The sequence below is a fragment of the Mustela nigripes genome, chromosome 15, assembly GCF_022355385.1.
Source record: "Mustela nigripes isolate SB6536 chromosome 15, MUSNIG.SB6536, whole genome shotgun sequence".
Lineage (NCBI taxonomy): Eukaryota > Metazoa > Chordata > Mammalia > Carnivora > Mustelidae > Mustela > Mustela nigripes.
In genome coordinates, this window is record NC_081571.1 from 83866508 (window position 1) to 83936416 (window position 69909).

At 56.0% G+C, this 69909-nt stretch overlaps 1 protein-coding gene, 1 long non-coding RNA gene and 1 pseudogene across 5 annotated transcripts; 2 read left to right on the forward strand and 1 right to left on the reverse strand.

The window, feature by feature from the left end:
- Positions 1-7452: 7452 nt before the first annotated feature.
- On the reverse strand, positions 7453-21805 carry LOC132002751 (uncharacterized). Of its 3 annotated transcripts, XR_009399999.1 has the most exons (5): positions 21719-21805; positions 9806-9939; positions 9320-9435; positions 8027-8330; positions 7453-7916 (listed from the first exon to the last, which is right to left on the reverse strand). It is a non-coding gene; the product is annotated as an uncharacterized LOC132002751 (long non-coding RNA). The 3 variants fall into 3 exon arrangements; XR_009399997.1 differs by having other exon boundaries at positions 7453-8330; XR_009399998.1 differs by lacking the exon at positions 21719-21805 and adding an exon at positions 21028-21265 and having other exon boundaries at positions 7453-8330.
- A 263-nt stretch (positions 21806-22068) lies between these two features.
- On the forward strand, positions 22069-49340 carry SPACA7 (sperm acrosome associated 7). Of its 2 annotated transcripts, XM_059377862.1 has the most exons (7): positions 22069-22263; positions 25531-25590; positions 29740-29841; positions 30688-30795; positions 32965-33033; positions 47071-47151; positions 49177-49340. In XM_059377862.1, exons 1-7 carry the CDS (start codon positions 22176-22178, stop codon positions 49191-49193), a joined length of 525 nt encoding a protein of 174 aa, XP_059233845.1. In that variant the 5' UTR covers positions 22069-22175; the 3' UTR covers positions 49194-49340. The 2 variants fall into 2 exon arrangements, with proteins under 2 accessions (XP_059233845.1, XP_059233846.1); XM_059377863.1 differs by lacking the exon at positions 25531-25590 and having other exon boundaries at positions 22074-22263.
- On the forward strand, positions 37088-44215 carry LOC132002936 (large ribosomal subunit protein uL6-like; annotated as a pseudogene).
- Positions 49341-69909: the final 20569 nt, after the last annotated feature.

Below are 69909 nucleotides of genomic sequence, written 5' to 3' on the forward strand. Positions count from 1 at the left end.
CCGGGCTTGTTTGCTGGGCCTGGCTGGGACCAGCTGCTGGGGGAGCCTGCAACTACTTCAGGCTCCCGAAAGGCATCGTCCTGAGCCCCTGGGTCCCCGCGGAGGCCCCGTCCTGCAGGCACACACCCGCCCCGTTCTCTCCTCTTTGCCGTTTGAGGATGAAATGGTCCCGGAGGAGAGGCACCTGCTCTGAGCGGCTTTGGACAGAAAGTCTGCACGACACGCAGGTTTAAAGGACGCAGATTCGGTCGCTGGCAGGGAGGAGGCACATGCCAGGGGGTTTCGGGGAGGCCAGGAGCAGTGATGGGAAAGTCTGTGCCATGGCTCCCCTTTGGTCCTTTACGAAAACATAAAGTCGTGTGAATTTTAAATCATGCATTCTGAAGAAAATATAAAAATAAAATAAATAAAACGAACTTCTTTACCCTGAGTCAAGGGTAAAAAACCCTCGGTTCTCCACTTACACGCTTCATAGTGGTCTCCCCCCCACACTGGGGGCCAGAGACCGCCCCAGGCTCTCTGCAGAGCGTGGCCATCGACCCCAGCACCTTCTCAGGGGGTCGGTGGGGTCAGAGCTGGTTTCTCGCCAACACTAGGCTGCTCCTGGACTTTTCACCGTGTGGATGTGCGCACACAAGTGTCCCCAGAGCACAGGCAGGTCAACGTGGGGAGCCTCCGCGCAAACCAGGGGCGCCCAACGGTACCACATTGTCACGGGGTGGACCACCAGCCGCTCTGATGGGCAAGAAAAATGCCTGTTTCAGTTCAGAATGTGCTTGATGAGGCAGTGAAAAGTATGATTTTATTCACTCTTGACCCGCAAGGACACGGGCCGGCCTCCTCGGTGTGAAACCAGCAGCGCCGGCCCCTGGCTTCGGGGCACAAAAGGGCCAGCCCCGGGCTGAACATGCTGCTGCCCCATCTCAAAAAAAAATTTTTTTTTTTTTTTATTTTCTTTCTTTATCAGAGAAAGTGAGTACAAGCAGAGGCAGACAGAGAAGCAGGCTCCCCGCTGAGCAGAGAGCCCGATGCAGGGCTCGATCCCAGGACTCTGAGATCACGACCTGAGCCAAAGGCAGAAGTTTCACCAGCTGAGCCACCCGGGTGTCCCCCATCTGGAAATTCTTCATGATTTTTTTTAAACCAGGGCCTTGCATTTTCCTTTTGTACCAGGTTCCACTAATGATGTAGCTGGTCGAGGCGAGGGCTGTCTTTATGACTCTGTGATGAAGTTAGCGCGCGCGTGAACCACACCTTCGCAGCACGCCGGAAAGTACAGCCACCACGGGAAAAGGGACAGTGCCGCCGTGGGAGCTGCAAGCCAAACGAGCCACTTTTTCACGGCCCGTCCCTCGTCGTTCGAAGACCGGCTGGCCGGCCGGCTGGACACCCCGGCACGGCTGTTCGGCAAGGAAGGGACGGCCTGAGCCTGTCACTCTCAGGGAAGTGGCGGAGCGTGTGTGTTGTCAGCAGTAAGATTTGGGCTTTCAAGCAAAAATGGAAGAAAATGGATCTATGACCTTGAGCTTGACAGATTCTTAATACCTAAAGGCTTTCTGGCGAGATCAGCGGCGCCATTAACGCGCGTGATTTTTTCGGTCTTGCACAATGACACGCGTCAACACTGGGAAGATCTCTGTAGCCCCGTGCAAAACCGGCAAGTGACCGGGCAACGCGGGAGACAGAGCGACGGACCCTCACGTACCAGACTGGAAACGGCCTGCGAGGGGGTTTTCCTTCCTCCGCCTGGATAACCTTTGAAGAAACCACCACGTGTCACACTTCTCCGTAGCATCAAAGCGTCTCCGCGTTCACCTGAAGAGATGATCAAGGTGCCCTTTCCCTTTCCGACTAGGTGTTTGAGGCTGAGGCCCTGGCAGTAGAAGTGCAGTGACTTATTTTCTCCTTTTAATACTGGTGGTATTTTTCGAATGAGTATATGTCACTTTAAAATCTTGTATTACATTTGCAGTAGGAAAATATACTACCTTTCATTTTTGAAAGAATAAGTACGTTCTTACCTTATTGAGCCAGAGGAGCCGACGAACTTGATATTCTATTCCAGAGCTCAGTAAGGAGCTCTCGCTCAGATGTGGAGGAAAGAGTGCAGAGTCTCTGCAGTCATTCCTGAAAGAAAGTGTCCTGTTTCTGGGGGCGGGGGGAGCCTGAGGCCTGGAATCATAAAATTCTAGCTCAGAGCCCTGAGCCCCCAAAGACAAGCGTCACTAAAAATGTTTCCCGCTTTATTAGAAAGAAGGTGATTTTTTTTTAGAATAATACATTATTTAATTCGATGCATCCAAAATATTACCAATCAAATCCTAATCGATACACAATTGCTGATGAGTCTTTATCACTGTTACGTTCAGTGCTGAGTCCTCTGGCTCGGGGCAGCGCGCCCTCAGAGCCCCCGTCTGTCAGGCTGTGTGGACACCCTGTGGCCCTGGCCTCAGAAGCAAGCTGCTTTTCACCCATGTGTGTCTCCACTGCTGTGGAAAGAACCTTGCACGTGGCCTGAAATCGGGTCGGGAGTCCAGCCAGGGTGGGGGAAGGGCTCCCGCCTCGCGCGGGCCAGTGGCTGAGGGCCCGCCCGCACCGTGTGGCTGGTCCTTGGCCCTCCAGGGCACCCTCGGGACCTCCGGCGGGACGCTGGACCCAGCCTCCTCCCCACACTGCACACACACAGACCCTTCCAGCGTCTGGGGAGAGAAATAGCCAGCCCCGGGGGCAGAAATCCTCATCACGAACCCTCTGGCTGCCCCCAGGACATGGCCCCCCAGAGGAGAGAGCCGCCCTCCTCTTGCCGGATTTCTAACCGGTGCCGCCCCAGCCTGGGCGCCTCACAGCCGAACCTCCCCTTCCCTCTCCCCGTCTCCTAACGCAGTCGGTTTCTGGTGTACATTTAGTTTCTGTGAGAGCTGCTGCTTTTTAAACCGTTTCTCTGCAATCCCGTGGCTTCTCCTGGCGAGGCACCGCAGCCTCTCTCTGGCTGCAGGTTCGCCTCCACCGCCGGCTCCTGGCCGTCACGCTCCCACGCCAGACTCAGGGGCCATCTGCCTGCGACAGGATGTGGGGGCCGATGGGGTCTCCCTGACTGCTGACTCCCCCGCCAACCAGCCAGACCCCGACACGCGGGCGTCTGGGACCTTAGAGCTCGGCAGCCCTATCTTGATCCCCGGCGCTGGTCAGGGGCGGGCCCCAGTGGGACTCTGGCGAGGCACGACCCACATCCCCAGCCACGCACCCCAAGATGCCCAAATCCCCAGATAGTCTTGCCCTGCAGAGAACCAGCCCTCGCTGCCGTCAGCTTCACAGTGAGGAGAGCCCGCTGTGGAGCTACACCACCCACACTGCACACACAGCCCTGGGACCCCTCAACGGGCCTCTCCCCGACGCCCCCCGGACAAGTGGCTTCGCATCCCTGCCGCTCAACTGCATCCTCGTCTGTGAGATCCTTCTGTGGGTTTGCTGCGGGGACAGAAGCAGGACGCATAAGGGAACTCACACAGGGCCCTGCTCTCCAAAGGTGATGCGGAAATGGTGTCAGCAGACCAGAACCGTTCCCAGCAACACGGGACCTCTGTGGTTCTCGGCCGCTGTGCGTGTGCGTGTGTATGTGTACAGGTGTGTGTGCATGTGCGTGCTCCTGTGTGTGAATGTGTGTGCACGTGCTTGTCCTGTGAATGCGTCCGTGTGTGAGAGCATCTGGGGTGTGTGCGTATTGTGTACTGTGTGCGTGTGCATACGTGGATGTGTGTACGTGCTCTCGTGTGAATGTGTATGTGTCCATGCGTATGCGTCTGTAGTGTGTGTACACGTGTGTGCCTGTTCGTGTGTGTGCCTGCGTGTGTATTAATATCTGTGTGTGTGCGTGTCTGTATCGTGTACAGTCTGTGTAGGTATGTACGTGTGAATGTGAGTGAGCCTGTGTGCATGTGTGTGTGTCTGTGTTGTGTGTGTACACAAGTGTGCGAGTGTGCTGGGGGAAGCAGACACAAACAAACAGGCAACCATCATCTACACCTGTGATGCCTGATTTTGCATGTTGGCTTGGCTGGGCTCAGAGGTGCCGGGAGGGCCGGCGAACCATATCTAGCATCGACGAGGGAGTTTCTGGAAGAGAAGGGTGTGCTCACGGCCAGGCTGAGCGCGGAAGGGAGTCTGGGTGCTGCCTTGGCCCGGGTACCCAACTCTTCCTGGCCCGACACCAGCGCCCCGGGTTCTCCGGCCTCAGGTTGGAACGGGACCTTCCCTGCCCCTTTGCCGCCCGGGGCCTGCGGCCTGTGGGCTTGGGCTCGGGAGGCCCTGGGAGCCCGCTTCCCCAGCAAAGCTCTCCCTGCTCAGCTCTTCAAAGCAGTCGGGCCTGCTTCTCGGCAGGGAGCTAACCTGAGCACACGGTTGAGAAGTAAATTTCTAAGATTCCTTCGTCCCACGTGACATGCCATAGTTTCCCTCTGACTAAATGTGCATTTTTATTTTACACATCTTACTAAAATTTCTCTACTGTAAGTTCCAGAAGGCATGGGACCTCTATTGCCGGGAGGTCACCTGCCAAACGTTCCTTTTCCTTCTCTCTCCTTTCCTTTCCTTTTTGTGCAGCTCCTCGGACTTCCAAAACGTGAGGCCAGACAAGACGCGCACGCAGCCCCTCCTCGCTCACTTTCCTCGCGGGGACAAGACCCCTGCACAGGGGTCTCCGGGAGGACCCTCCCTTGTCCAAAGCAAGCGAACATGCAAATGAGAAACCATTTGTCAAGGTCCCTCTGGACACGGAGGAGGACCTGCCCACTTGGGCTCAGGATTCTGATGCTAATTCGGTTCCCTGGGGCCTGGGGACACGGGGCTAGTTTGGAGGATCTGCCCGTGCCCTCGGTGAACCGGAAGGAGAAGCTTCCAGGCCGTGGCACCCAAACCTAGCTGGGGCAGGTGGGTCGGCCTCGCTTTACAACCTCCCGAAGATGATAAACCGCAGACGCCTCGCGAGACCGGCTCTGAGAGGCACTCGGTGACCTCACCTAACTAGCCACGTGAGGAAACCAGAGCTTCTTCCCCCAAACCAGACCTCGGATCCCCGCCCTGGCCCCTTCCCCACGGCAGGAGTGGTGCCAGGAAAAATCTAGAACGCCTCCTCCATTCGCTGGAAGCCTCCTCTGTTAGCTGGAAGCCTCCTCCGCGGCTGGGACGCGGCGCCTCCTCTCCAGACCCACATCGTGCCCCGAACACCAACAACGCGCTTTTATTTCCTGTGGGGAAATCGGACACTTGCTCCTCGGGAACACAACGGGCAACCGGTTTCATTTCAACCTGGGAGCCTCCCAGGCGTTCCCTGGGACCGTAGGCTCCGCTTGCTCTCAGGGGTCACTGCGATGGCATCACGGTCACAGGCTGGGAGCCCCTCATCCCGGCTCAGGGCCCTCCTTCACTGCGGCGAGAAACCCTCTCGGCCGCCTCTCAGCCCCCACGCGCCCGCTGGGTCCCACGCCGCGATCGCGTCCAGCCCACGCGTCGGGAACTGCACGCCGTGAACCGCAGGCGCCGCGGCCTCCCAGCCCCCAGCCCCTTCTCCAGGCTTCCGTTTTGGACGTGAGCCAGAAGCTTTAATAAAAGAATCCAGAAAGCAAGCAAGCTCCCCGTGGAGGAGTTACGGCTCTGACGACGCGCGAGGGCCGTCGGGGGGGACCCTCCCGCCCTGGGGTCTGAGCCGACCCTGCAGAGCCCGGCCGGGTGCATCGCAGGCCTGAGCTGCTTCCCTGGGCCTTTCCCCGCAGGACCCGTCTCCAGGCGGAGGTCGCCGGCCGCCTGCACAAACGGTGACCGTACCTGCGGAATCACGCCTTCCGTGAAATCAAGCCGCTGCCCGCCAGGAAGCCCGGAACCTGCTGGAACTGTGCGCCGCCGTCTGCCGGGCCGCCTCGTTTACTCACGGGCTTGAGGAGACACTGGAAACTTTACCATTTGGAGAAGAGAGACTCGCAGGCCCACACCCCTGCCCGGGATCCTGCCTGCCATCGGCTGGGAGACGCTGACGGTGCCGGCAGGTGCTGGACCCACACGACCGACCTGTTTCCAGCCGGGTGTGGACACTGGGCAAGCAGATGACCTCCGTCAGCGTGCTGTTCTCACACAACCCGCAAGCTTTGCAAGACGTTTTTTGGTGCAGGCTCTGCTCACAAGCGCACGACGGCCGGGCGAGCGGCGTTCTAGGTGGACGCCGTGGCACTGAACTCTGCTCAGCTATCCCCAGCAGAGGATCCGCCTCAGGCACCAGAGTCTATTACTGGGAGAGCGCGCCCCGGCCCCCACTGTGTGGACAGTCTCTAAGGAGATGCCGCCCCAGCAGACGGAAATGCCCGCGTGGGGCCAAGACATCTAGGCCATGAGTGGGTCACCCTGGGTGACACGTGACCTCCCCCAACACCCCACGGGCTCCAAGGACACCAGCAGCATCAGGCTCAGAGTGACTGGGGCTCCCGGCTGGCCTGTCCCTCCAGGGACACGGAGGGACGCGGCCCACCACTGGCCAGGCCATGCTGTCGTGACTCATAGACGCTCCCGAGGAGTCACCTTGAACAGCGGAGTGGGAGCAGAGGCGACGCCCTGCGGTTGATAGCAGTAAACGTGCAACCCCATGTCCCTCGGCCGTGGAGCACGGACTCGGAGGAGCCCTGTCAGCGCGGGAGATGGATGGAACTTGAGATAACCCTGGCAAATTAGGGTGTGTTAGCGTGAGGCTCGTCGGTGAGCAAGCCATAAATTACAGACATATCGCAACTCTACCAACCACTCTAATGAATCGAACGATGGCGGTAATTTAATGTGGGACGCGCCAGTTTAACCCTTGTAAGAAATCAGCCCCTGGTCTCGACGAGGCAACCAGCCCAAAGGCACCGTCAAGGCTGGAGCTCAGCCTCTCTCCCCAGCGAGCACGTGCCGCGGGATGGCAGGTCTGCTTCAGTTCCCCTGCGGATTAAAAACAAAAGTTCAAGACCCTACAAGTAATTACATTATTTCATAGTTAAGTCTTTCTTGAGCATTTTTCTCCCCCACACATAATCTTCATTATAGTCTTTTTCCCCGAAATGATCCCATTAAATACAAGGAGGCCACGAGCCCCGGCGTGCGTGCGGTGCATTTCTGGGTGGTTACTGAACACATCGGGGTGCCACGCGCTCCGTGGCTAAAGGCGCAGAGACTTTAACCCGAAGGGGAGGCAGGAATCCCACACAGATGCGTCACCTGCGCTGTCCTGTTGCAAAGGCGAGGGGGAATTTATAAATAAAAATAAGGCGCCGAGGCAAACCCTCGACATTTTCCGGCCGTTACTGACAGCCGCACCAGGGCTGTGAAGCTATTTCAGAATCTGCTGTGTATTTTAGGGGAAGTTGCATGTAGAAATAACTGACAAATGAATGTTGATCCAAAGAAAACTGGAAGCTCAGGTGGGGAGTTAAAGGTAGTATGTCATTATTTAAACAGTGTTGACACGGTAAAGAGCATTCTTCGGCTCTTACGCAAATGGAAGGGATGCAAAACCGTGCCAGTGGATGTAATTACAGTTTAACAGGCGCCACTCGGTTCCTGAGGTTACAAAACTAGGAATTTTTTAAAATAAATGACCCCTATCCTCGTGTGTTTTCTCTCCGCGGAACGCAAGTATCTTTTACTGGACGCGCTACAGGAGGACGTGGTCTTCCCTGCGCCACAGGGCGGCTGCCTTGCTGCACACTCTCCCGCGGGCGCCCCGCGCCGCCGGCTTTTCTGTGGCAGAAGCGCCGTCGCGTCTTCCACAGCTGGGGCAGGGGCGGCCGTGGAGCCCCGCGGCCGAGGCAGCGGCGTCTTGGCTTCGGGGACAAGTGAGGACCCGACAGCTCTCTCAAGTGTTACATCGCACCTTTAGTCCCGTTATCTTCCAGGACCTTGAGAAGAACGTCAGAATATTGTCTGTTCAGTAACTTACGCCATGTGATCATTAAAGAACCAGAATTATTCACTTAAAACGTGAAATTCAGGAAAACAGCCTGTGCACCTGTCATCTGCCGTTCGGGCCGAAAACAAGAAATAAACTCTGAAATCCCCCATTTCCTTTGGGGAGGCTGGACTCCTTTTGTTAAGTTGGACCCTCAAAGTTTAAGCCGTGGGAACGGCACTTTGCAGCTTTCCGACAGACTAGCGCCTCACGAGTGCGTCCTGAGACCATCCGTCGTGTGGCATGATGACGTGGAGAAGGGCCACGGCTCCCCGTGAGCGGCAGCGGCGGAAACAGGCGTGCAGTGGGTGCTGCTCCTGGACCATCCGGCCTTGCCCTGCTCTCTGCTGTGGCTCCCGGGCTTCTGCCGGCAGAGACCAACGCACGGTGACACCCCAGTATCAGAACCCTCCCAGCCCACCAGGCCCGTTTCCCCTAACTACTAAGTACTTAAAAAATCACACATTCTACCTAAAAATCCCACTTTGGAGCCTCTCTCCAGAGATCAGGCCTGATGACCGGGAGCTCAGGCTCCCTTCTCTGGAGTGCGAGTTTGCAGGGGATGTGGCATCCCCTTACTCCGCCACCTCACTGAGGACCCCCGGCCCCATGGACATGTCCCCAAACACCAAGCATAGGGACCCCCAGGCCGCCCCACCAGCAACAGGCTCCTTCTTGTGTCTCTGCGAGTTTCATGTTCCCAGGGGGGCTTAGGCCACGAAGACTCGAGGAAGGACTCTGCTCCTCAAAGCACGGCCCGGGCACCGCGGCCTCAGTCCTGCCCACAAGCGGCTTATAAGTGCGCAGTCCGCGGCAGAGCAGGATCCGCGGGCACGCAGTGGGAGCCGGTGACGGCCGGCTGTGCGAGACCGAGGCTGTGGGTACTGAGAACTCGGGCCTGATCCTGACACAAAACCCACACATAGTGAGCACAAAGGTGACCCACGTGCATGTGTAATGACCGCGGGACATGAGCCACGAGCCCTGGGACCCATGCCAGTGCAGGGAGGCTGGGGCGGCCCCTGCCCTCCAGGAGGCCGTGTGGGTGCCGCCCAAGAAGGACAAAGGTGATGTCCTGCGGGCCGGGGTCCTCATGAGCCCACAGCCTGCCAGCGGTGGGGGTTCCCGGCCGCCACCCCCAAGCTGGGGAGCTGGCAGGTCGGCTGCGAGGCAGAGATGCGGGGCTCGAGCCAGCACACCTGGGCCCGCGGATGGCGGGCAGAGGCCGCACCTGCGTGTGCCTCCTTCGCACACACACTGTGGCGCGCACGGCACCGTGTCGGATTTAATGATCACGGATTGGAACAGTCGCTTCTGTCTACAGAGATCAAGAAAGTCTTCACCAAAAAGCACCTGCCGGAGCTGGTCGTGTAAGACGAGTAGGGTTGAGGTTGTTTCTCCGTAGCGCGTCCTCGCTCTGCTTCTGTCCTCCAGCTTGGCTGATTCAGGGCGATGTTCGCCTGCGGCCCCTTGGGAGGACAAATCGGAGGAAAGTCTGGATTTTTTAAGTAAAATCTTTGCGGCTTCCCTTGCTCCGGATGCCCCCTCTGGTGGGCTCAGGAGTCCTACACCCTTCCCCACGAACTGACTCACTCTGGCCCCCACGTCCTATAGGACCTGAGGAACCACCCTGAGCCCCTGTCCACTGGCCAGAGCAGGCACCAATGGGTGTTGCTGGCTTCAAGGTTCTCCCAAGAGTGGGGCCCAGGCTCCCCAGATGCTAGCCCAGGTGCAAGCTCCCCACATCTGCGCACCATGGCTCTGGCCCACAGAGCACCCGTGGCTGTGTCTCTGGTCCCCTCGAGGAGCACGTGGCCCCGGCCAGCCCAGAACACTCACCGTCCAGAGGAGGGAGCCGCACCCCAGCTCCTCTCCTGCCAGCTGCGAGGCAACAGACCACGAGGGCTGGAATAGCCTCAGCCTTCTCCTTTGCCAATGTGGAGCTCTAGAAAACCTCTTCCAGCACGTACGTTCTAGAATATAATTAGGAACGGTTATGGTCTGGAAGCATCTCCCATCTAGGAGGGGGCAGCATGCTTGTATGTGGTTCGCAAGCCGCAGGCAATCCAAATCTATGTTCCGGTGTTTCTCCTGGGCGTGCGTGGCTGCGGACGGCTGCACTGGTCGTGCGTGGCTCTGCCTGGCTGTGTGGGGTTCTCGCAACTGTTCTGGTGTGAGCTTTGCTTACCTGCTCCAGCTGGATGAGCCCCTACAAACACTGTTTCCTCGTGTCGGCCATAATGTCTACGCCACGCCTTCACCACAGACCCTATGCCCAGTTAAGAGCGTGGGCCAGCAAACCACCCGAACTGTGTGGCTTGAAACAACAGTGTACTATTACCTCCACCGTCCTGGGTAGACAGGCTCAGCTGGGGGCTCCTAGCACCCCTCACTTGGCATCGGGAGGAACTGATGCTGAGGTTGTCGGAAGGTACCCTCCTGGCTCGCCTGGGCCCAAGCTAGGGTAGCGGGAGCGCTGGACATTTCTGCCTTGCAGTCTCTCTGGGCCTGTCCCTTCAAGTCCAGAAAATGCATGGAGTCACTCAAGTCTCATGTATTATTATTCAAAAATCAGTTATAATAGCTCAAAAACCCACAGCCCTTGCAAACTACCTTGGGAACCTGAAGCAGTGTTGGGGGTGAGGCAGCTGCTGCAGGACTGGCCACAGCACGATGCCGCACTGCCACGGGGGCCTTCAGGGAACACCCGCCTCTGGAAAGCGCTGGGCGCACCTGCCAAGGCAGCGACTTCGCAAATCTGGGGGAGGTGGTGCATTCCCTTCGGACCCTCATCAGGAGCTGCTCACCGGTCTGGAAAGTCACACCCCGGGCCCCTGGCAGCCCTGTCGCCACCGTGCTCGGTGCGCCAACAGGACACATCTGTGGGTCAGTGCACCCCGAGGCTCTCTCTCCGTGCGTGTAATGTGGACACCAACACAGGCAGCAGCCGTCGGGTGTTCCAACGCCCGGCGGAACACGCTCTCCTTCCCACAAACTCAGAGACTTTTAAAGCCGAGAACGAGCTCGTCCTCGTCGTCCTGCCCAGGGACTCCGCTTGGGATCTCATATACGCGAGTATCAGTCCCTTTCCTTCTATCACAGTTTATCTTGATTAATTTCCTCTAGTTACGTTAAACATAACGCTGTCTTTCGGGTGTGTGGGTCCGTCGTCAGAGGGCGACGGACGTCCGGGTAAAGGGTGGTGGAGGTGGGCACGGCGGCCCGGGAGCCTTGCCTCGGAACACGCGGCAGTCACCGGCTCTCGGACCGCGCGTGCGGCCGGACAGCTGTTCCCTCGGCGGGCAACGCGCGGGCTTCCGACGACCGGCGACCACCCCCGGCTGAGGCCAGCAGGCCGACCAGCGTTCGTGGACACCCGTGCGGAGGAGCTGCTAGGAGCCGTCAGAGTTTCCGTGCTCTGACCTGACCACACAAAGACAGCAAAGAGCGGGAACTTTGTCTCCACACGAGCCGCGGCGTCTCAGAACAAGCAGCTCTCGGAGGCCCAGGAGCACGGCCAGCGCGGAGGCTCTCGTCCTTGGAGCCGCGGGGCCCTCAGGCTTTCAAGGTGACGCCCACGGCGGGGAGCCGGCCGTCTGAAAGGAAGCATCGATCTAGTGGCTTCACCCCCAAAACATCCATTGTTTTCAGCCACAGGATGACAGAGTCATTTCAGAGATCCGTATTGGCCTCCCCTCTCGGGGGTCCTGCCCCTCAGAACCTCCCGTGGCTTCCTCTCGCGCAGCCGCTCGCGAGGGGCCGGGGGACCCTGCCGGCCCCCAGGCTTTAACGGCACGATGAGGCGGCGCCTGGACCCGGTTGTCAGAAGAGGAGAAAATCTTAAAACGCTTTCAGAAGACACATCAGTGGGTAGTTACGTAAAATAGGAGGAGAGGGAGAGAACAGGTTGAGCAGGTAGAGAGAGGTTCTCGGTCAGACTTGCGTGGGACGGAGCGGTCGCGGAGCAGGGGAAGCCGACGGGAAGGCCGCAGGGAGGGACGGCGCCTGGGCCAGACGCGGGCAGCACCGAACACCCCTCCCCTGCGGGAGTGGACCTGCAGGCACCAGGTGTCCCACTCTACAGGGGGAAACCAAGGCACGAGGAACCCAAACTCTAGCTGAGCTCACAGACGATCTGACCCTGGCGGTCCGGCTCCTGACGTGGCCGCCCCGCCTCTTCCCACACCCGCAGAGGCCGTGAGCCGTGGGCAAGATGGGCACAGCGTGCAGGGGGCTGCGGGGCTGGAGCAGGAGGGGCGGGCGGGCCCAGGGGTGCAGGGTGCTGGGGTACAGAGGAGGAGGAGGAGGGCCCAGGGTCTGTAGGGAAATGAAGTGCACACAGAAGTCGGCCTGGAGCGGTGCGGTCGGTCCGCGGGGTCCCGGAAGCAGACCGAGTTTCTACTTCCGAGCACCTACGCAGCAGTGTGGTCCAGTTCATGTGCCGGGAGAGGGTCCTCAGGCAGGTGCAGGTGCGGAAACGGAGGGAAACTCTGGGGGGCGTCGCCGCCGCCGGGGGCTCTGCCGGCCTCTCCAGGGGCGTCGCCTGCTGGCTCCAGCCCACTCCCCCGTCTCCTGCTGGCTCCAGCCCACTCCCCACCCCTTCACTCCCTGGCTCCCCCCCGCCGCGCTCTTCCTTTCTCCATCAGTGTCTGTTCTCAGCGTCAGACTTATATTATGGGTATTATTACGACCTCACATGCACTGAATTACGTGGGGCTCCTGGGGGGCTCAGCCGGTGAAGCCTCTGCCTTCGGCTCAGGTCATGATCTCAGGGTCCTGGGATGGAGCCCCGCGTCGGGCTCTCTGCTCCGTGGGGAGCCTGCTTCTCCCTCTGCTGCTCCCCCTGCATGTGCCCCCTCCCACTCGCTCGCTCTCCCCCATTTCAAATAAATAAACAAATAAATCTTTTAATAAATAAAATAAAACCCTAACAAGACCAGACTTGGATGAGGCTTCACTCCCTTCAAGTGAAATGAAATTCAGAAGCTTTCAAAGTAAAAAAAGTCATAAGGTAGTTCAGGTTTTTACTCACGTAGATATTGTTCATTTTGCTGAGTCAAGGTTTTCTGTCCTTTGGGGGGCCGCTGAGGGCTCTAACCCACCATTCGCGCGAGCAGCCCTAAGTGTGGCGGCTGTGGGGGGCGTCCTATCCACAGCGTCCTTCCCCCGGGGACTCAGCAATGCCTCTGTGAGACGCAGAGTCTGTCGCTCTGCGGCCAGGCCACTGTGACTCCTCAGCTCAGGAAGTGGCGTTCAAACTTCACTTGGAAAACTGGACTCCATTATTTCAAACAAAAGTTACAAGAAACATGCAAATGGAACGGTGGGTTGTTGTCTTGCAGCAGACGAGGACAGTGTTTCGGGGCACCGTCGCCCGAACGTGGCCCTCCACTGCGCACACGACGACGCGGCCCAGGCCGTGCAGCTGCTGCATGAGCAGAGGCTGGGGTACGTTCTCCTACACATGCCCGTGCTCCGGGGCTCCAGCCGCAGCCCTGCCCGTGACCCGCTCAGGGTTGGCACGACTTTGATCTCGGAATAGAATTAGCCCCGATCCCTCTGCCCAGTGGACACTGTATGACCCTCACTCCACTGTCTTAATGGTTCCTTCACTACAAAACCACAATCGAATGACCGTGTCAGCCATCTCCGAGGTTTGGAAGTAGATGTTCCTAACATAAATCGATAGAAAGGAAACCAAAACGGAAGGGCCCATTATTGTTGCAGATGTCTTTGTGCAACACAACTTTGCACCGAACTCCGGGCCACCCGGAGCCCCCAGCAGCCGTCCCCCGTCTCAGGCACTCACCTAACGAGGATGTTCACAAGCGGCTCTGCTGCGGGACCATCGGACGGACCTTCAAGGCTGGCCCGTCCACCCCCTAGAGCGGCTGGCTAGCAGAAGTGGAAAAGTCAGACTTCTGAGTGTTCGATTCCAAACAGACACAGAGGGGTCCCGGCCACAGCCTGACCGTTCCCTGGACCAAGAACTGCGTGTTCCTGCGACTTTCCATTGCGTGACTTTTCAGTTAAACAGGCAGAGGCACAAGAAAGCCCCGCACGCACGTTTAGAATTGAGTGAAGAGCACCTTTAGGGAGCCGGTCCTTTCTGCCTCCAGACCAGCTCTCCGGGAACCCTGAGCCTCCTCGGCAGGACACGGCAGGCGGGCGCTGGTCTGCTCTGCTGCTGTCCTTCAGACTGACCATGCCTTACCGCACTCCCTGAAGCCGTTTCCTAAATTAATTAGCTCTTGGGTGTCTGTGGCTGCTGACTTATTAACATGTTATTCCTTCCAAAAGTATTTAATTCTTAAATGGTGCCCCCAATAACAGTATTTCAAGCAAAGGAAGAAGTCTCTAATGGTGAAAATTCAGCCACGGGAGCCAGTAAGGAAACCACCTGGGTCCCTGTGGGTTTAAGGAGCCGCGTACTGTGTCGACATCTACGGTCGGTTCTGGGAACTGCAGCCGCCCGCGGCACTTCCTCGGGGGTCGCCGCAGCCCCCCAGCGTCGTGGAAATGCACTTCTCCTCTGAACACGTCAAAGTCCAAGGAGAACCGCTGCGCTTCCACCTGCGCCTCTGGCTCCAGGGCTGTTGCCTGCGTTGTTAGAAGATGCGTGAGCTCTTACTTACCAAGCACAGGCTTGGGCGAGTGGCTGCTACAAGACTGATTCCGGGGAGTCCAAGACGGACCCAGCCCCGGCCTCCAGGCTCCAGGGTCGTCTCTAAAAAAGCAGCCAATGAGCAAAAACATCTTTCGCTCATTTGCAAAAACACAGCAGCCGTGAGCGTGAACTGGTTTGCTAAGGTGTCTCCTCTCAGAGACCCAGAGAGCGCCCTTTGCGCTTTCCCGAGCGGACGGGTCCTGCCGCTCTCCGGACTCTCGTGAGTGAAGAGCAGAAAAGAGGGGCACAGGAGCCGAGCAAGTGCAGACGGAGGGAAAACGGCCGGAGGAGAACAGCGTGCGAGAGTGGAGACAGGACAGCGTGACCGGTGAGCCCGGGCCGGGTCCCCGTGCCGCCACCGAGAAGCCGGTAACTGTCCTCTCTGCGCCCAAAGAGCGCGACCCTTGCTATGCCTCCAGGAACAGTTTCCGGGGAAAGGTACGTCCCCCGTGGAGGCGAAGGTCTCACCAAACGCACGTGCGATGTTCCCGCAGTTCCCACGTTCAGCCAAAAGTTCCTCAAGTTAATTACACATTCTCCGAGCGCGCGGCCTCGTCTCTTCATATCTGCACACGTTTCCTCGCACTTTTGTTCTGATTTTTAAAGAACCTTGACTAATTCACTTTAGTGCAGAGCTAATCCCACACCAGAGGGCTAAGTATAAAACAAGTGACATCCTCAAATGGGTGACAAAAACGAGCAGACTGGGGGTCATTAAGTGCTCATTAGCCGCGTGTTGTCACGTTAACTACGGGGTGTAGCGCCAATTTTCTCTTCTCTGTCAGGCGCTCACGCGCCCCGCTTTCAGGGAGCCGCTGGGTGGTGTGGTGCCCGGAGCACGGCCCGCTCAGCTCTGCTCCCTCAGGATCTCGAAGCGCCGCCGCCGTCACCACAACTTCCCAAGTTTGCCAGGAAGAAGCTGCTACGCGCGTCTGTCGGCCGCAGCGAGGGGCCGGCGCGATCGAGCCTCAGAAAGGAGTTCTGGGCACCCGCGCCCCACGCACAGACTGGCTTTGTTTGAAGTCGTGGTTTTAGAAGCTGAACAACGGTCACATGATCCGGACATTCGGGATTTCTGGTTTCAAGTCCCGGTCACACTTTGCTCCACGAGGAGCGCCCGAGACACGTCTCCAGTGCCTGCTCCCGGCCGTGACCGAGAAGGTCGGAGCTCACGCGAGCGCGGCTGGTGCCCCACTTCGCGGCCTCTCTACCCCGTCTCCCTGCTCGTCCCTCCGGGTGACGCTCTTTTAAGATGAGAGACTGAAACCCTGCATATCAGCCGGGCTTTGCGTCGCGGTCCGGCGCAGCCTTCCTAGCACGATCGAGGGATGAGGCCACCCCGTCCTCCAACAACACCGCCTTCTGTCCCGCATATTTGCTTTTGACAAAACAACATCGCAAAGCACCATCGGGGCCCTCGTTTGAGTTCCAGAGACTGACTGAGTCCAACGGGACAGAGCCTGAAACCACCACGCTGGTCTCGGGAAACACCGGCTGGGCTTTTCTAGGTCAGCCCCCGCTCGCAGCATTTCCGCCGGGTGGCCAAAGCCGCGACGCACGGGACCCGCCCCGGAAACGCAGTCTCTGCGGGGGAAACAAGGAGGGGGAAGGAGCGGAAGAAGGCAGGAGTGGTCCGGGGGGCTCTGAGCGACGCCCGGAGCTGGGCAGACCTGCCCTGTGGCGTCTAGCTTCCGTGGCCCACCCTTGGGACTCCCCGTCGAGGCACCCGAGACGCAGAGCTCTCGCCGCCTGTCGAGGTCCTGTGAGCGCCCCCGGGGCCCGAGCCTGTGTGGACAAGGCCTCAGCCTGGTCCGCCCAGGAGGAAGGGCCACTGGCACCCCCCCACAGTGGCCTCTGTGCACACGCCCCCCGGCAGATCTGCGGGGCCCCAGAGCCCTGCGCTTCTGACACAGCCCGTCGTTCTATTTAAAGCGATCTGAAGACAAAAGTAAGAAGACAATCGCGCAGATTGCAGAGACCAAAGAGAGGAGCAGGGAAGGGAGGCGCCGAGAGCCGGCAACCACGCAGCACAAACAGCTCCGCAAATGACCGAGCCCCGTCCCAGCTAACAGCGCGCTTTAACACCTGAATACATTCACACGCCTGATTAAGCACTGACAGCATACGCCCGTGCAGGCAGATTACACGCTGTAATGTGTCTTTGCAAGAGGCAGCGTATTAATCACTGTTTGTATACTTCTCCAATTACGTTCCTTTAATTCCTTCATTGGGAGAACAGTTTACATTACAGCAGCAGCGTCACTTCTGGTTTCGAAACAATGGATTATACGTATATTGCCAAATTACGGGTCTCCGGGACATTTTCATAAGTGAAAACAACTGTAAAGGGGCTTCAAAAACTCGATTCGGTTGGGGCGCCTGGCGACGTGCAGACGGACTCACGGTCACCTCCTCCCGCTGCCCCCCGGGCCTCCCGGTGGACGCAGACATCCGACTCTCCCCCTACTCCACTTTTCTGGGGGCAGAGGTTGGAAACCAGTGCGGGCCACAGCTCCCTCCCTGGCCCCGGGGCTTTCTGTCCCCCCCACTGACCCCAGCGGCATTTGTTCCGTGCCCGAGGGTGCCTCTTCCCTCCCAGAACCCCCAAATCCTGCCAACCCCACCCGTCCAGGTCCGGCCAGCAGGGAGTCTGGCCTGGGACCACATGACCGTGCAGAAGCCACGCAGCAGCAGCAAGCAGAGCTCCTGAGACAGGACGTCAGTGAGGGGGTCAGAGAGCCGCTGAAGGAGGGGCAGGGCCGGACACAGCCAGGTGCGGCAGAGAGGCCCCCGGGGACCGGACTCAGCCCAGTGAGCAGGGGCGAGGAGGCACCAGGAGGGGATAAAGGACTCAGACCATAGAGCGCCTGTCCTGGCGGGATTCTGTGGCAGCCGAGGAGGCTCCGTCTAAGTGACTTGTCTGAGGTTGCCAGGCAGGAAGGGGTTAAGCTAGCAGGTGAGTTGGCCTATTAACCCCGTACACGCCATGTCTCCACAGCTTGGCCATGCTGGCTGTGGGCCCCAGTGTTCTCCAGGTGAGCCCCAGGGACGTCCAGTGGGGACTACTGGAGCAGACACCCCTCCCCTACTCTTCTCACGAAGCACAGTGAAACCCACTGACATCGTGCATCAAACAAATGCGAGAATTCTCCAGAAGACAGAGAGAAGGCAGAGAACAAGGGGCCTCAGGACCCAAGGAACAGCCTGGCAGTGAGGCCCCTGGCTCCTTGGGTTGTCTTGTGAACCCCAGAGGGTCCAGCTAGAGACGCCGGCACACAGAAATACCACAGACCCCGATGAGAATCCTCATTCCCTCTAACCAAATGACAGCAGCACGGGGTGGGCTCCTACTACAGGATTAACACTGTAGCAGCTCTAATCCAGCCAAACACCACAGGAAAAAATGTCACCCTGTCCCAGCCACCGGCCAAAGTTGAATGGGGAGCCTTGCCTTGCCCCCTCACTAGGCTACTCTACCACCGCCCAGCCCAGGCAATGGTGCAGGAGGCTGAGCAGGGAAGCCGGACTCCGCTCACCTCCCCCTCCTCCCCCAAGCCCGTTGATGTGATGGTGACCCTGGAGCAGTGTCAGAGGCCAGCCGGCAAAGGACAAGGTCCAAATGAGACCCAGAGTCTTACACCACGAGGCACGCACTGACCAGGTGTCAGAGACCACAGGTCACATGGGAGCAGGGAGAGAACGTGCAGAACGAGAAGATGTGAGCACACCCAACACCGAAGTCACGCGGGTGTTAGAACGAGAAGACGTGAGCACACCCAACACCGAAGTCACGCGGGTGTTAGAACGAGAAGACGTGAGCACACCCAACACCAAAGTCACGCCGGTGTTAGAACGAGAAGACGTGAGCACACCCAACACCGAAGTCATGCGGGTGTTAGAACTGTCTGGTGAGGGTTTCAAAGTGGTGAGATCACACGCATCCACAGGAATCAATACAAGTGAAAATAGGAAGTCTCCATGAAGATAGGGTTTCAGCAAATAAACAGAAAATAGGAAGAACCAAATGGCTATTTTAGAACTAAAAAATACAGTGTCTGAAGATTTTTTAAAAAACTCATAAGGTGGGGACACCTGGGTGGCTCAGTGGGTAAAGCCTCTGCCTTCAACTCAGGTCATGATCTCAGGGTCCTGGGATGGAGCCCCGCATCGGGCTCTCTGCTCAGCAGGGAGCCTGCTTCCTCCTCTCTCTCTGCCTGCCTCTCTGCTTGCTTGTGATCTCTCTCTGTCAAATAAATAAATAAAATCTTTAAAAAAAAAAAAAAAAAAAAACCTCACAAGGTGGACTCTGTAGCAGAATGGAGTAAACAGAAAAGCACCGTGGAGGGGAAAAAACATAAGCCAGGAGACACTCCGCATTGTATTGACCACATCAGCACGCTAGTGGGGAAGGAGTCACATGATCACATCGATTCTCGCAGAAAACCGTTGGACAATGCCCCAGACTGACATACAGGTTTAACACAATTCCCATCAAAATCCCAGCAAAACTTTTCTTCAGATATAAAAAATATTATCCTAAAATCCATATGGATTACAGACAATAATTATAGGTTATAAACATAAAATTTTTAGAAGATAAGTGAAATCTTCAAGACCTGAGACTTGCTGAGGGGATATGACACCGAGAGCGTGGTCAATGGGGGAAAACAGTGTGCTGTGGGGGGCGCCCGGCCAGCTGAGATCAGTGGGACTCACTCAGGGCAGGACAACGGAGCAGAAGCTTCTTGGGTGCATGGGAACAGAGTGGCGGGCAGGGCGGCGAGGGAGAGACAGTCTGCCACAGGCAGTTGACAGATGCTCCAGTTACAGGCTTACACCGCAGACTGAAGAAGTGTGGGATACTTGGCTCATCTTAGGAACTGTGGCTGGCTGTACATAGCCCATGGGTCAGCCAGGGCTGGTGGCTTTTTCCAGGTGGGTCACTTCATGGGCCTGTTGGTGTCAGCCCGGCGGGCACTCTGGGCCCTTCTGCTTCACTCAGATTTCCACTGCTCAGGCCTGTCGCCTAGCAGCAGCCTCTACACGCTGGATTCAGCAAAATTAAAAAGAAATGTTGCTCTACAAAAGACCTTGTAGGGAAGAGGAAAGACGGGCTGCAGACCAGGAGGAATGTTTTACGCATCGAATATCGAACAAAGTACTCATATTTAGAATAAACATACAAAGAACTCTCAAAATTCGACAGTAAAAGAATAAGCAATCCAGTCAGAAATGTGCAAAAGACATTGTTTTCAGTGGAACAATGGTCCCACAGAGATGCGTCTGTGTGCCCGGCCCAGAACCTGCAGAACCTGTGAGCATGTGTTGGCTGGCGGAGGGCAGCTGTGGTTGTAGATGGAATTAAGCTTGCCAATCATCTGAATTTAGATGGAGAGATCGCCCTGGACTGCCCATGTGGTCCTGCATTCGGTTTCTCCAGAGAAACAGAGCCAATAAGTGGTGGATAGAGAGACAGATTTATCTCAAGAACTTGGCTCCCAGGATTGTGGCATGTCTCAGATCTGCAGAGCGGGGACAGGCTGGGGACCCAGGCAGGAGTGGTGTTGCCAGTCGCATCTGAAGGCCATCTCCTGGAAGAGGTCCCTCCCTCTTAAGGGAGAGCAGTGCCTTTGCTCTAATCAGGCCTTCCACTGATTGGATGAGGCCCACCCACATTACGGAGAACAATCTGCTTCACTCCAAGACCACCAATCTGAACATAAATCCCAACACACAGAAAAATCTAGGATAATGTTTGACCACATAACTAGGCAACATGGCCCAGCCAAGTTGACACATGAAATCAACAATCACAGAGGCCACAGCAAACCCATACAAAAGGGAGAACCAGAGACAGGACGAGCTTTGAGGACATGGGGGGCCTTCTGGAAGCTAGGAGAGTAAGGAAAGAGGTTCTAGAGCGCTCCCAGAAGGCACGCACTGCCGCCAGCCACCGCGGTTTTAGCCCAGTGAGACCGAGTGTAGACTTCCCACCTCCAGAACAGGTTAGATTATTAACCTATGAGGGTTTTTTTTATTCTTAATTATCTACTTGTCAGAGAGAAGAGAGCACAAAATAGCAGAGGGAGAGGGAGAAGCAGACTCCCCGCTGGGCAGGGATCTGGACTTAGGACTCGATCCAAGGACTCTGAGATCGTGACCTGAGCCAAAGGCAGCTGCCTGACTGGCTGAGCCCCCCAGGCACCCCGGTAAGGGCACACTGTTATGAGTGAGTGCTCGGGTCTCCCCGGCTCGGCCTCCCACACCCTTCCAGGGAAATGCCGGGAGCTTCCTTCCACAGGTGCCACCTCGCTCTCTCGGTGGTCGTGTGGAGGAAGTTATGGAGCAGATCCAGGCCGTCCAGGGCCCGTGGTTGGAGGGGTTGTGTAACTACCTGGACGGCTCCCTGACGGCAAGCGAGAGTTTTCCGTCATTCCTGCTGCTGCTCTCCATCTGTGGCTCTCCCCCCCGTGCCAAGGACCACGTCTGAATGGCCCAAGTCCACACCACGGTCCGTGTCCTCAGACCACACATCACCAATGAACTCGAGTGGGACATGAGGACCACCGGGCCACCTGCAAACGTAAGCCGAGCGCACGTGTGGGATGGGCACCGCAGATGTTCTCAGTGCCCGCCACGGTCCCTCCTCGAGGCCGATGGCTTCCTCGGCGTCCCTCAGGAGGAGAACAGCGAGGGCTGTGGTCGGGGCCTATTCCCGCGATGAGAACCCCGAGACACGCCCGGGGCACCTGTCATCCTTACGGTCAGTGCCAGGTTCGAGGAGGCATGGTTGTTGTCTCCTTGTATGACCACCCCCGGGACCTCACCCTGTCCACACCAGCGCACTGGCTGGGCAGACCAACGACCCTACTCTAAAGTGGGGATAGGCCTCAGTCCTACGTGGGACGGGCTTGAGGCCAGCCAACTGGGTGCTTCCTGGAGGAAGTACCAGAACCTCACTGGTACTGACGGAGGGAATGAGCTCCTGTCTCGTGATCAAAGTCCACCACGGCGAGAGAGCCGGTCTGAGTCTGAGAAGGAAGGAGGGGCAGCAGGGGTGCGGGGCGACAGCGGGGGCGTCTCACCTGCTCTTCCCAGACCCCTGGGACTGGGGGCTCCTGCACGTGCCGTGTAACCAACCAGCTCTCCTTCCAAGGAAACTCTTCACGTAAGCTGATTCCGGCGGGTTCGGCTGCTCGCCCTCGGAGTCTTGACGATTATCCCACCGCTCCGGGCTTCGGGATCCGCAGGTCGGGCAAGGTCCAGACCAGGCAGGGAGGGCATGTCTGCTACCCTACTGCCGCAGCCAGATTCCTGGCCTCTTCTCAGTCACAGGTCCCCGGACTCCACCCCACAGAGGACAGGACCCGGGTCACTTCCTGCGATGACATCACAGGTCCCCAGACACGACCCTCCCCACACAGAGGACAGGACCCGGGTCACTTCCTGTGGTGATGTCACAGGTCCCCGGACATTCCACGGTCTCCCGGAGACCAAGCGGAGGGCCTTAGGGGAAGCTCGTCCTCCTTGGCTGGAGGGAACATGGCAGGGAGCAGAGGAGTGACCCTGTTTGTCCTGCTGCTGTCCTGCTGGCGAGAAGCCAGGCTCCAACCCATCAACATGACTTCAGGTTGGTCACAAGTGTATTGTCGCGGCGGTAGAAACGCTGGCTTCTGGGGGCAGGATCCGGCCACCACAGCTCGTCCCTCGGGTCCTTGGGATTCCTGGTCGACCTCCTCATCTGTTCTGGGGGAGGACGGAGCGTGTGGAACAGGTTTCCGTCCTGGAAGCCTTGTCGATCCAGAACTCCGTAGGAGGGGGCGTGCGCGACCGTTTTCATTACGGAAAATGTCTCACTTACCCAAAGCGCAGGAGGAGCCGAGAGAAGCCCAGCCCGGGCCCCGTGACACGCGGGGGGGCGTCCCGCACCTGCCGCGCACATGCCTGCTGCTCCCGGGAGGGTGGAGGCCGCCGCGGGCCACGAACACCATTGCTGGCGCGATGAAGGCGGTTTTCCTGCACTTTCCAGCGTCCTTCACACGCGGACGAAACAGCAGCCACCTTCGCAGCCGCTGCCCTGGCCGGATTCAGTCCCCGCCACCCCAGAGGCCCTTGCTGGGGACGGTTCCAGTCCCCCCCCCCGGGCAGGTCCCCACGCACCTCTGGCTCCGGTCCTTCCATCCTGGCCCCTTCTGCGTGGAGGGTGACCGCGGCCCAGTAGGCCAGGACCGTGGGGCCACTGCGACTCGCAGGACGTGAGGACAAAGGACTGCAGGAAGGGGGTGCCCTGTGACCCCCCACTTCCCACCAGGAAGCTCCGTGCTCGGGCCACCTGCCTCTTCGCCCACCTTCTTCGGAGGTCCCCAAAGACGGAAGGAAAGGGGACGGGACGGTCCCCAGCCCCAGCTCCCAGAGGTGGACACCCGGGCCCCGGAGCGTCCTGCGGGGGTCGGTGCTGCTCTCCTGGGAGCAGGAGCAGGGGTGCTGGCCCCGAGCCCCGCAGAGCACTCCCCCTCCCGCCCTCGCCCCGTCCACAGTGACCCGAGGGGTCGGGCCAGCAGGCCGGGCCGGGGTGAGAAGGCAGGCGGTCCGGGAAGAGGCGATCGCTCCCAGCTGCCATTCCTTACGGAAACGGAGTCTCGAGGCGTCTACAAAGGACAGTGTCCTTCGTGCGGCCGTGGGTGCGGAACGGTCTGTGACGGGGGTGGGGCCGAGCGTCCCACAACGGTCCCGAGCCCGCGTCCCCAGGAGCGGGCCCCAGTGCAGATGGACGGAGCGCCCACGGCAGCCGCAGCCGGCCTGTCCCCTCCCAGACCTGCCCCCTCCCCGTCGGGCCGGGGAGCCCCCAGGTGACCCCCGTCGCCTTCCCCCGCTCGGGAGAGCAGTGAGGGCCATCGTCTCTCCGTCGTCTATGACGGCCAGCCCTGGGCCTCCTCCTGGCTCGCAGCCGGGGCGCAGCGGCCCCACGCAGACCAGCGGTGGCCCTCGCGCTGCCCAAGTCCGCAGGCAGGGACAGTGGTGGGGACGACCCTGGGGGGCGGCGGACCAGCCTCTCAGAGACCGGCTCCGACCGGCCGAAAGCGCTCGCAGTTTCTAGGAGGAAACGGGACCAGAGGCCGGTGCGGGCAGGTGGGCGGAAAGGTCAGGCGGGTCCCTGTCGCGGGGTCCGTCCTGGGCGGGGTCCGGCCGGCTCCGGGCAGGCCTCACCCTTGAGGGACCGGTGTCGGTGGCTCTGCTCTCCACCACGCTTGCCTGAGAGAGGAGATGAGCCGGAAAGAAGCTCTTCATCAGTTAGACGGTTTGAGGCCAAAACGGAGGTAGTTGTCGCCGCTCGTGCTTCTGGGGGTTATCATGTCCGCAGACTCCGCTGCCGTGGGCCACGTGGCTCGGCCTGACCCCGGGGAGAGATGGGGGCGGCAGCCGCGGGCCGGGTTTGCCTGTTTGCCCCCAAAGAATTAACCGAGCACGACCGCGGAGGTCCACGGGGAGCCCTTCCCCGTTGGCCGGCATGGACACTGTGCAAACGGGGAGGAGGAGCGGTCAGCGGATCCTGGTAGCTCCGGCGCCGGGGGTTCGAAGCCCAGACACCGCCGGTCAGGTGACGACAGGCGAGCCACAGCCCAGCCGCCACCGTTGACAGCGCACTTCAGAAACCGTGCGGATATTACAAAACATAAATATTTTTCTGCACACGCTCACTGGCTGACGCGCACAAAGCCTCCCTTATAATTACGGGACAGACACAAAATGAAAAGAGTATTTTTAACAAAGTGCTTGCCGGCACAGCTGGACCCATTCTTAATGACTCATTAATGCCTCATCCAAAGAGAACCGCACTGCTTTGCCGCGTTGCGGAAGGTCAGCACACTGCGAAGCGATTGTCATCTCCGCGCAGACCTTCTCACAGACATTTCCTGCATTGTTCCGAGCCCTCCGCGCGCAGATGAGTCCATTGGTATGCAGATTGTCCATCATTAAACCCATTTGAAAATCAGCGTCGTCACTAGTTTGCTGTTGGAACCCGAGCGTCTCCAGACGCCGCGTGCACGCTCCGTCCGTGCAGCCGGGCCTGCGGCGGTCCCCGGTCTGCCCTCTCCCCTCCGGAGGCGCCGCGACCTCGAGGCCTGATGGGATGCTGGCCTTGACCTCGACTGGAGGACAAGGACCCGGGCAGCCCTGCTCTGAGCCAGAAGAGTGGGAGGGAGCCCCTGGCTGGTGCCGCCACAGCGGGGAGACGAGCATCAGTCACCGCACACCGCCGGGTCCCCAGCGCAGCGGGTTCGGGCCCGTGAGGCCGGGAAGGCGGCAGGTCGGGGTCCAGGGATCCCATGGAAGCCGCAGCTGGCCCGGCCGCTCCCCCACGAGACCCCGCGTCTTCCCTGTAGACAGACGACCTGGACTCGCTCTGCTAAGGGAGAGCGCGGGTATCCGGTGTGTCTGGGACCCCTCCCCACCAGGGAACCCCAGAGGGAACAGCAGTCCGCACTCCCAGTGCCCCAGATTCCTATCCCCGGGTCTCCCCAAGCACCTGCTGCTGGAGCCAGAGAGCAGGCAACGGTGTGCTTTTCACAAAAGGACACGCGTGTCCCTCCTGGTCGGCTGTCCTCGGAGCCCCGGCAAGGGCGACATCCTTAGAGCCAGGACGACGGTTCCCTTCTGAGCGACGGTGCCTGTGAGCACTGCCCGAGGGGGCAGGAGTCCCAGCTCAGGGCTCGTCCCTCCAAACACAGCCGCTTCGTTCACCGCTTTCCAGAGGAGAGCTCGGTCCTGGGAACCCCGGGCAGGGCTCTCCCCCAGCAGCAGGCTGGCAGGGACCCCAAGTCTGAGACTACAGAGAGAGAAGTCCGTGCAGATTCAATGAATTGTGAAACTATCAGGGTATTTATTTCCCCCCCAGGTCCCATCACTGAAATGCCACCCCGTTCACAAAGTCAGGAGGATATACATCGAGTGTTTGGTAAGGAGTCTCCTCATATCAGCGTCTGGTCTGTATCGGAGGGGGGTGGGGGCTCCCCGCACAGGTGGAGGGTGCGTTTCGGTTTGGGGCCAGAATCACAGTCCCCGTGGCCCACAGACTTAAGCCTTGTATGTGAAGATTCAAACTCCCAGGAAGTTAAGAAAGAAATAGAATTTAAAGCCACTGGACCAAAGAATGACCTTGGGAAGTCACTGCGGCAAGTGAGGTCACCGGCCGGCAGGGCTGAACTGCCGGAGCTCGTTAGCAATGCCTGGATTTGAATCGAGCCCTGCCCAGAAGGCCTCCTGAGCTGGGGACCACGGGGCTCCCAGGGCTGCTCGAAAGAAGCTCGACGCAAGCCATAGAGGTCCCTGCGCATTTCCTAGTGGCCGTAAAGAAAGGAACAGGTGAAGCTAATTTAGCCACGTTACCTGATGTTAGCATTTCGACGCGTAACCAGCATGAAAGCACTCATGAGATCTGTTCAGCGTTTCATCACAGAGTCTTCAACGTCTGCTGTGCTCTTCACAGCCAGGGGACATCTCCGTCGGACCAGACACAGCCGCGCGTGTGCACGCGGCCGGAGCCCCGGAGCCCGCTGTGCTGGTCTGATGCTCGTCTCACATTTCGTGAAAGTGAAGCCTAGAGAAGCTCTCTGCGCTGATGGGGGCTGGGGGCTGGGGACGCCTCTGTCCACAGGGCTCGGGGCAGCAGACTGGGGAACCCCCTCTCTTGAGAAGGAGCCTGGGAGCCTGACGCTGGGCTGCCCTCTGGGCCTAGAAACTGAGACGCCCACCCACTGGGCGACATGGACACTTCCCAGCAGTGCCTCTGCCACGACCCTGGGCTTCGTCCCATTTCCAAGGCAGGTGTAGCAGAGGCTCGGGAAATCCTGTCTGGCTGCCAGAGCGATGGTAGACACACAGACAGACAGATGGGCAGATTACGCGAGGGAATGAGTCAATGAATGAACGTCCTAGGTCACTGTGGAGGGGCCACCGGCTGCTCACCTAAGCAGTTCCGTCTCCGAATCGGAAGGTTCTGGGGGTTCTCATGCCCTCGGGAACCTTCCGGCCCCTGCTCTATGTGTGGTTCAGGGCGTGGAGAGAACCGGGGGCATGAAGGACCCCACCCCGCACAGGTGTGCATTAGACACCCTTCAAACATTACGTGCAGGTTAGGGAAACTGAGCCCTGAGCCGAAGCTGGGAGGTAACCCTGAGTCCCACGAACCAGCCCGGCAGGAGCGAAGCACCCCCAGGACCAGGAGGGGGGCTGGCCAGCACTCCTGAGTTTCCCGGCGGGTCTGGCCGTCTCGGTCCCTGCGGGACTAGGGTCACCAGTGCCCACTCCATCCTGGAGCCGGGGACCTTGGGGAAAAGACAGGACAGAGTCACTGGGATTTCTGACGACGCTGTGGGGCTCATCCACGGAAGCCTGGAAGGGGAAGCGAGGCTCCTGACCCCGCCTCCACCCCACACCTCTCCCGGGGGAGAGCGGGAAGCCGTGAGAGGCAGACATCCATGTCTCCTGAGGCTCGTGTGGTCCACCAGTGAGCGCCGCGGAGCCTCCTCGGGCAGGCCCCCGACCCGTGCATGGGGCAGAGACTCGGGGCGGTGGTGGGTGGAAGCTCGGGGTGTCACAGGGATGGCTGGTGGGGTGGGGGGGGCGAGACGTGGTTGCGGCTGGAGATGGCTTGGGGGGGGGGGGTCCTGATGGAGGCACAGGCCAGAGGCAGCTCGGGGGATGTCTGTCATGGGGAGGGGGTCCCGAACATAGGCGCTCGCCAGGGACAGCCTGGGGGGATCCCTGACATAGAGGGTGGCAGGGGACACCAGGACAGCTTACCAGAAGTGGTTCCCGTGGGAGGGCCAGAGAAGCACTTTGGGATTTGTCTGGTTGGTCCCTTGACACAGGACAAGAGTTGGGGAAGCGGCCATGACGGATCACATCCCAGCCAGCAGGGGCAGGTGGCCCTGGGATCGGGGGTGGGGGGTGCCTAACTTCCAAGATTGCTGCTGGAGACAGCGGTCACCTTCCCACAGCGGTGACTTCTCGACCTGGTGGGCTGGTATTACCTTTATGTAGATCTGGTCATTGTGCGTTTGTATATTCAGTATCTCATTTTCCAGCAAAGAAAATGGGACCCTAAGAAATTAGACATGGCCCGGAGACAGTTTTCTCACTTGTACAGCCTGTCCGGGGCTCCTAGAAGGTTTTTGCTACAATTAGATGCAGGGTTCCTGGGGGCTGTTGGAACCTTCCGCTGGGCTTGCCTCCCGCCCGCTCGGGGAGTGGTGTGAAGGCGGCTGCCCTCGGGCTCCTCTCGGCGCCGGGAACAGACACGGCCCGCACGTGGGGTTTGTCCTGTGGCTGCTCTGAGGACCTCCCGGGACGTCTGTGGCGGATGGTATTTCATGTCCCAGGGAGGCCACCGCAGCCTCCTTCCCAAGGTGGACTGGTTCCAGGAGCACTGCGTAGGACGTTCCGTCGCTTCCTGTCCCTGCCAGTGACCCCTGCCTTGGGCCCCCTTGACCCCAGCCCCTGGTGGGTGCTCTGGAAGGTGCGGTGAATGGTCACACGTGTGGAGTCCTGCCCCTCACACAGGGCGGGTTTGCTCAGGACAGAGACCAGGGGCCAGGGCTGGGCCATCCCTGACTCCCGGGCACCTGGAAAGTTGCTGGTACACAGTAAGAGCTCAACAACAGTCCCGTGAATACCCACTCTTCTCTGCGACCCATAATCTAACTAGACACCATGATTCCAGGGACTTCACGTTGCTTCTCCTGCATAATAACTAGCCCAGAAGAGTGGCCAAGGTCGTCTCAAGGCCGAAGCAGGAGGAACCAGAGAGGGCACAGTGAAGAATGCCCCGGCCGTGCGAGGGGAGCCGAGCGGCACCTGCACCATGCAGGGGTGGCGCCCCTGTGTCCCCAGGAGCTCAGGGGCGTCAAGCTAGGTCCCCGTGGTCACCTTGGCCATCTCCCGAGCTCATGAGGTGCGGTCACAGACCGTGCCGGCAACTCCAGAATGGTAGCCACTCCCAGGGCAGGCAGGCAGGAAGGCCGCAGGTAGAGGCACCCACTGTCTTTGCCTGGAGAAGCCAAGTGCTGCTCAGAGCCCATCGCACGCCCTGCCCAGCTGCAGAGCCCACGTGGCCCTGCAGGGTCTGGGTTGGGGGGAGGAGGAGGAAGGTAAGGCTGTGGGGGAAGCGGCCCCAGAGCTACACGAGAGCATCGCCCCATGCCTGCCGTCAGAGGCTCTGTCTGCAGTGACACTTGAGGCCTTCTCCCCCGGAAGTCATGTCTCCCCCATGACCCGGAGCCAGGGTGGACAGCCAAGTGCTTTGCCCTGACCTCAGGGCTCCCGGGATGTGGCAACTGCCCACTGAACCAGGGAAGTCTGGGCAAACCAGGGCAAGGTGGTCTCCCTGCCGGGGGGCGCATCTCAGTGCGTGGACCAGCTGGCCAGGGCACCCACCAGCCTGCAGAGTTGGGGCGACTGGCCACTGCCCCCTTCTCCTTTGCATTTAGCTTCGATGGTCCCCGACGGTGCTAAATGCTTTCCGCGTACACTGCTTTATGTGAACCTCCTCGCCCAAGGAGATAAACACAGACCCATGCTGCAGACGAGAAAACAGGGTCCGGGAGGAAGCGGCCTGGAACACGGTCCAGTGAGAGCAGAGACAGGTCCCCTCTGTCGGACAAAGTCCGGTGCTCTTTTGTTAAAAGCTTCCTGGGAGAGGTCAGGAAGGCGCCAAGGGAGGAAGCAATGCTGCGTCCTTCAGAAATCAGGAAGGATGCCGTGCTCACACGGGAACAGCCCGGGGAAAGTCTCAGAGGGGACAGACTGTCCCAGGGGGAGCGAGCAGTAGGACTGCAGCCAGGGCCAGGCTTCTAGCATGGTGCGTTTGGGGGACCCTGTTTATTCATCCAGAGTATCTGGGGGGTCTGGGGTTTCAGAAATGCTGGAGGAGGCAGTGGTCTCCCACCCAGACAAGGTTCTGCAGAAAGCCAAACCCCGTGTGCACGGCGCTGCTCGAGTCCCTGTTTCCAGTCCCGGCTTCACAGGCGGCCTTAGGTCCGCAGAGAGCCAAAGCGTATTGTCCTGTACCTCTGGCTTTAACATGACTTTGTGTGCTTTTCCCAAGATGAAATTCTAGTCCAAGAGATGCTGGACCCAAATAAATCATCAATGGCTGGAAAGCAGAGGACCCCATCAACATTACCAACAAAACCGTTCATGGAAAAAAGCAAGTATACATTTTTTTGAACCTAGAACTGCGTATATTCCTGGGCTCGTGGGGGTGAAGGCACAATCCCAACATTCCGCGTTCTTGAAGGCCAGCTACTTCTGGGGCAAAAACAAATGAAAACGAGAAAGACACAGTTGTCCCAAACCATTTCTAGAACCTTCCTGAGACTGGGAGGCCTGGTCCGGCAGAGACGGGTCCCCTCGGTTGGGGTGGGCTCTGGGCTGCACACACAAGAAGGTCTTGTGCTCGGGCTGCGAATGGGGTCTAGCCACCGCGGGCACCCGGGGCGCACGGAACAGGAGCCCCACCTGCCGGCGCACGGACGCGGACCTAAGCCTGCTGAGAGGGTGGGCGGCGAGCCTGACCCCGTTCCACGGGGGATGAATCTAGGGTCAGAAGCACAAGCCCAGGGCCACCCGGCGGGTAGTGAGCCAAGATAGGGCAGCTTCACGGTGTCCGGAAGGCACCTGGACCCGAGAACCCGCTCGCTGAGAACCAAGGCGAGTGTCGGGGCGACACCGGCCGGGGCGGAGCCGGTATCCGAACCCACGCGCTGTGCACGAACGACATTCAGCAGCCGGAGAGGTCCGCCCTGCCTTGAAGTCGTGCCTCGATGTAAACCCCAGTTCCCAGCACGGCGTCGCCCGACACCGCCGAGGCCCCGCGGCTGAGGGCAAGGCGGTCAGACGAGGCCAGACTCCCTCACGCGCGAACTTGCCCCCGCACGTTTTCAGTAGAACCTGACCAGGCCTCGGGCAGTCCCTGCGCCTCAGTGTGGACCGGAAGGCCCGTAGACGCGCAAGCACAACTCGTCTCCTTCTTTCTTCGTGTTCTTCCTCGCAGATCCCATCCTGGATGAGAATTTCCAAGTTGGTGCGCCTCAGAGTTACCGCGGACTCTCCGATAACCCGCAGTTGTCTCTTGGCAGTGAAGACAAAATTTTCAATAATGGTAAATGCAACCCCGGAGCCCCTGCTGGCGTCGAGAACCCAGTGGGCGGAGCCAGGCAGAGGCCGATGGGGACAGCCCCGTCGTGGAGGGTGACAGTGTGGCCGGAGAGGGAGGCTGCTCTCCCCGCGGCGGGCAGAACTCCCTTCTCTGTCCAGCCCCCACCCCTGCCCGTGCCCCTGACCCTGGCAAAGCAGGGCCTGGGGAGGAAGACAGGAATGTCCCCGCAGGCAGGTGGCCGCCCGGAGGAAGGGCTGCCACACTTCCCGCCCCTCCCATGTCAGCGAGGTCAGTGTCCCTCCTGGGCGCGGTGGGTGGAGAGAGCCAGTGCCTCCCCCCAGCCAGAGGCCCCCGGGAGTGGGGGAGAGCGTCCCTCCGACAGCCGAGGTGGCTGACATGACTTCCAGCCTACCGAGGCTCCGACGGGCGCCACGGGACGACAGATCTTTCCTTTATCCTAAAGATGGCGCAGAGGAAAGGTCCCCGGCGTAGGTCACGGGACACTGGCTCTGCGGGACGTGGTGCTGGCCCCGAGGCAGGACCTTGTCGAATGGCGTCTCTCAGCTCCTTTCACTCTGCCGGTGTTTATTTGTGGGGACTGCTGCCCCGGGGAACGGCGAGCCCCATATGTACTCACTCGTTCCTCATCCGCTCACCCGCACGGGCGCTGGGGGCTCTGCCCACTCGCCGCTTGTGTCCCGTGGCCGCGTCCTCCTCTGGAACACGTTGCTCCTTTCTGGTCCCTTGAGGCGCTCCCGGCCTCTAGCCCTCCCGCCGCCCCGGCTCCGGAGTCTGATCTCCTCTCCCAGCGAACAGAGCTCAGAAACGGAGACAGGCAGACGGGGAGATGGCCGTCGCTGCCAGGAAATTAGTGACCCCACGGAGACACGCGGCCACGCACACACGTGTGCACACACACAGAGGCACACGCACCAACACACACAGGCATGTGCACACGGGGACACACGTGTACACACGGGGACACGCGCACACACACGCACGCACACACACGCACAGACACACACACAGGGACACGCACAGACAGACACACACGGGGACACACACAGACACACACGCACACACACACACACGGGGACATGCACAGGCACACGCACGCACACACACGCACACACGCACACACAGTTACACTGAACTGTCACCCTCCTCCTCTCTCGACGTAAAATCCGGGCCGCAAGCCGGTGCCCTGAGCCCACCCGGTATCACAGGGTTCCTCCAGGTCTTCCCTCCTACTCCTTTGTCACTTTCTGCTAAAAACACGGCTCCCGTTTCCCACAGTAACTGAAGCCCTGGCTTCGTCCTAGAGGCTCAGACTCTGCTACCCGCAGCCGGGAAGTCAGATCTGCCGACAGGAGAACCGTGCTTTGTCGCTAGCCGAATGCAGTTTCAAGGTCGCCTAGACTGGGTCTTTCCCCTGCCGGTTCTCTGTGCCTCGTCTTAGCTCGCTGCTGCTATTGGCATTGTTTTCTGGTCTCCTCATGCTGTTGATTTTTGGTATTTGTATTTGAATATGTGAGCCTCAGCATGGTTTTAAAAGTCATCGCAATAGAAAAAGGCACATCCCAGAAGCTACGAGTTGCCCACCACCGCGTGCATCCCCAGGAGACCAACCCCGCAAGTCCAAAGTCCCTTTGGTAGAAATGAGGAGCTAACCGTGCACTCCCGTCCTCATCCCTCCTTAGATGAAGGTCTCACCGCAAATCTCCAGCCTCTGCCCTGCTCCCTGCACGCTGCTCGCTGAGAGCCACTCCGCACCCGTCTCCGCGATGGTGTCCGGTCTTGTAGCCCCTTTGCACTCCCAGTGCATGTGGCTCCCGCCCTCGTGCAGTCCTTCTACGTGCTTCCCTGTGTTGTTTCCACAGTTACACACGAAGTCGCCAGGAACGGCCTGGGGCACACGTGTTTGCATGTCGTTGGGGACATAAATTCTCGTAACTGGGAGGCTGGGGCAGCGAATGAGTGAATACGGCTTCCGAACAGATGACATCGGCCTCGACACCTGAGCGATAACCTTCCAGACCACATTTTTAGATTAAGCTTGAGAATGATATTGGCATTTCCACTTAAAGTATTAAAAGAAAGTATGGGTCCGAGTGTTCATAAGCGTGTAACCAAAACAATGTCCACCTGTTTTTTCCATGTTCGTCATCAAAGAACCCAGCATTGATGAGAGTTATCAGCTCGGCGGTCCTGAGGGGTTTGGCGAGTCCCAGTTTTCTGGCGGTAAGCACAGACTTTGCAAGGACAGTAACGGCGACTTGGGAACAAACCTGCCTGTGTGCCGGGGAGACTCAGGACAGGCCCGTCGTCTGCCTGGTGGGTGACGAGTGAGAAGGTCTCTGTCTCTGCATAGCTTTAACTCCTTCATTTGTGTGTGTGAATGCTGTTGATTTCTGTAGGTTGATGTTTTTGTTCTACCACCTTATTTAATTCTTTTATTGCCTCAGTTCAGTTAATCATTTTTTCTATAGAGTTTTCCAAATACACTGCATTATCATGTACAAATAGAATTTTCTTCTTCTTTACCAATGTTTAGGCATCTCATTGGTTTCTCTTATCTAATTGCATTGGCTTATAGTTCGAAGATAGTGGTCACAAGTATCAGAGTTAGTGCGTTTCCATGCCTTATTCACCATCTTAGCTAAAATAGCCCTAGTATTTAGCCAATAAATAAGTTTCTGGCCCTAGAACAAAGGCATGCATCTAAAGAACATCTAAAGAAAGTATCCATCCATTTTTTAATATTTTGTCACACTCTTTTTCATTCTTTGGTAATACTCAATGTTTTTTCTTGAGGCCTATTAACGTGAATGATGTATGAATGAATTTTCCAATATTGAACCAACCTTGCATTCATAGAATAAATCTCACTTGTTCATGTTGATTTTTTTGGATTCTGTTTGTCAGTGTTTTATTTAGTATTTTTGAGCCCAGATACAGTTCATCTGTAGTATTAGTCTGCAGTTGTTTGTGCTGTCTTTATCAGGTTGAAATGTCAATGTTATACCTGCTTCACAATAAAGAATTTAAGTGTTTTTCCTCCCTGTTGGAATCTCTTTGGAGATTTAGAGCATTGAAACCAGATGGTCTTTTCAGATTTTTTAGAAATGCCCTGTGAAACCATCTCGTTCTGGTGTTTTTTCTCAGGTAGTTTCTTAGTAACTTCTGTTTCTTCCAGGAGAAGCAATTTTAGCAAACTCTTATTTCCCCCAGAGAACGATCCGTTTCTTCTCTGTTCCTCGAACGTATTTGGACATTTGGACATGGACATGTCTAAATCATCTCATTATCTTAAAGGCATCACTTTTTCCCACTGCGATTCCCCCTTGTCATTTCTAATTTTATAAATATATGCTCTTCTTTTCCTTCCTAATTGGTCAGCGAGTAGCTTGTCTATTAATTTTTTCCCGAATTCTAGGGACTACGTCACTGTATTTCCAGTCCGCTCTTCATTAGTTTCTGCCTTTGTCACCAACATGTCTTTCTTTAGGCTCTTGTCATCGCGCACTTTGTCGCCTCTCGTCCAGCTGTAGAGCTGCGTGATCATTTATTTCATTTTACCAACAAGTGGTCGGTGCTCTGCCCCTTTAGACATAACCCACAGATTCTCATACACAGTGTTTTAATTATTATAATTTCCCAGAAGTTCTATACATTTTAGTTTTTACTTCCTTTTTACCCAAAAGTTGTCTAATGAAATGTTTTCCAATTTGCAGGTGGTTGGACCTTTTCTCTTTATTTCTGTTAAAAATTTCTGGTTTTTATGATACTGTGACCAGAAAGTGTTTTTCGTAGTTCTGCTTTGTGTCTGACTTGTGTTTTCTTTGCAACCTGATGTAGTGTCAGTTTTTGCGAATGCTATGCAAACACTTGAGAAAGTGTGTGCTCCACGGCCGGGCTGGGAAGGGTGCTTGCTGTGTGTTTACACCGTCCGCTTATCAGCCATGCTCTTCGAGTCCCTCTCTGCATCCCCATGATTTTCTTCCCCGATTCTTCTCCCAGGATGGTGTGCAAATTCCCCCACTGTAAATGTGTCTGTGTGTGTGTCCTTGCGTTTCCTGTAGCTTTCGCCGCACACGCACAGTTCCTGTGTGGCTTGTCAGGAGCCCCATCTCTCCCTTGTGAACCCCAGCGCTCCGGGTGGGAAAGAGCCCACCTTTGTCCTATTTAATGCTTTGGGGCTTGCATTTTACTTTCTCTGCTATAAGGATCATCACGATCCACTTTCTTACTATTTCAGTTTACCTCCTGTGTCTTTGTTCATTTCTTCATTTTTAAACAACTAAGCCGTATCCCTGTAGGTCTATAATATAGAAGCAGATCTTTCGTGAGCCCTTTTAAGTCAAAGGAAGCCGCACTGTGAAGTCTGAAGCCTCCCTCCAGGGAAAGGGTCGAGAAAACAGTCTGAGCCTCCATCACCTCTCTGCTTCCCCTCACCTCCTGCTCCAGCCTGACATTCTGATGTTCTGAGCCAGACATTCTGTTATTTTAGTGAAAGTCTAACGGAAGGGTTAGGGCAGCTCCCAGTTCAGCTGGGCTCCTAGAAACCAAGGGGAAGTTGTAAGGCCGGCCTGGGAGCCCTGGATTCCTGGGGGAAGTGAGGCTGCTTTGCTTCCGTGCCCGCCCCACCCCCGTCACAGGAGTCCTTTGGGCCCGCCCACCCCGGTGCACCGTGGCCGCCTGAGGGGGATGCTCTGTCCTCTGCGCGAGCCCACACTTTGTACGAAGCAGGTGTCTGTGTGTTCTGGGTGGATTAATGGAGCATCACAGCTGAAGGGGAACCCAAAACCTTGGGGTCCGTTTGAGCACAAGCCCAGCAAAGACGCCACCATGGAAATGTGTAGAGAAAATGTCGATTCGTGAACACCGAGAAAAGGCAAGATTCCATAATGTTCTGACAACTTTACAAGCAACTGAAAGGCAGTGCAACAGGTCACTGCGGGCTGCACGGGGTGCCCGGTTCTGGGGCCACAGACGAGCCTTCACGGACCCAACCTGAGGCGCTCCCGGGGTCGGCGGGGAAACAGGCCAGGAGGACGGCGTGCCCGGGGGGTGCGGGTGACCTCGGGGAAGCCAGCTGGAAAAGCAGGGGAGCAAAAGAGAAGCTCGTGGAAGGCGAGCGACCGAGACAAGATCTGGCAGAGAGGAAAGACGAGACCAGGCAATGGGGACATCTGGAGAGAAACCGTCCCCTCGTGGGCGTCGGGGCCACCTTTCCCAACGAACAGGCACCCTCCGGCAGGTGGTTTCCAAACTGCTGCCACCAACGGGACCACGAGATCGGCTCCCGGGCTCAGGGTCGGCACCAGCATTTAAAACACAAGGATAGGATGAAATCAGAGAGCCCATGCGGGTGACACTTCTGGTTCCCAAGACAGAGTCCTAGGTTTTCACACGATGCCCTCCCTGCCGCCGAGGGCAAGCCCCGGACACCCTCTGCAAACCTCAGGGGCCGGATGGTTCAGGCGCGTCCCCGACCCAGGCTCAGTGCTTGTGCGGAGCGGAGCACAGAACGCAGGAGCGGATTGTCCCTGCGCCCGGGGCGCGGGTCCCCGATGAAGGTCCGCGGCAGCTCCCTTCCGTGCCCTCCCAGCTCCTTGGGCTTCCCTCCTCCCTGATCTCTGCCTCGTTGTCACACGGCCTCCTCCCCGTGCACATGTCTCTGTGTCAGTAATGACACCTCATGTGGGATTAGGGCCACCCTGCTCCCAATGTGACGGCCTCCAACTGGTCACACCTGCAACAACCCTGTTTCCAAAGGAGACCAACACAAGGACTGCAGGGCGCCCCACGGCCTCACCCGGCAGCAGACGTGCTCAAGCCAGCGCCTGGGAACCAGGCCACAGGGCTTCCCAGCGAACCCGGATGGCATTAAAGAAGAAGCAAATACTTCGCCATTTTAACTTAACTAAGAAATAGTCTTCGCCACGCGGTTTCCCATCATGGTGGTCTAGGCCCCATCGCCCAGCACCGGCCGGGGACGGGAGGGGCACGGGGGTCCCACGGCAGCGGTGGAGGCGAGTCCCCAGAAGGTTGCTTCTGAGCCTTCGTGTCCTGAGCCCCTTAGAAGCTCAAACCCACCATGGGAGCTTCTCTGTGAAGAGACTGTGGTCCGGCAAGAAGGGACCTTCCAGACTCTTCCCACCCCTGAGCCAAGACTGCACGGCCTTCAGTTTTGTGCAGCGTCTGTAATGCGAAGAGCATTCGGTGTCTCACTCGGGAGCTGAACGCATGTCTTTGCCTCGAGCTTCGTTGTTCTGGACGGGAAATCACGAGGATGTTTGGCCAGCGCTGTGTTGCCTGTAACTGTAGCAACGCCACCTCCACGGCCCTTCAGCTCCTTGCCATAGGAACGAGCGTCCCGCAAGCCCAGGGTCCCCGTGGCGTCTCCGTGGCTTCCCCCAGGCCACATGTGGGTATAGGCACCGAGGGGGACAGGTAGGTGACTTGTGGGCAGGCCTGACACCATCGTGTGTGGATCTTAAGCTCCTGGGCAGGCGGCGATACCCAGACTGCCAGCGTGGAAAGCCACGCTCACACCCTTCTCCGATGTGGAGAAGTGGATTTTGCAGCCAGTGAGAAAGTGGCCATCAGACAACAATTCCACCAGAACTCAGACCCTCCACCTGCAGCCTGCAACACCCATGCTGCCCCCCGAGGCCCAGAGCGTCTGGGAGGGCCCACAACAGGCAGGCCCCGGAAGGTGCCGCACAGGCCACGGCGGCTGCATCCAGCAGGCGTTCATCTGAGTCGCTGCTGAACACAGCAGCCAGCCAACTTACCTCCTCCCAGAAGCCACGAGAACCCAGGCCCCTCCACAGAGTGAGCTGGCGGGGGAAGACGCGGCCGTGGTCACTAGACGCCGGTGAGACAGGGGCGGGCGCCCAGATCCATGGGCAGACACGCGCCTCGTCTGGGAGGGAGAGCTTCCGGTCTCAGACAGCCTTCTGACCTGAAAAACTGCTTCTTCACATGAGTAACTTCGATTCTTCCTCAGGAGGACCCGGAGGGACCCACAGGACTTCCGCACGTCACCTCCTCGAGGCTGGCGTGCCCCGTCCCTGGGGCACTCACCCTTAATCCCCACCCACATGCGTCTGTGGAAGGGGACAGACCGTGGCCGCGCTGGATGTCGTGACATCCACTGCACCATGAGCCCCTCCAGGAAGCCTCGTTCCCGGTGCCCTCGTGGGCCTTGGATCCGGCTCATGAATTCTAACTGTTCGTCCCTGACCGTGATGAGCGCTGCGGTGACGGTGATGCCCTCGCCACGGGCCCGGCCCTGTCCCGTCTCACGCCATCAGCCTCACAGCAGCCCCGCGTCAGGCCCATTTCACAGATGGGGGCTGTGAGGCCTGGAGACCGAGGCTCTCGCCTCAGTGGGCCCTGGGGTGTGGGCCGCGGGACTTGCTCCGGACCGCGGATGGGAGCGGCTCCTGTGTCCGGGACAGCTAGAGAAGCCTGGGTCTCCCACAGCCGCCCAGGCCGTCCAGACCAGCTCTGCTGACTAGGTCTTGCTTTTTCCAGCTCCGCGGGCGGCCCCGCACCCCCGCCTCCGCCCTCCTGTCTTTCCTGGCAGATCCCACCTGCTCTGTCAATGGCTGGAAACGCCGCCAGGGGAGCGATGAGGCGGTGATTTTCCTTTCAGGCGCCGCTGCAGGAAGTGGTTTCCAGCTAAGAAGCCGGCGGCGGGGAACACTTCCTGCCTCCCGGGGGCCCGCGGTGGAGACCAGGAGCCCTGGAGCCCCCGCAGAGCTGGCCCCCCCCCCCCCCAGGCAAGGCCCTCCCCAGCCTTTGTGTGCCGATTTATCCAGAACTTTCTCCCGTCCTGTGGAAACCCATCTCCGCCCAAGAGCTGTCAGGTAGTCGGTTTTCCTGATGTTCTCTTCCTTCAGCACAGACTGCAGTACAAAGTGGGTTTTGCTCGTCCATCGTCGGAGACCCCCAGAGCTGGCAATGATTCATCTGAACCAGGCTAGAAGTCAACCCGTATTGTCTGTAGACAAATGGTCACCTTGGAAAACAGTCATCATCTTTGTCTCTGGCCAGCAGTGGTTTGGGGACCTGGGGGCTTCCAAATTAGACAGAAGGAGTAGTTGTAACACCTCCCTGAGGACTCATGGATTAGGCTGGGCCATTAGGACGGTGCAGGTCAAAAATGGTCGGACGCCGGTCCCTGGGGCACTTTTGGGGGCCCCTGGGGCTCAGCGCAGCTGGGGCGCCCCTCAGGCTTCCCTCCTCTCCGTGCTCGGCCCTCAACCCAGGCTCCGCCGCTGGGAGCAAGGGCGCTTCCCACTCCTGTTGCCACAGGTGGGGGCTTCCCCCTCGGAGGGGCTCCCTGAGCTCCAGCCTCGGCCCCAGACAGACACACGGACAGGCTCGCAGAGGGCTGGTCTTAGTGCCTTTGTTCCACACGCCGAGCGACCCACGCGTTTTGGAGTCCTTGTCCGTGGGGTACACTGAGCTCCACCACTGACCTCCCCAAAGACGTAAACGGATAGTCAACGTTACATCGTCCTCCGAGCCGTGCCTCGGGATTGTGAGACAAAGAGGGTTTAGAGTAGGCTCCGAGGAGTGAATCTCTAACGTGAAACTCTGGCCGCCAGAGCAGGCACCTCTCGGAAACTCACTGGCTCTCCTTCCTGGGCCGGAAGGTTTCTCTCGGGCTGCTGAGCGGCAGGAGGCCACCGATCCTGTAACAGGACCTTTCTTTGATACATGATCATTTTCAGCTTGGTCTTAACCCAGGTTCTTACCGGTATCTGTCACCTTCCACTGGGAATCCGGCTAACCTTCCTGGCGTCTTACTCCGCCGAACGGGGGTATGCGTGGACAAGTTTCTGTGAGGCATCGGAACGCAGGATACCATGCAGGGCAGAGACTAGGATCCCGTAAGACCCTGGCTCCCCCTCTTCTTGGCTGCACGATCTCGTATAGGTGACCTCCCCTCTCTGAACTTACAGCTCATCATCCGTGAGCCAGGGTCACAGCCCCTTAAGGGGCGGGACGAGTCCGTTGGGTGACAAAGGGAAGGACTTAGGGCAGATCCTGACTCGTAAGGCGGATTAGGCATTCCCACTCGACCTCCTGGGCTGTGGTAGGATACGGGCCCCTCCGTGAAACCATCCTCATACAACCAGACTCACACAACCGTCACCACAAACATGACACAGAAGACACATCACCCCACGAGCCCATGCTCTCTACTCAGCGTCTCCCACCACCTCCAGCCGTAGCAAAGCCTCACTCGTGTCCTGTTCTGTCACTTTCCCTTTTGCGGAACGTTAAATACCACACACACTGTGTAGACTTTTGAGCCTGGTTTCCTCAGACTGCACAACACATTTGAGACTCGTGCACATCAGCCCATCCGTCGTCCGCTCCTTCCGTGGCTGAGCCGCGCTCCGCTGTGGTCGCTGCTGGTTTACTCCTCAAGCACCTGCCGAATGACACCGGGCTTGTCTCCAGGTTCAGGAATCACAGTAAAGCCCCTGGAAACATTTGCATACAAGGTTTGAGGTGACTGTAAGTGTTCCTTTCATTCGGGTAAAAGGCCAGAGGTGTGGCTGCCACGTTTTACTTCACAAGAAAGTGCCAACAGGGTCTCGAGCTCCCGAATCAGAGAGTTGCCCTGGGTCACCTGGGCACTGACAGTGGTAGTGATCTGCCCTTCCCCAGTGGTTCATACCGTCGAGCATATTTTCATGTGTTCATTTGCCATCTGAATACCTTTTTTGGTCCGGGGTCTTTTCAAAATATTTTGCCCATTTTCATGAGTTTGTTTTCTTACTATTGAGTTTGGAGAGGTATTTCCATATTCTGGATGCGAGTCCCTTGTCAGACGCGTGACTGGGAAGATGGTCCCCTGGGATGGGGCTGGCTCCCCATTGCAAGCGGTGTGCTTCAGAGATCAGGGGTTCCTAATACTAGTCCAACTCAACGGATCACTTTCCATTTTCTGAATCAAATATAAGAAATCTTTGCCTACTTCGAAGTCGCAAACATTTTCTATGTTCTTTTCTAGAAACTTGGGAGCTGTAGGGCTTACATTTCGGGCTGTGATCCATTTTGAGTTCATATATACGGTGTAAGGTCGGGATTATTTTGTTTGGTTCGATTTCTCACATGACCGAGGTCCAGCTGCTCTGTTGAACTGCCTTGGCACGGAGGTTGACAATCCGTTGATCTTGTACCCGTGGGCCACTTTCTGGGGTCTGTTTGGTTCCACTGACCAGGGATCTGCTTTTCTTTAGACATCACATTGTCTCGGTCACTAGATGTTGATACCAAAATCTGGTATCAGGTACTGTGAATCCTTCCACTTTGTTCTGATTTTCAAAATCAAGTAGGTTCCTCTGGTTTCTTTGTCTTCTCATATAAGTTTTAAAGACAGTTCATTTCTGCAGAAAATTTTCTTGGGACTTTGGCTGGGATTGCCGCAGACGTTTAGATCAGTTTGACGGCACTGACTTTCTGACCGTATTCAGCCTTCCACTCTATGAATAACGCCATTCAGGGCGCCTGGGCGGCTCAGTCGGTTAAGCATCTGACCTCAGCTCAGGTCACGATCTCACGGTCCTGGCACAGAGCCCTGCGGTCCCCCACTCGGTGGGGAGTCGGCTTGCCCCTCCTCCTGCCCCTCCTACTGCTAGTTCTCTCTCTCTCAAATAGACATGAATGATGCATTTACTTAGGTCCCCCTCAGTTTCTCTCACCGTGTTTTGTAGTGCACGCCATAAAGAACTTGCATATATTTTATTAGATTTATACATAAATATTTCATATTCTTGATGTTATCATAAATGACACTACTCTTTAAATTTTGACTTCCAGTTATTTATTTCTCGTGTATAGAAATGTGGGGGTTTTTTGGTGAAAGACTGCACCCTGACACTTTGCTCCCCTCACTCTTCAGTTCTGGAAGCTTCCCTGTAGATCCTCGGGGACTTACTACATAAGGAATCATATCATCTGCGAATAGATATTTCTTTCCTTTCCAATAGGTACACCTTTTATTCATTTTTCTTGTCTTACTCCACTAGCTGCAGTAAAATGTTGAAGGAGAAGTGCCAACGATAAGAATGGACATTCTTGCAAACTTAGGTGGTTCTATTGTGGGCATAGAGAAATTTTTTTGGTAAAAAGTTAGATAGTAAATATTTTAGTCTTTAATTTCCAGTTGCAAATACTTACCTCCGCCACTGTAGCCCAAAAGTAGCCAAAGACAATACATAAAAGAATGGGAGTGGCTCTATCCCAATAAAACTGGATTTCCTGAAGCCAGTGCTGATCCCTGTTTGGACTAAAAGCCATAGCTTGCCGACCCCTGATCTACTGAAATGGTCCATAGGTTCTCTCTCTTCTGTTCCTGTGGTGAATTACATGTCTTGACTCTCGAGTGCTGAACTAGACCTGTATTTTCAAGATAAACCCATGAGACATTTTCCTTTTTATGTATTTTGGATGCAATTTGCAAAAATTTAATTAAGAATTTTGGAGTCTCTGTTCATGAGTGATGTTGGGGTGCGGTTTTTTCTTCTCTAATGCTTTGGTCTAGTTTTGGTTTCAAGATAATAACGGCCTCACAGAAGGAGTTGGGAAGTGTTCCCTTTCCTTCAATTCTCTGGATATGTCTATATGAAATGGACATTACCTCTACATAAGATGTTGTTAGAATTTACCAATGAAGACATGAGGGCCTGTATTTTCTCTGTGGAAAGATTTTTTTAAGTACACATTTTATTTCTCCTACAGATAAAGGGCTGTTAGTGAGCTCTGGTAGTTGGCATCTTTAGAGGACTTTGCTCATTTCATCTGAATAACAGCACGACAGTCTCTTATTACCCTTTTTAATGTTTGCAGGAACTATAAGGATGTCAGTTCTCTTTCTTTATGTTAGTAATTTGTGCTCTTCTTTGTCCCTCGTAGTCTAATTAGTAGCTTATCAGTTTTATTGATCTGCTCAGAGAACCAGGCTTTTGGTTTCATTTTTCTGTATTGTTTTTCTATTTTATATGATTGTCATGTCCTCTCTTAAGTTTATTATTTTTCTCTCTATTCATTTTGAATTTTTTTCTCTCCTTTTTTAAATGACTGGTTAATGTAAATACTTAGGTCATAGATTTGAGGCTTTTCTTCGTTTTTTATTATGAACATTTGGTTTCTCTTAGCTCTACTTTAATCTCATCTTACAAATTTCAATATGCTATGCTTTTATTTTCAGTCCATTCAAAATGCTTTATAACTCTCTTTTGAAATTTGTTCTTTGACCCACAGACCATTGAGAAATGTGCTGTTTCATTTTCAAATATTTGGAGTCTTTTCCAATACCTCTCTATTATTGATTTATGATTCAATCCCATTTTGGTCAGAAAACACATGCCTTGGATATTTCTAATGCATTTTTTAAAACTTTCAGTATGGCCCAGAATATATTGTACTTTAGCAAGTACTCCCTGTGCACTTGAAAAGAATGTGTATACGTTGTTGATTTGTGGAGTGTTTTGTAAATGTCAATTAGATCAAGTTGGTGAACCACCATGTTCAAGCATTCTACATCTTTATTGAACTTCTGTCTCCTTGTTTACTCAACTATTAAGAAAGCAGAATTGAGCTCTCTTTGCCACATCTACTGTAAGGATAAAAACCATTCTCATCAATCAGACTGTCGACATCCCAGAAAATGTCGACATCACCCTGAAGGGACATACGTTATAGTGAAGGGCTGCAGAGGAACCCTGCGAAGGGACTTCAATCACATCAACTTAGAACTCAGTCTTCTTGGAAAGAAAAAGAAGAGGCTCCAAGTGGACAAATGGTGGGGAATAGAAAAGAACTGGCTATGGTTCGCACCATCTGTAGTCACGTGCAAAACATGATCAAGGGCGTCACACTGGGCTTCCAATACAAGGTGAGGTCTGTGTATGCTCACTTCCCCATCAGCGTTGTTACTCAGGAGAATGGTTCTCTTGCTGAAATTCGAAATTTCTTGGGTGAAAAATACATCCGCAGGGTTCAGATGAGGCTAGGTGTTGCTTGTTCTGTATCTCAAGCCCAAAAAGATGAGTTAATTCTTGAAGGAAATGACATTGAACTTGTATAGAACTCAGCTGCTTTGATTCAGCAAGCCACAACTGTTAAAAACAAGGATATCAGAAAATTTTTGGAAGGTATCTATGTTTCTGAAAAAGGAACAGTTCAGCAGGCTGATGAATAAGATCTGAGTTGTCCATCTGCAGAAACAGTGAGAAGCCGGATGATTTTTGAGACTTATTTGTGATATTTTAAAGAGGCAGTAAAAGCTATACTGATAAAAGAAAGAAAGAAAGAAAAGAAAAGAAAAAGAAAAGGAAAAAAAGAAAGCAGAATTGAAAACTCAGAATTTAAATTGTAATTGTGGATTTGTTCACCCTATCTTTTGGTTTTACCAATGTTCATTTCATGTACTTTGAATCTCTTTCATTGCATTTCATCTGCGTGCATAAAAATATGGAATTGTTCTATCTTCTTGGTGAATTACTGCTTTAACGTTAAGAAATGATTTTTGTCTAAAATTTAAGTAGCCCCTCTTGCTTTCTTTTGATTAGTATTCACCTGGGTGATCTTTTCCATCATTTTATTTTTAACCTACTTGTGCTTTATATTTAAAAGGGGAATTTTATAGGCCATGTATAGTTAGCTGTTGCTTTTTTATGTAATCTGAAAATGTATGGTTCTTGACCATATGGGGTATGGTGTTAGGAGGAACTTTAATATCCTTGCCTTCTAAATCTACCATGTATGTCATCTCTATGTCAGTTTTGATTGAGTGATTCTTCTCGTTATAGGTCATTTTCTTATAGACCATACTTTATTGCTTGTTTTCATGCCTGCTCATTGTTGTTTGGATGCTATATACTATAAATTTCATTTTGTTGAGTGTTGCATATTATATTATTAAAATACTGGCAAGCTTTGCTCTTGAACCCAGTTAAATGACTTTGAAAGGGTTGATCCTTTTGAGGTTCGCATTTAAGCTTTGTTAGGTAAGACCAGGCAGCACTCACTCCCAGGCTAACATTCCCTGATACTGAAGCCATAAAACTCAAGAGTTCCCTCCCCTGTGCCTTGTGTATAACGAGGCTTTTTATGTGTTCCAGTAGGGAAGCCGTCTGCTTCTGGCCTGTGTGAGCTCTGGAAATTATTCTTTCGCCCTTTTGGGGGGTTCTTTTCTCATGCCCAGCCTCCCATCGCTTCTCACTGACCCATACTCAGCTGGAGACTCAGGGCAACCTTCTGCAGTCTCCCAGTTCTCTGACCTCACTTGCTCTTTTGGCCTCTCCCAGTTTCATCTCCTGGCGAGGCCACAGGGCTCTGCCCATGTCCTCACTCATCATGCCAACAAAACTCTCCAGGCAGGAGCAGGAGCGATCGGGAGGAGCCCCGTGTCGATTTCCCTTCTCAGGGGTCACTGTCCCTTGCTGCCTGTTGTCTGATCTATGGGCAATCACTGTTTCATGTATTCTTTTCTGGTTTTCAAATTAAACTGGGAGGATGAATCTGGTCCTTGCTACTCTGTCTTTTCCGGGCACGAAAGTTCAAGTAGTGGACTTTCACCCATGGCTTCCACGGGGAACGCTGTAGCTGTGAAAGCCCGGGATTTCAACTCTCTCAGAAGCTTCAGGACAGCCTGGAAGGATTCTTTCCCAGCAGGGTCTCACACCATCTCAGTGACCTTACACAAAGCTCCTATGCCTCACTGGGGTTTCAACTGCAACTGGGAAGTGAACATTTCCCACAAGCCTCAGCAGATGCATGGATGTTCAAACGGAATCACACCCCCATAGGGACGGTATAGATGTTACCATTGCATGTGAAATCCTAAAGGCTATAGATTATACTCCACAAATAAGCAAAATTAAGATGCAAAATTTTTTTTGTTTATTGATGAATTACATGTTTCCATAAGTCAGTCAGCCCAAATTGTATGCCAAATTTTCCTAAGCAATTTCCTCTAAAAAAAAAAGGTAAACGTGGCCTGAAACATTCAGGGAGAGTATGATGTTGGCAACAATCTTCGTGGTATGGATTTCCACTGGGATACACAGAAACAGGGCAACTGTGACCTCCAGGAGAAAGCTGGAAGTGCTGGGTCCACTGCTGGAAATGGCCTTCCTTTCTGCAGACGTGCTTCTTCACATTTTAAAGTTCTACCATGAGCTTATAATACTTATTACAAATATGAATTTGTTGCCTTAAAATACTTGAGAGTGCTATCTTAAAAGCCTAAAGCAGCTTGAAGCCTCTGCAGAGAGTTTCCCTCTGTTGTTGCTGGAATAACCAACCACCTGTGTGATTTCCAGAGGGTCTGAAAAGATTTCATGACCCAAAGCACCACTCCTGACATCTAGAGCGTGCCTGAACTTTGGGTTACCAGCTAAGTGTCCCATGTCATTCGGTGCCGTAATCATTAATTTCCTATTGGCATTAGCCTTGACAAAAGACTCACTCACTCACTCGGTGAATGCCTTCCGAGCCCCTGCTGGGTGCTTCCCGGTAAGTGAGGGGTGGCTCTTCTCTGAACACCCGCAGAGCAATGGGAGATGCGGAACAGCCAGAAACAACTCAGGACTCACGTGTGGGACCAATATAAACATGCTAAAGTTAAGGTTTTTCTTAAGCATCCTGGCTGTGTTAAATGGAGTTTTGGGAGAAGTCCAGGGGGGCGGATCTCCTGATACACCTTGAAAGTAGGGAAGGTCGGGAAGGAGAAGGGTGAGAGCACCCTGCGGGCCACAGCTGTGGTTACATCCCAAGAAAAGGAACCTTACACTCTGGGTGCTGCTTTGCATGCGCCCTCTCCCACCCTGCTCCATGGGGCCAGCGTCCACCCCGGACCCGCCCCATGGACCTCAAATCTGCCCCTCTCCCCAGCACTGAGACCCCACACAATGTTGTGAGACCCCACACAATATTCATGGGTAAAAAGGCCTGGACAGGGCAAGGGTAGGGGTTCATCCTTTTGAGGAGTGAAAGGTCTTCGAAAATATGTACCCAGACGCAAGGACATCATCCAAGGGACCAGAGGGAACCATGCAAGCTCATCCTCAGTGGAGAGGAGGAAACAGAGAAAGTTGACAACACATGTCTCCACCAGTGCCCATGAGCCACACACACTAGCTTCTGGGCTCCCTGAAAACCTCTGAAGTTGAAAAGGAAAGTTTGGAATCATGCCTTCATGACTAACCAAATCTTGATCATTGTACTTCTTTTCTCCCCCAGGAAAGAAGAATTTACAAAACGAGCAATATAAAAAACTGTCAATTCTGGACAAAATCCTTCAAAACTTTGGGAAAACTTCAGGTAAACTGGAATAATAGATAAGTGGCTCCTTGCACTGGGACGTCCCCCGCTGTGAAGAGAAGTAAACCGTCTGCTCCAGGGAACCGCTCTCTGGAGGGGCAGGTGACTTGGTCCCTGGGCAGACCGGCAGGGAGCTCCCGATGGGTTTCCTGTGTTGTCACTGCAGGGCTCCTGGCCCCCCGAGTCCAAATCCGAGGAGTCAAGGGCCACATCCTGGGCGTGTGGGGCTGCCAACCTATACCCCACGGCCAGGCCTCGGAAGGTCCCCAAATCTCACTGCAGGCGGCGTCCCGTCTGGGGCTGAGCCCCACACCGCTGGGCATCTCCAACCCATTCCCTTTCAGACCACTTTCTAGCTGCTGGGGTTGGTCCACGAATTTCCCCTGGTGGCTTCTGCCCAAGCCCCATGCTTCTCCCTGGAACTTTCCAGAACACCTCTGCGCCTCTTCTCCAGGCCAGTCCCCTCCTGTCTTCCCAGCCTCTCGCAGGTAGACTCTGTAGTCACACAGATGGTTCGAATCAACTCCTCCAGCCTTCTAACCACTGCACACCCGTGATGTACCCCAAGACTGGCTGGTAGGGACGCACCACACCCTAATTTCGAGCTAGTGTGGTTCGTAAATGTGGCTGCTAAGCCACACGCATCGGCTCCTGGTAGATCCAAGCACAGGACCAAACGTTTAAGCCTGGCCAGCTTCGTGCACCTTCCCCTAGTGTTTGCTGAGCAGCCGCCCGGGGCCGGGCACTGCTGGGGGGCTCCGGACTGCACAACGCAGACACGCGCAGCCCCGCCCTCGCGGGGCCCACATCAGGGACGGTTAGATGGCCTCTCCGCTCCGGCCCGTCGGGACACTGCGGGGTCTCCCCGCTTCGTCGGCTCCTCCTCCAAGCCCCCGATCATGGTCGCTGTGGCCAGCCTGCCCTCTCGCCGTCCGTGTAGATGCCGGCCAGGACGGGGTCCCAGACGCATCCCTAGAGACCTCCTGGTTGTGCGAGTGGTCACTAGGCACCGCAGGAGCCACCCTGACGCTGCGGGGCCAGAGCCAGCCCTGGGGCCTCGCGACCCCAGGCCCCCAGTCTGCACCTCCCCGCGGCAGGTCCCCCAGTGCAATCAGAGGCAGAAAGGGAGGTTAGCGGTTGCCCCACTCCCGGCAGAGTCACCCACTGGGCCTGACGCCCGGCCAGTTTCTGCCGCGGGGACAGATTTCGCGAGAGACTTTGCCGAACTCGCAGTTCCTGGGGACTGGAGAGTTCTGCCGTGAGAACACGAAGTCTCCGAGGCCTCAGATGGCTCCGGCAGGGCCCTTCCACCTGACGAAGCCCCTGCAGGTCGGCCCCGTGCCTGGACGTCCGGGGGATGGGCAGCGGACGCTCCTCGAGGGCCGGGGCTCCTCCCAGCAGTGCGCGGACAGGAGGGACCAAGGTCCTTGGCCTCTGGGACCTGATGTCACAGGCGTGGGTCCACAGCGGGCTGCCCCCGAGGGGAGGAGGGCCCGGCCCCGCCCTGCCCAGCAGCAGAGCTCGGAGGAGCCCCCGCTGGCTTTGGGGGCAGAAGGCAGTGGCAGTGAGGCATTAAAGGGGGCAGTCTGGCCCCCCACCTTGTCCTCTCTCTGCGCTGCTCCCCCGTCGGGGTCACGGCCTCATGCTCCCCAAGATCCTGCCGATTCTCTCCCCCACCTGGCTCACGGCCAGCCTCACCCGAACCCACACCTTCCTGCTCCCTCTGGCCGCGTCAGCCCTGACCTCTCCAGCTCCGTCTTGTCCCCTACCATCTTCTGCGTGTCTGTAGGGTGCTGGCCGTCCCGCAAGCTCATCCTCCCCACCCGGAACCCCCTCTACTCGCGGCTCCATCCAGCCCCCACAGCACCTACGACTGCGGTCCACAGGCCAGGGGCGCTGGAGGCCAGCTTCACGCTTCTCCAGTCGCTGCAGAGGCGGGAATCCCCAGGAGGGTCCGAAAGGCAGGCCCGTGGGGATGAGCAGGGCTCCTAGAGTTTCAAAAGGAAACCTCTTCTCTCCGAACAGGGAACTCTCTGCAGTGAGCGGACGAGGAGGGCGAGGCTCTGAAGGGCTGCAGAGGGCGGTCAGCGCGGCCATCTGCCCCGAGGGGCCCCTCCGCGGCGTATCCAGACTCCGTGAGACCCCACAGCCCCCAGGAATAAAGAGCATATATGTGCACATGTTGTTAACCACGTCGCGCATGGAACCGTGTTTTATTCACGCAACTCCAAGTAGGGCTCCGCTATTTGTTAAGTTAGAGGGGACATGCGTTTTTTTCTTTCCTTCTTTTTTTTTTTTTAAGGAAACAAAAATTATCGAGCCTGAGAAAGAAGAGCTTCTCGAGGTTCCTCTTTTTGAACAGGACTGGGTTTCAGGACGCTTCTGAGAATTCTGTCCACCATGAGCCCGAGTCAGCCCCCCACACCTCCCTCCCGTGGCAGCACCTTGCAGACGGCACACGCACGTGCACGAGAGACACACACGAGGCCCATGCGCCACAACGCATACCAGACACGGAAACACGGGCTGGGTCTCTGGGGTGTGGAAGGTGACCCACAGCAGTTCTGGGGGGACCAGAGCTGCTCTTGCAGCAAGCGCCCTTATGCAAGCCCCTCTGACTGTGGGCGGTTATACCTCTGCTGGACTCCTGAGGTGAGGCTGGGAAGAGCCATTCGGGGCAAATGTGGCCACCTCCTTTCCCCAGAAAGGCAGGTCTGTGGAGGCCACCAGGCATGTCTGAGATCAGGCCCGGGGAGAGAACTGCTCTCCCGAACTACAGCTTTAGCGATGGGTTGGTATTTGCTCTAGAACACAGATGGAAAGTGACTTAAATGGAGCCGTCTCGTGTGGGACTGCTGCACGCGCTTCTCGAGAGAAACCAAAGTCCTCCCTCCTCTTTGATGTCCTCAAGTCAGCGGCAGCCTGGAGGCCCAGGAGAGGCTGACCACAGGGTTGAGGCTTTCATAATCCTGGGATCCACTGAGGAAACGGAGGCAGAGAGCGGACACTCAGCTGCCTCGCAGCCCGGCCAGCGGCAGAGCAGGGCGCACGCACCCGGATTCTGGAGTGTCTCCCTCTGCACCAACCACTTTTCTGCCCCCAAAAGTAAACAGATAACTCAGTGGGGTTTTTTGGTTCATTTTGTTCATATAGTTTTAATTTTTCTGTTTTGTGCTTGAATCTCATGAAATATTCTTAGATTTCTTTGTGATTTATACGCCATTTCCACGCTGAAATGCCAGCGCACAGCCTCAGCACAGTGCGTGGGAGGGAAGCATCCCCTCCACGTGTCTCCACTCAGGTGTTGGGGGCTTCCATCGCACATGGTCACATGGACCCTGGTGGAGCCTGTCCCCAGAGGGATCTCCCTGCCCGGTGTGCTGAAGGCATCCTTGGTCCCAAGCAGGACTTCTCAGTGTTTGTCCCCAGGGGAGCTTTGACAAAACAAAACGTAAAAACATCATTGACCAGCCACCCCCCCCACCCTCTCCCTCATTCTCATGGGATCCCTGATTACAGTGATTTTCAAAAGCTGAAATTTTAGTGATTTAACAGTTAGAGCCCATCAGGACAGAACGTTTCCTCTCAGTGACAGCATCAAAGCCCCCCCAAGTCAGACACTGGCTTCCAATGTCCCTGAGAGCCATATAGTGTCCAAGCCTGTATCTGAATGCCACAGGGGAGGACAGTGAACTTTCAGGAGCTTAAAATACAGCTGAGAACTAAATATGTGAACAAAACATAAATACCAGTATTACCAGCAAAAATCAAACGAGGAGTTGGTGAAAGGAACATCCCTGAGCTGGAGGCGAGCCTCCCTCTGAGTCCAGAGTCAAATCGGGCAAGTGCTTCACAGACAAGATGGCGCCTCTGGAGGTAAGAAGCCCGGGGGGGTGGGCACGGCCACTCTGGGCACGGTGACCCCCTGGTACATGTTATGGGTTGGAAAAGTTTTTAAAATACTGCTTTATCCTGTGCTTTCAATTTTGGAAACTTATTGAGGCGTGCTTTATGGCCAAGCATGGCCATTTTGGGTGACTCTTCCATTTCAGCCTTGGGAGAAGTGTGTGTCCTGCAGATGTCCGGTGCAGTTTCCTACGAAGTCATTGTATGGTTTGAATTTTCTCCTTACTGATTAATCTGCATTGATCGGGTCTGTCAGTGTCGGGGGGGGGGGTGTGCATTGAAGTCCCCTACTCTGACTGTTAAGGACTTAGTCTTTTGTAGCTCTGTCAGTTTTGCTTTATAGATTTCAAAGACTAAATTACTATATCTTTCTGTTGAAATGAAGCCCTCATTGGGTGACATGTCTCTATCTGTGTATTTCTTCTTGCCTATAAATCTCCTCTGTTTGATATTAATGACATGACTACACTAACTTTCTTCTGGTTAATGCTTGCATGGCATGATGTCTTCCAACCTGTAACCTCCAAATTTTCTGTGCATTGTATTTCATGAATAGCACTTTAGGCACTATATAGAGGGTGCATTTTTTAAAATTCCATCTATCTTTTTGCTTTTTAGTTTTTTAATCCATGTACGTTAAATGTGACTAATGATACAGCTGGGTTTATATCTACTACCTTCCTATTTGTGTTCTATTTGACTCACATGCGGGAATTTTCTTCATTACCTTATTTGAGTTAATGAAGTTTTCTTTCTCATTCTATTTTTTCCTTTATTGGATTGTTAACTATACTTTTTAAAATATTCATTCAACAGCTTTGTTAGAAATTATAATATGCATCCTAGATGTACTATAATTGAAAATAAATTAGAACTTTTACAACTTCCTAGGAAACACGAGGACAGGAGAACTTTTAATCCCACTTACTAACCATCTTTTGTATTTGTTTCATTATGAGTCCGTTATGAATTTCATTATGAAATACCACAGACATTGTAGTTACAGTTTTATACAGATTTATACTTACCCTTCTTCATACTCTCTATTCTGTGGTGGATTTTTAATGCCTCCAACTAACAGGATATTCCTATGACTAGAGAATTCCTTTTAGAATTTTAGTGTGAGTCTTCTGGGTATATTACCAGGCCTTTATTTTTCTGAAAATAGCTTTATCTTCATTTTTGAGGAATATTTTTTACTGAATATAGAATTCTGGGTTCACAGCTATTGTCTTTCAGGGTTTCCATTATCTTGTGCCTTCCATAGTTTCTACTGAGAAGTCTGCTATCTCCATCCACATTCTTGATGCTCCTTTTCTCTTCTGGCATTTTAAATAATTTCTGTCTACTGATTTCAGATTTACAATGACTTTGTCAGGGTGAATTCCATTGCATTTGTTATGTCTGGGGTTTAGAGTGATATCTGAATCTATGGCTTGGTTTCTTTTGTAAGTTTTGCAAAATTCTAGTCTATTTTTTTTCCAATAATGATTCTAAGTGATTTCTTTCTCTTCCAATTCTACATGTTAAATCTTTTTACTGTGTTTCATATGTTTCCTATAATTCTTTTTATTTTCCATTCTTTGTTTTCTTTTATTCAGATATGTTCTACTGACCTACTTTCAGATAACTTACTCTCTTCAGCTGTGGCTAATCATCTACTTTTTACTAAATTTCAACCACTGTGTTTTTAATCCTAGAATTCCCATTTGATTCTGTTTTGTGGGTTCCACTTCTCTGTGAAGTTTGCCATCTTGTCTATTTTACTGAATTATATAGTTATTTTTTTGTCTGTATTCAGTAACTCCAATATTGAAGTTGTTATCCAGAGTCTAATTCTGTTGCCTGGATTTTTGGTATGATTGGTGCTTTCTGACTGAAGGCTGGACATTGTGTTGTGAGATGCCACAAGGACTCAGGAGGGCCTTCAGATCTGGCATCTAGTTAGAATAAGACATGATCATCTTGAGTTGTTTTAACACTAGGTTTCAGTCTTCATAAGATATGGTCTAGTTCCAGTTTCTCTTATTTATTTCTACAAGGGTTCTGATTTAAATCAGAATTTGCAGGGCCTTGAATTTTATTTTTATTTTATTTTTATACTACAAAACTGCTTTTAAATACTCTCCTTAGCAACTTAACCTCTTGGCTACCACTCTCCACTCTCCTCATCTCTGCATGCGCAGCTGAGGACTTACAGAATGCTTTAGAGGGGCAAACAGATCAGATGTGTAGACTCACTACACTTCACATGCCTTCTCTCTGACCCACGTCCTGGATGCTTCAGAAGCCTTGAGCTCACATTTTGTATTCCTAGCCCTGGGGAATTCCCAAAAGCCATGTAGAGCCTGATTTCTGCTCTGCTTCTCAGCCTCTCTGTGACTGTGTAAGAATTAGCAAATGCCTCATGGGGAAGATGGGCTTATAACTTTTTTTTAAAAGATTTTATTTATTTATTATTTAAGAAAGAGAGAGTACAAATGGGGTGAGGGGGCAGAGGGAGAAGCAGGCTCTCCATTGAGCAGAAAGCCCGATGAGGGGCTCGATCCCAGGACCTTGAGATCATGACCTGAGCTGAAGGCAGAGGCTTAACTGACTGAGCCACTCAGGTGCCCTGGGGAAGATGGGTTTAGAATACAAAACTCACATCAGTAAATTGTTGTCCTCTCTGGAATCTTGACTCTTCAAGTTCTTAGTATGTTTCCAGTGTAAACACTTGTATTTTAAACAGGCTTTCCCATTGTTTTCGGTGGAATACCAGGTCCACCGTCAGCAGCTCACCTCCTCCAGAGGTGGACCTCTGAGAAACACTGACTGTCCTGGACAGTAAAGAGAGAAAATGAAAGAAAAGGTATTATAAGTAAAGATTTATAAGACTTATTTATTTTTATATTTAGAAAAACAGCACAAAACAGTACTCCCTCTTGTAACTTGTGGTCTTTCTGATGTGAAAATAGTGCTGCTGGCTATCATGAGGAAGCACTTTGAGTACCTGCCCAGAGGTGGGGGGTGGACATTCCCTTGAATCATTCACTGTCCCCCATTCATCACAGACCAGTCTACCCAGATTTGACATCATGCCTCCAGGGCCTTCAAGTTGTATAATTTTCAGACTCCCAGACAAATGTGTTTTAGTGCCTGCTCAGTATGTGTCTCAAAGAAAGAAGGAAAGGCAGACTCCTGCTTTGCTACTATGTGCCAACCTAAAGATGTGGAGAAAAAGGAGAGGAACAAAAAAATGAAAAAGAGAGTAAAGAATCTATTTAATTTGCCATGCAGGAAATTTGTTGTTTACCAGTGACAGCCACTTAGAAGTGTGGAAAGAACCCTGAGGAGGCAGGTGAGGACTTTTATCTCCTCTGGTACAAATATAAGTGGTTCCCCAGGTACATCAGACCAAAATGCAATCTCAAGGAATTTTGCCCTTATTTAGGTCTCTATTTTGCATAGCCTGGGAACGGATTCTAAATAAGGACGAAACAATTTGATTGAGAAACCCAAACTACAGAATGAACAATGTTAGTTTACCAATAGGTAACCCAACCTGTCAGCCTGGAAGAGAAATTCAAGACCATGGACAGGTGCGACTATCTGTGATTGTGGTGCTGAGTTGCAATCCCTCCTCCCTGGTTGAGCTCCCAGCCAGCAACCCTTCCAGGCACATGGTCAGGCTCCATGAGTTCACCAAGCAGCTTCCTTCTGCAGAGAACCTTGCGTCTCACCCTGGTCCTGAGTCTGCTCCTTCGGTTCTTCCATCCCGTCTTGGGGTTCTGCTCCTGGAGCACGTGCCCTCACTATGGCCCATATTGGTGCAATGTCCAGAGAACCCTCAGTTTGTCTGTCAGCAGTGAATGAACACTTTAAACTACATAGAGTTCGGGGTACGGCTGATGGCCAATACAACTCTCGCTGTATTGGTTTGTGGTGGGTAGTGTCCAGATCCACGCAGTGCGGGGCTGTGGCCAGCCAGACACTGAGGTGTGACACCCTGCAGACGGACTGGAATGGCTGCAGAAGACTTGGAGCCCCTGTGCTCGTCCCGATGCTCCTGGGACACTCTCTGCAAAGGTAGTTCCCTTTGGGGTTGCTCTGCTGTGCTGCTCTCCAGCCGCAAGTGCAGCAAAGCCCTACCCTCCCTGCAGGTGCCAGGAGGCAGCTGCTTAACTCTGTGTCTCGGACTGGTTCCTCCAACGAGGCTCCTGCATGAGCAGCACCCACTCTCCTGGGTTCCTGTCAGAAGCAGAAGCATGGGAGCTTCAGTCTGAATTATCCCGGTGATCCCGGCCGCTGCCTCGGGCGCTTGCACTTCCAACACATAAACCAAGACTAAATGCTGCATGTGGTCCGGGCACGAACTTGTGTCCGAGATCCCCGCTCCTCTCTCTTATTCAGGGAGGGTGTCAGCTGCCCAGGTCAAGGCTGGGCTTCGATGGACACATTCCAAACCTGCATCTTCCGAGAACCACACATCAGAGGCCAGGAGTCCACGGTGTCCTCTGGGCCCACAACGGCATTGGGGAGAGACCTAAGACTTTGGATGAGCAGAGGGGACACTTGGGAAGGAAGTAGCTGTGGTGGTCACTGGTCACTTGCGGAGCCCAGACGCTGCCCAGGTGCGTGGTCTCCCAGCCTCTTGACTCAACACCCCGGGGCACACCTCACTGGTTCACAGAGCACCTGCTCGGCAGATGGACCCATTCTTCCGGAAGGTGCTGTTGCTGTGCCCAGGTGTCCCCTAGGGGCGCCACACCCTGGCTTTTGTACAGGAGAGTGATGGGGTGCAGGGTCCACCAGGTCTCCTCCGCCCGGCAGCTCTGTGACCCCACAGACAGGGCCCCGCCCACAAGAGACCGAGCTAACGCTTCCCAGCCTGTGGTGACCATGAGCCCCGCAGATGTCGCTTGGGTCCGCGTCCCAGGACTTCACTGTCAGCACTGGCAGCAGCATTGCTTTGATCCCAAACAGGAGCCTCCCCGCCTCTGGAGCGTTTTCTAGAAGCAGCCCTGCAGGGACGGGTCTGCTCTCGGCGGCGAATAAAGCAAGGAAGCCAACCAGTCCCACTGTGTGGCCTCCTTGGGAAACAACCGGAGGCCTTTCCCCAGGGAAAAGGCCGTTTCTGCCCCTGGTGGTCCTTGCTCTCAGTCCACTTTGGAGAAAGAAGCAGCCCTGGGCAGCCCCGCCACTGCCCAGCCGCACAGGGAGCACACGCACACACAAGGGATGCCTGATGCACACGCGTGTGTGCATGTGGGAGGCAGCCTCTCCCCAGGGCCCATCCCGGTGCACTTTGGGACGTGAGCCTCAGTGACTCGCACAGAAATCCACTGGGTCCCCGCAATGGCCTGTCTCAGACCTGCCCGCTCAGTTGTCCCCCCCATGAGGCCAGCACTCGAGCACTGTGTGGCCGGCACGCAGTGCGACACTCGCCGACATGCCCGGCTCACGCAGACACCGAGTGCTAGAGCGAGTTCAGCAACCACTTTCTGTAAAAGGCTTTGCGGTTTCCACGGCTTCTCCGGCAGTCAACGCCGCGGCCATCACGGCCAGAGACAGTTCACAAACGGGAGACCGTGTCCGGCAGCGCCGTCTTTCAGAATAAAGTCGGGCTCGGCCCCCAGGCGCAGCTGTCCGGCAGAAGATCAGGACGAAGGATACCCCCTCTGTGGACATGCCCCGGGGCAGGGACCACCAGCCCGCCAGCCCGGCGCCCGTGAGTCACCTGCGTGACTGAACAATAATTTTACGTTTCACTTAAGTCACATTAGTTTAACAGTGAATGACCAACATGGCTGGCGGCTCCCAGACGGCGCAGCCACCCCAGGGAGACTCCTAGGACTCACTCACCGTGTCCCTGGGTGCCGGGGCCACTGTCCCCGCACCCCTGTGTCCGTCATGTCTCCCTAAGGCCAGAGACGGTGCGCCACTCGAGACAGCCGCAGCAGCTGCACGGTTCATGGGAGGAGCCCAGAATGCCGCGTGGGTGTGCAAGAGGCTGGAGTGGGGTGCGGGGAACCCTCTTAACTCCGTGGGCCGCCCAGGTGCTCCGGAAACCCTGTCTAAAGACGTTACTTTCAAGTGGCCAAATAGAGTTGAAAACGTTTGCCAGAAAATGTTCTCCAGTGAAGCAGGCGCGTGGTGTCTCCAGCTCAGAATGACGGCACGCGTGAGCCCCGCGTCTCACAGAGGCAGCTCCGAGCGCCCCGGGAGGCGGCCCCACAGGGACACGCACCCCCACGCGCACGACGGCGGAGGACAGGCCCCGGGTCCTTGGCCATGCTCCGTCGCGGTGTTTCCCACGCAGAATAGGAGACGAGGGCTCGCCACTCGCAGGTTCCGAGGACCAGCCGAGACCACAGTGAGAAACGGGAACACCCGGCTTGAGGGAACAGCCGTAACCAACTGAAACTGACGCCCCGTCCCACCGTCAAGGCCAACTACGTGCCCGACGCTGCCCAGGGGCTTCCGTGTGGCTGAGCACAGCCCACACAACAGACCTGTAGGGACATGCTACCCCTCCCACTGTCGTGCCCCCCCCCGCTGTCCCCCCACCCCCCACCCCGCCGTCACCATCGTCCTGCGAGGGACACGCACGACCGCACTTCGTTACCTGTAGGAGCCGGAGACCCCAGCAGAACAGAGCCCGCAGCGCGTGTGCCTTAGAGATGATTTCAGGAGACGGTCTCGCCCGCTCCAGTGGCCGGTGCCTCTGACATGTGCGGGGCGGCAGGCGGGAGGCCCGGAAGGGAACGGAGCATCCCATCCCGGAGGCCACCTGCTGGCAGGACCCCTCTTATTTAGGACCCTCGGTGTTCCTCTGAAGGGTTTGGTGGGACGGCGCAGCCCGCCCACACCATGCAGCCCCACCACCTACCCAGACCCTTCCGATTTACCTGTTCTTCTCCCGTAAGAAACTGTCTTCTCAGCCACCTTCCTACTGGTGTTGGGCCCAAAGTCTGCGTCCACGGCCCGGCCGTTGACCCATAGAATCAGCCAGCACCTGCCCTACTGCGGTCACCCAGAGCAAGCGGGGCCTGGAGGTGTGGAGAGGCGCTGGGGGGCAGGCTGAGCCTGAGGGACCAGGGGCAGCCCCCGGAGCTCGGCTCCGTCCAGGACCTCACTCTCTGTCCTGCGCTGCCTCTCCGTGGTTCGTCTAAGAATGACAGCCGCCCTGCCCTTCCGCAGTTCAGGAGTCAGCCCAGCTGAGGACGGCCACGTGACAGAACCTGGTGGCTGGCGACTCGTCCTGGACAGGCATCCTCCACTGCAAGGGACACATGTCCTCACCCCACGCCGCCCACCTCCAGTGATGGGCTCAGACCACAGAGACATCTGCCCCGGGAGCGGGCCCGGAGGAGCCAGCTTGTAGGTGGACACAGCCTGGACGGCACAGCCCCCGGTGCCAAGGCTCGCCCCAGAGGCTGAGCGGCAGGGACCCCGGGCAGAGCTAATGGGAGAGGGACCCTGCCTGCCCTCAGGGTCCTTGTGACTACACATAGGCCGGTTAAGGCCGGTTACCCTGTCTAGGCCTTGAGCTCGTCATCTGCAAACAGGGCCGACGGCCGTGAGCCTGTCACAGGAACACAGGGACAGCCCGAATCAGGACCATTCATGATTCTGGACCACACACAGTTGCGACGCACAGTGTCAAACCTCTGGTGACGTTCTGCACCCTCCTCCCTGTCTCCAAAAAGGCTGTCAGCTGGGCAGGGCCTCGGACAGTCCTGCGCACGGCCGGCCCACCCCTGGACGGCCCAGGGTGCAGTGTGGGGACGGCCACTCTGGCCAGCTGCACTGCATGCTCCCCGCCCGGGTCTCCCTCCACTGCGCCCCACAGGACAGCACAGAGCCAGACACTGACCACAAAACCCATGGGGGCCTGGGGGACAGACCTCTCCCGTGACCGCTACCTGCCCGTTTCCCTGTTTCCCTGCGAAGCTGCTTTCTCCGCATCCCGCCCCGACCCCAGCCCGACGGCTCCTCCCCCGAGCGGCTGCTCTGTCCCTGCTCACTCCCCTTCTCTCGGTCTCTCCACCGCACGTGGGGACAGGCGAGGGGAGGGCTGCGCACACCAGCCCCTGACAGACGAGCTGCTCTCTCTGGAATCGGGGACCCATCCTGGAGGCAGCTCACAGGTCATCTCGCCGCGCGGCCGGGTTGACTTGGGGGCTGACCCACGGTGTGGCCCTCTGTCGCTGGCAGCCAGCCACCCACCATCCTGTGGGACTTTCTTCTGGGACCAAACTGAACTGCCCTCCCATCCTCCCAGAGGTGTGGGACGTAAGGGGGCTGGCCGCTGGAGAGGTGATACGTCCCCTCAGGCTCTGCTGGTCGGCGCACCTGCACGAGGGGCGTGGCTCCGGGTCTCAGTTGGTTACACGTGGCGCCCCTGCTTGTCCGGATTCCAGCTGCCGCGCCAGCTCCAGCTGAAATACCCTCCAGAGCTCTACTTCCATACCTACCCACGCCGGCCGGGACTAGCGAAAAGCCAGGGGTTCATTAACTCGGGCTGACCTGTTCTTAGTCCTGTGTTGACATCCAGGTGCTACAGAAACATCTGTTTTTGGGGAAAGCAGGCATCTCGTCAACACAGTAGCAACCCAGGGTGATGGCCGCGTTCTGCACGACATTCAGTAGAGATGCACGGGGTCCTGCAAGGGGGGCTGGGGGCCCAGGGCAGCTCACGGGGGGCTGGGAGCACGGGGTGTCCCACGGTGGGGGGTGCTACAGAGCACAGGGTGTCCCACAGTGGGGGGTGCTGGAGAGCATGGGGGCTCCCACAGGGGGTTGGGAGCATCGGCCATCCCACCCCTGGGAAGTGTCCTCAGGACAAGGTTGCAGCCCTGGGCAGTCTGTCAGCAGGGGGCTCAGTGGTCAGCAGGGGTGGGCCGCCATCCACCTCATCCAGCCTCGGGTTCTGACCTGAAGATCAGAGTCCTGTCTGCACCCAGTGACCACCGCCTCCCGGGTGCACCTGCCGGAGCACATCTGGTCCAGAGTGACTGCCCAGAGCTGAGAGGACCCGGGAACACTTTAGGACGTGTGGGGAAAAGGGGACACAAGGAATCGAGGTCATGGCCATGCAGAAGCAGGGGGAGGGCTCGTGCTGTTTGGTCTGGACTGAGACCACACGGGACACAGCGCTGGGTTCAAGTGTCTTCACAGCTGACAGTGGGGTCGAGCTTGACTCGCTGGCCCAAGGGGTCCCACAGACACGGGCACAGACACCCCAGGCTGCTGGAGACAAGGTCTTCCCTAGGACAGCCTCTGAGCCCCACTGGACTCGGGGGGAGGGGAGACCCGTGCGTCCTCTACTCCTTCTGGCTCCTCCCTGGGGCATATGGAAAGTGGAGTCACCCGTGCACCGCTCAGTCACCAGCGGAGGACTCTAGCCCCTGAGCCATGCCAGAGAGCTCGGGGTGGGCCCTTCCTGCAGGCAGGACAGCAGCCCCTCCTCCTGAGGGGGAAGGGTCCTGGGGACGGCTGGGCCAGGCGCCACCGCCACCCTCCCACCTCCTCCCCGCCCGTGGGGCCTGGCCCAGCCGTCCCCAGGACCCTCTTCCACTTGGTGTCACAGGCTGTGCCCCCAGGCTCCTGGTTGCACCTGTTGGCCACACGCCGGCCTCGCCCGCCTGCAGAGGGACAGGGTCCCTCCCGGGGCCTGGGTCTCAGCCATCCTTGCTCCCCCTCAAGCCCAGTCCAGGAGCTGGGATTTGCGTTTGGTATTTTTCTGACCTTTGGATCAGTTTTTCAGTGTCCGCAAACCTCTGTTTAACTTTTTTCGTCCGTAAACTAAGAATCCATTATGATCAGAACAGGCATTTGTTGCTTTGCTGGTTTCAGGTGCCCAGGGTGTGGATCTGCGCCAGTCACTGGGGACAGACACCCACTGAGCGCTCCTTCGGGCACACTCGGCGTCCCCAGGCTCAGCAAAAGCGGATCACGGTGCCTGAGGCAGTGATGAGAGGTCTTCCACTGCTCCTTGGGCCTCCTGGACAGGGGCGTCACCCCGGATGCTCGGGCTCTGACGGGGGCCACGCCGCAGAGACCAGCACGTCCCCGTCCCTTGAGGGACAGAAGGACCGACAGCAGCAGAGCCCGGCCTCTGAACCAAGGGGCCTGTTTCCTGTCTTGTCTCCTTCCCGCGTTGGTGTCCCCAGACGCACGGGTGTCTTGCCCGGGGACCTGTGTGCACTTCCATGAGCCCCGAGCTGTAAACACTGGGAAACGCTTTAAATGGACAAATTGAGTTTTACCAACAACATGTCTTTCTGGTCCCGTGACGGCTGACTAGTGCACTGACTAAGCTCCGCAATCCTTGGTCTATTTTTAGACTCTGATTGATGCCTTCCCGTTGGATCTGATTCAACCCAACATGTGCCGCCGCGTGCAGCTGAGAGTAAACATTTGCCCGGGCCCGGCTCCGTGTCTGCAGGGGCCTGACTACAGGAGGAACAGGGCAGAGTCCACGGTCTTCACGGAGCCGGCGAGAGGAGAACGGAAGCCTCTAAGGAAGGAGGCGCAGAAACCAGACCTGAAGACACCAGACACGATGGCTTGTTCACTGGCCAAATCGCATCTGCACCCCAGTTGTGGCGGGAACCTTGTGAACCAGGGTCGGAACTGGGTGGTAGAGACCAGAGCAGCCAGCAGACCACACCACGTGACACCTGACCACGGCGGGACATGGGCATTGGCTGCCCATGGCCCATGACAGGAAAGTCCAGAAGGTCTGGGCCGGGCTGACAGGGAGACCCCGTAATGCCCAATTATTCCAACGGAGCCCCTGGGCTCCCATGGCTTCCAGCTCCCAGAAAAGGTACAGACACCTTGGAGAGAAGGCGGGAGAAGCCTCAGCCGCAGGCTGGTCAGGACATGCCTCCCAAAGGGAGCATTTCACCAAGACCAGCCATGGGAAGAGGCCACAGGCCCTGGCAGTGCAGCAGGCTGGTGGGCGTCCCGACGCGGGGACCAGGACGGAGAGGCACTACTCAGAGGGCACAGAGCGATGGCCCTGAGCCGCCCTCAAGCACCCACTGACCCCAAACTGCCCCACGAAGGCCAGAAACATCATCATTGAGACGTGAAGAATGAATTGTTTGGGGACACGTGGATCCTGGCACAAAAGGCCACCCACGGGGCACGAGACGTGACACAAGGGCCCGCGTGACAGCGCCCCAGCCCCAGGAGGCCGGCGGCGACATCCTCTCGGACACAAGGCGAGCTTTCTCTTCCCTCTTCAGAGGAAATTAATAAAACTAGTTGCAGATTACGAAAAAATATATATTCGCTCCTGGAGTGAGAACTTAAAATCAGTTATTTGTGGGATGACGCGGCACATGAAGAGGGAGCGGCCCACGTTGATGGGCTGTAGGCGAGGACAGTGGGGCTGGGGGTCCCCCGGGGCCGTCAGCAGATGCCCCACACGGGGAAGCCAAGCGGCCAGCTTCCGCCGCTTCACCCAGGCAGACTGCGTCTGCGTGAGGCCGAGACCACACCTTTTCATTCCATAAAGACTAAAACACACAAACACGGCCCTCCGGGAGACAGAATGTCAGTCTACAGTCACCCACACGGTGGGGACCCACACTCTGTGAACGACAACCGGCAGGTCTGGGCTCCCCTCTGAGAACCCCCAAGAGCCAGCCAGTGCCACGCCGCTGTGCCCTCTGCTCATACCATGGACGCGAACACGGGCCACGGGCCACGGGCCGCAGACCACCCGGGCCTCGGGCCGCACCAGCCGACGGCCCTTCTTCCAGGTTGAGCCCCAGGAACGTACAAGATACACAAGTCGGTCCAGGCTCAGAGCAGAACCCGTACGCTGAGGGTAAGAAATGAAGAAGGCTTCTCGCCCGGCCCCCCAGCCTGCAAGGGGTCTGCCGCCAGCAGCCCGGGAGCCCGCGGGAGCGCGAGGGGCGCGGCACATGCACGGAGGCACAGAGACCTCACTCGGTTGCAGACCTCGCTCCTGGCTGCAAACTCGGGCCAGCAGGCCCAGCCACCAGATTCCACAGCCCTCCAGGGACGCGGAGGGAGGTCTGAGCTCCGCAGCCCCGGGCGGTGGGATCTGTTTTCCCCGAAGCCGCGGGAGGAGGCCGCCCTCCCGGCCTTCCTCCCCGCAAGCAGCCCCCAGCCTACAAGCCGCCGCAGCGCCGCCACGGGGTAACTCCGCTTCTGTTCCGTTCACGTTCCAAAACGAGTCACGCGCTAGCTTAACAAATTATCTGCAACATCCCCCCGATCCGAACTCCCCTATTCTCCCAACAGTGCAATGAAGGGCTGACCTAAAATAGTGATCTCTGAACTTCTTACAATGACAGCTGGAATGTTCAAATTCAGGCATGAATCCCAACAAGCACGTGCATTTAGTTACAAAGTATAAGTAAGTGTTACAATATTATGCATGTTACAGAACAAAGAGGACATTCTAGAAGGACAGCTTAAGGATGAGGCAAATTATTTGAAAACAATTTTAAATGTATCAACTCTTGTTTGACTAAAATATGGTAAAGTCGGGTTTATGAGCGAGTGCCCTGCTTGCCGTTAGGTTTGAGCAAACACTGGGTTTGAGGCTTTTTGGCAGAAGCACTCTGATGTGTGTTGGTTTTTCTATCACGACCGAGAGAAGACTCCTCGCAGGACCCACAGGTCAAGCTCAGGGGCGCACCGCAGTATTTCTAAACCGTATGCACATGATCACGCCACCGACGCGCGCGGCCAGTGAATTTCTACCCTCGGTCAGTCAGGCGCTGCGCCCAGGTCGTTAGAAGGTGCTGAACTTCAACGATTCTTATGAGTAAGCCCAATCAACAAACACCCTTTGTTTGAGATATTTTAAAACAAGTTTAAAAACTATATTTCCGAGTTTTTTTAAGTGTTAAGTTAAACTTAAAAAAAAAAAAAAGTGACGGATGTTCTTCCCAGCAAACGCCCCCGACGACAACCTCACATCCTCTCCCGGCCCAGTGCGCTCGCCTCTCCTCTGAGAAGCAGCTGCTTCCAGAACGGGCCAAACATCCTTAGCGAGGTTCTGCCCTGCAGGGCCTGGGGTTTAAAACTGCAGAGAATGCGAGCTCCGGAGTGCAGGACCGCAGGCCGGTCCCCTCGGACACGACCCACCGCCAGCATCAACGACCCACTGCTTGCCCGAGACACCCGCCAGCTGCGGGCCACGGAACATTCAGGATCACTGGCCGCCTCCAGATGGGATACACCGAGGCTCCCAGACGGCCTCCACGCAGGACATGGGGCGCAGCAGGGGGCCGGCACACGCGACTGTCCCCCCAGCGATGGCAGCAGCCTCTGCAGAGATGGGGGAGCGGGGGCCAAGGCCGCCAGGCACACCCGGCAGGGACACACCCAGGTGGAATGGGCTCCGGGACCGCCCCCTCCCAGGGACCCTTGGTTGGGCGCGGTGGGAACAGGGGGCATGGCACGGGCTGAGAGGCCCCCGCAGGCCCCGGGGAAGCACGGCCACCAAGACGGAGGGAGCAGAGGAGCCCACGGGACCAGCTCTGGGCGGCTGGCTGCAGTCAGGCAGAAGAGCAGAGAAAGGCCAAAGCCCTGTGTGAAGAGGAGATGCTCCCCTTGGGGCAGGGCCGGGGTCTCCCCAGGGGCAGGTGCGGCATGACCCCTGAGGACAAGGCAGTGGGACGGAGATGAACCCATGGCCACTTGATGAGAGAGAGAGAGAGAGCGAGTGTGAGCCCTGACTGCCCTGAGCTTCTGAAGTCCCTGGGGGCGAGTCGACCTCCAGTGACCATGAAGCCCCCAGCCCTGGCACCGCTACAGAGACTTGATGCCCTGCTCCCTGGACTCCAAAGACGCCTGCGTGCAGCGTGAGTCACTTGCTTCCATGTCTGCTGCGCTTTCCCAGCTTTCCAGCAGGGCGACTACAGCCGGAAGGTATGCGAGAGCCGGGGTGCTGGTCTGCTGCCTGTGGATGTGGGGAGAAGACCCCCATCTAGCTCACGGGCACGCCCACAGCTCTGCACAGCCACCTGGCTTAGTCTCTGCTGTTCTCTTACACAAGTGGACTTCCGGTGTCAATTAAAAAATAATACAGGGGCAGGCGCCTGGGTGGCTCAGTGGGTTAAGCCGCTGCCTTCGGCTCAGGTCATGATCTCAGGGTCCTGGGATCGAGCCCCGCATTAGGCTCTCTGCTCAGCAGGGAGCCTGCTTCCCCCTCTCTCTCTCTGCCTGCTTCTCTGCCTGCTTGTCATCTCTGTGTGTCAATAAATAAATAAAATCTTAAAAAAAAAATACAAGGCACATCAAAGAAACACCCAGGAAATGTGCCCCAACAAGAAGTCGTCGGTAGGGGCCCCGCTGGCTCAGTCACTGGAGGCCTCTTGGTCACAGGGTCCTGAGTTCGAGCCCCACGTTAGGTGAGGAGATCATGTAAAAAAATAAATATTAAAAAGAAGTCATTGATAGAAGCAAACCTGGAAATGACTCAGACACTGGAGTTTCTAGAGAGAAACTACGACAAACGTGTTCGAGGACCTGGACCACAAGGAGGCCCACATCCGCGAGGACAGCAGGTGGGACTCGAGGAACGTGACCCACGCCGTCAAGGAGGTCACATCTGCCCGCGCGCGTCAGCACAGCAAGCAGTCCCGGGACGGCCCAGATGGAAGCAGAGGAGGCTGGGGCAGGACCAGGGCGCGGGGCCCACCCTCGCGGGCGACCACAAGCCCAGGGAGTCTGAGGCTCGACGACACCCAGGGAAGTCACAGACACGGAGGCTAAAGGGCACCAGAGAACCGGGAAGCCACGAAGGAGAAAGACAGAGGACACGGCCAGAGGCAGGGTGCGGCAAACAGCCACAACAGAGAAGGGGACCCCGTGAGCGAGGGGACAGGGGTTCAGATCCCTCCCCGCCCCAGCGCCGGCCCACGTTCCCCAGGATCCTCCAGCGCCCCCGGGGGGACTGCACACGGCCGCCCGGGGCCTTCTGTGGCTGAAGTGTTCACACTGTAAAGCGTTTGCCTCTTGTCTTCTTCGTAGCGTGCCTTCCCCGGATCATCTCCGGGACACCCCAGGCAGCCGCACGGCTCTGGGGACCATCTGGCTGGGGGAGGTGGGGGCCCTCAGCTCTCTTCCCGGACCCTTCCAGATGTGGCCTGTGGCAGCCTCGGTCACCAGGGTCCCTGTGGCTGGAGCACAGCACACGCCCCTTCTGGATTGGAGAGGCGGCGGCTCAGGGCTCCGGGGCCAGGGTTCCTATGCGCGCGGCTCCCCCACCAGCCTGCAGCCCTGGCCCCGGAGGCCGGGCGCCTTCTCCCAGCCGCACCCTTCCCAGCCTGTGCAACTGAGAAAAGGAACCAGACCCTCCGCAGCAAGGAGGGACGGGAAGCCAGCTTTCCAGCCAGCAGGACACCCGCAGTGGGAGTGGAGGCTGAGGCAAGCGACCCCTCCCTCCCCGTCCCCAGGGATGTCCCCGTGGGCAGGGAACCCAGACCCTGCCAGTGACACAGCTCCAGGCTTGGGACCAGGAGGACGAGCAGCAAGGGTGGCCCACACTCCCTGGGGTGGACGGGGGGGGGGGGGGCTGCCGCGTTCTCCGGTGGCCCTTGAGGGTGGTGGGTGAGCCCGCGAGAGACAAGACGGTTTGAGGCTCTTGTCAGCGTCATGAATCTCAGCTCTAGATAAGCTGCTATGCAGAATTCCCTCGCTGCATTTTTATTAAAACCTTAAACCCAGAATAAAGGCAGAGAAACACAAATTTATCTCTCTTCTTGAAGAGACACCTGGCAACACGTCCACAGAACAATACCCATAATCACTTCGCCGAATTTCCATACCATTTGACTCAATTTTCTGGAAAGCGGAGGATATTTTCGGAGCCCAGAGATCTGTGTGTCATCTTCCCCCTCCTGCCTCCCACCCGGAGCCCCGCGGAGCCCTGGCGGCCCCCTCCCGGCAGGCGGCCCCCTCCCGGCAGGCGGCCCCCTCCCGGCAGGCGGCCAGGGCGCGTCCAGAGCGGCAGGGGTTGGGGGTGCTGTGCTGGACGTGCTCCCCCCGACCCTGCGTCCCCGCCAGGCCCCGTGCGGCTCACAGCACCGCTGGACGGCCCCACATGCCGGAGGAAGGGCGTCGGCTCCAGCACCTGGCAGCCGGATTATGAGGCAGGAAAAGCCCCTCGGGGCACCGCACAGGGCACGTCTGTGACTACACATGCAGGACACCTTCCTCCTGCCGGGAGGCCATGCAGCCAAATGAGCGCAGGGTGAGAAGCCCCGTGTGCACTGGGGCCGCGGGCGGGACATCTCGGGTGAGGCGGGACATCTCACTAGGTGCCCACGACACACAGTCATCCCGCCGCTGACCCAATGGGTTCTTCGACCCCCAGGCCGCGCGAGAGCCCCTGCTGCTCGGAGAGGGCGAGAAGGCTCAGGGAGGAGCCCCCAGCCTCACCCGCAACCGGCCGCGGACGGCTCCCGGACAGGCTCTCCGGCCGTCACCCCGGGCTTCCCGGGCACTGAGCCGGCCGCGGGCGCAGGACACAAGCTTGGACGAGCCTGAGGGGTCTGCAGAGTGGGCGGGACAACAGGCTGGAAACACGCCCAGGAAAACATCGTACTTGTGCCTCGGTGCAGCTTGCGAGGACTCACCTGAACCGCAAGCACATGCCAGCACGCGGGCAGTCGAGGCCCCGCGAGTCAAAGCAGCCGCCAAGGGTCTTCTCCAGCCGTGCCCTTGGGAGGCAGTGACTCTGTCCTGCAAGGCTCGAGTTGCAGACACTCAGACCCCTCACCCGGAAGGAGCTTTGGGCCGTAGGGAAGACACCGACATCAGCAGGGTGACGCCTGGGCCTGCAAAATGGAAGGCCCGTCGTTGGCTGGCACGCGGTGACAGGGTGAGCTCAGCCCATTCACCACCTCCCTTTGAGCCGCCCCCTGAGAGGTCTGAGCAGACGTATGTGTGGGCCGTGAGCATCTTAGATCTTCACATCTGGGGAGGCCACTGATCTGAAACCCCCAATGCCACACTCTGAAACCCATCACGGCCCTCACAGACCAGCAGGGTCACACGGCTCAGCCCCGGACACAGGAACCCTCCGGCCAGTAACCGTGGCTCAGGAACTCCCCAGTGCTTTGTCAAACTTCACCAGAACCACGCCGCACTCTGGCGCTTCTGCCCGACCTTCCCTCCTCCCCTCAGGCCTCTTCCAGGAGGATCTGACCTGAATCCTGCCCAGCTGGCCTGACCAGGCTCCAACACATCCCTGCCACCATGGTCACTTTCTGGCATTTCTCCTAATAAAGCTCTCACATGACTAGCCCTGCTGTCTACTTCTGGGGGAACCAGCACAGGTACAGAGAAAATCCAGTGAAGCGACAGATAAGCTATTACACTTAGTGGACAACTGCCACCGTGGCTTAGCAAGACCTCTGGATACAAAATCAAATGAAACTTAAATGCATTTCTGTGTGTCAGTAGCAGGTAAAAACCCTATCTTAAATTTTAAAAAAAGAAAAGGAAAAGAAAATACAATACTATTGCATTTTTACAATGAGGCCCCTAGGACTAAATCTAACAAAAGTTGAGGTAACACATCACAGAGAAGTTTATAGGATGTCGAAAAGCATTAAGAAAGACAAAAGTAAGCATGGAGAGCTATACAATGTTCATGGACTGAAATAATCAATATTATAACTATGTGAACCTTTCTCCAAACTGATTTATAGACAGGACAAACCTAATTGAAAACTTATTCTTTTGGAGGGACTGGACCCTTAAATGTATATGAAAGGAAAAAGGTCAGAAAATGCGATTCTTAAAGAATAAAAGTTTGAAGCATTTTCCTCGAGATATCAAGGTCTATTACAAAACTATAGAAATTAAGACTGTCTTGTGTTGACTCAAGGAGGGACAATTGGACCAATGATTTTTGGCTTATGAAAGAATAACATTTTACACCACACTTCCCAACTGTTGGTGTCCTGAAACTGAATACATTTACGGAAAATAAATGAATTGGACTCCTACCATCTGTAAAAGCTCATTCTGGCTAAATTAAAAACAAAATGTGAAAGACACAACTATTACGTGTTTACCTTCCCCGATTCCAGGGTTAGGAAATGTTCTTAAACAAAATGCAGCATTTGCTAGTATAACATTTTTATAAAAGAAAGACTGATAAATGGGTCTACAGTGAAATTTAAAATAAGAAAAGACAACACTGAGAGAGCACACAAGAAGCTGAGAAAAGATTTGTACAGTATCTCGGACTGACAAAAGACTCGTTTTTAAAACATATGAGACCCCCATAAATCAGTAACAAAATGGTGAGAAACTCTCCGAAAATTACAAAAGACAGAAACAAGCAATTCACACATGAGAAATCTCAGCAGCGAGTCTTCACAGGAAAACACTCCCACCTCACCAACGGCAGAAACAGAGTGAAAGCAGGAGACGTCAGCACACAGAGGACAGATGGGCACTGAAGTCCTGCCATGTCTGTTAACAGCTAAACACTGCAGACAACCCACTGACAAGCAATAAACTGTGGTGTGTCCAAAAATCAGAATAATACAAAGCAATACGTGATCTTCAGTTACAACTGGAGGTGTCCATTGTCAGTATGAGACTTACATCTTGGGTATCGATACGACCTCACATACAAAATGCTGAATTACATGGGGCGCCTGGGGGGGCTCAGTCAGTCAAACATCTGCCTTCGGCTCAGGTCATGGTCTCAGGGTCCTGGGATCGAGCCCCGCATCGGGCTCTCTGCTCAGCGGGGAGCCTGTTCACCCCCCGCCTGCCTCTGCCTACTCATGATCTCTGTCTGTCAAATGAAAGGATAAAATCTTAAAAAAAAAAAAAAAAAAAAGAGTAAAATGC

Excerpts from the sequence above, each read along its gene's own strand:
- SPACA7 (XM_059377862.1), top strand. The coding sequence starts at position 22,176 with ATGGCAGGGAGCAGAGGAGTGACCCTGTTTGTCCTGCTGCTGTCCTGC. Across the intron at positions 25,591-29,739 it reads GGATATACATCGAGTGTTTG|ATGAAATTCTAGTCCAAGAG; the intron begins GTAAGGAGTCTC and ends GCTTTTCCCAAG. Across the intron at positions 29,842-30,687 it reads AAAACCGTTCATGGAAAAAA|ATCCCATCCTGGATGAGAAT; the intron begins GCAAGTATACAT and ends TCTTCCTCGCAG.